The sequence below is a fragment of the Harpia harpyja genome, unplaced genomic scaffold, assembly GCF_026419915.1.
Source record: "Harpia harpyja isolate bHarHar1 unplaced genomic scaffold, bHarHar1 primary haplotype scaffold_75, whole genome shotgun sequence".
Taxonomy (NCBI): Eukaryota; Metazoa; Chordata; class Aves; order Accipitriformes; family Accipitridae; genus Harpia; species Harpia harpyja.
The window spans coordinates 314,664-386,247 of NW_026293419.1; the positions used below are offsets into that span (position 1 = coordinate 314,664).

The 71,584-nt window shown below is 50.5% G+C and overlaps 1 non-coding gene across 1 annotated transcript; it reads right to left on the reverse strand.

The window, feature by feature from the left end:
- Positions 1–49,320: 49,320 nt before the first annotated feature.
- LOC128138633 (small nucleolar RNA SNORD45) lies at positions 49,321–49,405 on the reverse strand. The gene has a single exon (XR_008234100.1). It is a non-coding gene; the product is annotated as a small nucleolar RNA SNORD45 (small nucleolar RNA).
- Positions 49,406–71,584: the final 22,179 nt, after the last annotated feature.

The following is a 71,584-nucleotide window of genomic DNA, read 5'->3' on the forward strand; positions in this document are numbered from 1 at the left end:
TACAGGCCAGCAACGGGCTGTGGTACGAGATGGACGATTCATCTGTGGATCTTTGTGACAGCAACACGGTTCTCCAGCAGCAAGCCTATTTGCTGTTCTATGTCAGGTAATAACAGAAGAGTACTTAAAGGGAAAGATGGGAAGGGACTTTTTATGAGGGAGTGTAGTGGTAGGACTAGGGGGAACGGTTTTAAACTGAAAGAGGGCAGGTTTAGGTCAGCTGTTAGGAAGAAATTCTTTACGGTGAGGGTGGTGAGACACTGGAAGAGGTTGCCCAGAGCAGTTGTGGATGCCCCTTCCCCGAAAGTGTCCAAGGCCAGGTTGGATGGGGCTTTGAACAACCTCACCCCATGGCAGGGGAGATGGAACAAGATGATCCTTAAGGTCCCTGCCGACCCCAACCATTTTAGGATTCTATGAAATGGAGGCCGTAGGGAGGATAAAGATGAGGTCTTGCTCCAACAAGGGAAGCAAGACCCCAACCAAATTTCAAATTTGTAGGTTTGGATACGTCTTCTCTCTGTCATAGAAACCGCTCCAAGAAAATGGCTGGACCCCAGGGAAAGCTGCAAGAACAGCCCTAAACAGAAATCACTCTTTTTTTTTTCTCCAGGAGCTCTGATTTAAGGGGAGGAAGGCCTTCTTCCCCACAGATACCATCACATGCCCATGCCTTCCCGAGTCAGTGGGCGGCTGGCAGCAAGAAGGTAGATCCTGTGGGACCACCGGGTCTTCTTCCTAGGACTAAGGTAACTCTGGGGAGATGGATCAGTGCATTTCTTTCCAGGATCTTGGCATCGTTCTCTTTTCCCTCCCACGCTGCAGCTTTCTTCAAAGCTGCAACGCTTCTCCCTCTCAAAGCATCCCACCTCGATCCACCCCATTTGTCCACCTTTGGGTCTTCTGCCTTTGCAGCCCTCCAGGAGAAGCTCTGGGACGCCCTTAGCTGTCCCGTCCCACAGTTTCTGGGGGTTCCCCACTGTTCTGGTCCTTTCATGGGGAAAGGTCAGGGCCTTTTCACAGCTCTCTTTGCAGGACGTGGCGGTGGGCATGGAGGATGCTCCAGAGGACTGCAGCTCCTCTACAAGAACCAGGACCAGCCAGTTAAACCAGGCAGATGCGCGGGAGGCATCTGCAGCCTGGGCAGGCAGGCGCAGCACGGCCTCGTGCGCGTCCAGAACCCAACCCGGCTTCCCGTTCCGCTGTCAACTGTTTGACCGTGGGCCGCACGCTGCGCAACGGGACGACGAGGAGGAGGACGGATTCACTTCCTGTTCCTGCTGCCAGAGGAATGGGTCCAGGGAGAGGGCCTGGAGCAACTTGCCGCAACGGGACAAGGATTTCTGCAGCTGCCTCGTGGCCACCAAGGACTACAACTACTCAGCAAGGAGGAGGACTAGTCCGAGTCACGAACAAGCCCCCAGGGATGACTCACCTCCGTGGACCTCCAACTCCAGCTCCCGGTGGGCTCCCGCATCCCGGGCTGCTTGGGAGCAAAGATTGCTGCGGGAGAGAGAGCGGAGCCGATCCCCGCTACATGGTTATAATCTCTGCAGCCGGTTCGTGGAGAACACGGACGACCGTGGCTCAGCGAGGAGGAGGAGAACTAGTCCTCCGAGTCACGAACAAACCCCCAGGGATGACTCACCTCCGTGGACCTCCAACTCCAGCTCACGGTGGGCTCCCGCATCCCGGGCTGCTTGGAAGCAAAGATTGCTGCGGGAGAGAGAGCGGAGCCGATCCCTGCGGTGTGGCTGTAAACTCTGCAGATGGTTTGTGGAGTACACTGATGACCGTGGCTCAGCGAGGAGGAGGAGAACTAGTCCTCCGAGTCACAAACAAGTCCCCAGGGATGACTCGCCTCTGTGGACCTCCAACTCCAGCTCCAAGCCGGTTCCCGCATCCCAGGCTGCCTGGGAGCAAAGATTGCTTCAGGAGAGAGAGCGGAGCCGATCCCCGCAGTGTGGCTGTAAACTCTGCAGACGGTTCGCGGAATACACAGACGACTGTGGCTCAGCGAGGAGGAGGAGAACTAGTCCTCCGAGTCACGAACAAACCCCCAGGGATGATTCACCTCCGTTGACCTCCAGCTCCACCTCCAAGCCGGTTCCCGCATCCCAGGCTGCCTGGGAGCAAACTCAGCTGCGGGAAAAAGAGCGGAGCCGATCCCCGCGGCGGGGTTATAATCTCCGCAGCCGGTTCGTGGAGTACACGGACAACCATCGCTCCGCAAGAGGAGGAAGAGGTGCGAGAAGAAGTCCTCCACGTCGTGAGCAAGTCCCAAGGGATGATGCGGCCCCAGGACCCTCCAGTGCCCGCTCCAAGCAGGCTCCGGCACCCAGGGCTGCTCAGGATCAAATCCTGCCGAGGCAGAGCGAGCCAAGCAGATCCCTGCGGCAGGGTTACGATCTCTGGAGCCGGTCCGTGGACGCCACAAACTACGACCCCTCAGCAGGGAGGAGGAGGGCTTCCCTGATGAGGGAGAAACACAACGTCTAACTTCTGCAATGCTGGGGAGGAGGAAGAGGAGGAAGAAGAATCCATCAAGTACCAAAGCAGGGACCAAGCTGCACGAAGGACACCAGCAGCCCACCCTCTCCCTCCTCCCAGTGCTGCCTCTGGCCAGGAAAAGCTCGGAAAGAACTTCCAGAAATTCGGACAACTCTGCCAGCTGGCCCACCTGCCCACAGGTCCCTTGAGGAAGAGCTTCTCTCTGTTTTCGGGATCACCCTGCAAAAACAACACTCGGTTAGAGCCAAGAGGCAGAAAAGCCAAAGACAGAATTAAAAACATTTGTTGGCCTTGCATGTGTAATTTATGGGGTGTTTCCTTCTCTGTAGGTTTTGCGGCAATTGGTGGAAATAATACCCGAGAATATATACCTTCATATATAATTCTAAAATGCTTCCTGTAATACATTAGATACGGGGGTTTCTTTTTAAATCCTTTTATATATAAATGAATATAATTTTTCAATATATATGAAAACGAGAGATTTTTTCTCCACTTCATCACCTCACCCCCATATTTAGTGTTTTAGTTTTTTTTTTAACACTCCCCCTCCATCAATGGTCAGGCATTTTTGGGCTGCGATCCCCCTTTTTGGGGGGGACCCCCCCATCCCCCATTCACCTCCTCTCCTCCGCCACATCCCTGCCCCCTGCAGTGACATTGGGGTGCCCCAAATGATGTCATCACCCCCCCAGACCCCCTCCTTCTTATTCCCCCCCCCCCAAAAAAAGCACAAACCAAGGGAAAGGACCCCGACCAGCAGCTTGTGACTTTAATAATGCCTTTTACATAGGTACGTGCCTGCTCCCCAAAAGCGGTGGCTCCACTAGAAAAATAAAAGGAGGGTCCCCCCCCACCGCAAACAGTTGCAGCCCCCCCCCAGCCCTTGTCCTGCAGGCTGGTGGCTGCCCCAAGGAGGCGGAGCGTGCCAGAGGATGGTGCCACATCTCGCGCTCTGCTCCGCACCGGGACGGGTTCCCCGGGTCGCAAACGTCCCTGGTCCCTCTCGGCCCCGCGCTCTGCTGAGCATCGTGAGATGCTTACGACAGGACATGTGAAAAACAAGCAAAAAAACCCCCCCAAATTGTATTTCAGCTGTATACGGAGGGGTTAAAAGATGGGGTTTTGGTCCGTGGGTGAACACTGGGGGAGAAATAGATAGCCGAGAAAAGCGCAGTCAGCACAGAAAACGGATGGTTTGTTGCCCGTTGCTTGGAATACCTGTTCCTCCGCAAATGTATAAATACCGGGATTTTTCCGAAGAGCAGCGGGCTGGTGTACAGCAAGGCCACCGTTGCCTCCGTGGGGACGCCCACGGAAAGCTGGCACCTACCGATTGCTGGGCCGAGCTCGCGGTGCAAGACGGCACAAGAATGTACGGATGGTCCGTCTTCCTCACGGTCCTCGGGTCAGGATGTTAATCTGCTTTACAAGATACCCTTAGCATAACGCATCTCTGTCGTCGTTAAATGCTTGCTTTTTCCCTTATAGTCAGTGTGTGTGTGTGTGTGTGCGTCTTCTCGGGAATCCTCGAAAGCACCCTAAAACATCAGCATATTAAAAAAATAGCACAGAAGAAAGTAGGGGAAATTCCACCAGAATAAGGGGTAGTAGCTGAGCTAAAGGGAGATTCTAGGTAAACAGGTCAGCTCAAAATACAACGCGTCCTTTAAAAGCTAAGAGTGATTTGAACACTTCAAATCAGTATTAAGACGAACTGATACCATTCTGAACGCATTCTTAGCGTAAAAGTAAACACTCTTGCCAGTGTCGGAAGGTGTCTCCTCCCCTCCGCACAGCCCTGCTGCAGGGAGATAATCCTGGGGGGCTGCGGGATGAGGCTGTAACGTCATCAGAATCCACGCTTACGGATCCACCACAATAGCTACAGCCCTTGCGCTGCTGCTGCTGCTGCACATCTTGCTTGCTCGGTCAATAAAGCTGAAAGTGAAGTGGAAAACTTCAAAGAGTAAAATGAAAAATAAAGAACAAATCTCCTTAATTCACTTCATACTAAGAAGGTATGCAGATATTTATACACATCCAATAAAATACTTCTATGATAAAAGTATTTGGTTTTCCTTTTGCGTTAGCTTAACTTGCACAGCCATGAATTGACTCCATTAAATTAGCCATCTCCAAAATACAGAGTTATTATTTGACTACAGGGTGTTTTGTGTGTTACATGATGCGGAGGGACGCCTGGCCAGCTGTACTGCCCAAGAGAGATGCTACTGACTGCCAGGGAAATGCACCATTGAAAGCCAGACAGAAATAAAGTACTTTGGAGCACTCTGTCCAAATATTGGGAAAAAACCCCGTAACATTTAGTTGCCTCTCTTTTTAAACATGTAGAACAAATACCTAACTGCTTAAGCGCACCTAATAAATTCTATGCTACAGCTACTGGCAGTTACAGTTTAAACAATGCAAGTCAGTTTGTAAATTATACAATTTTAACTTCTTTTAAAGTTTCATTTATGGTGATAGAAAAAATATCAGTAAGATAAGAGATCCCTCCTATGCTTTTACTTTTGGCGGGGTGGAAATTCAAATCCCCAGTGCTGCAACACCTCAGGCTACCAAAAAGGACTGGCAGATTTGTTATTGCTTTTGGCTGTACTGCAGCATGCAGAGGAACGTGTTTTTAAGAGATCTCGACTGTTACAACTGAGAACCCAAAAAGCAGCGATGCAATCAACTTTCAAAAGACGTGCTGTACTTGCGTCTTTGGAAGGAAATTGACTTTTTTTGTTTTTTTTTTCTTTTTTAAGAGTGAACAGTCTTGTTGCTGATGACTTCTACCGCCAAGTACAGCATCGCTGAAGATCTGCTCTGATGGAAAGCTCATAAAATGCAACTTCTTTGAATGAGAAAGATTTCCATTTTGGAAAATCTCTTTCAAACTAAAGTCAAAACCTACACGCTGCAGGGAAGTGGTCCCTCACCTTAGCTTCCAGAGGGCTGGGGGTCTGCATCCATCCTCAACAAAAACCACATCAGCTAACCAGGATAGTCCTGCAGTTGCCAGGTTCCACTTCATCATCTACAAAAAACCAAAAAACAACAAATAAACCAACCACAACCAAAAAACCCCAGTACCAGCAGTCACGTCAATCGATACAGACCTCTTCCGCGACAAACACCTCCTCAAAAGCAATATGGCCTTCCTGTTAAAGAATTTTCAGACGTGGGTTTCTCTAGGTTTGCTTTATTAACAACTCAGAGTTGGGCCACCACCGCAGTGAATGACACTTCCAAAAGTTTCCAAACCTTACATACCCTTTTGCCACCCATTGTCCCAATCCAAAGTCTCTGTGATTTTCCAGCCAAAGTCTCTGTAGTTTTCCAGCCAATTTTCTGTTCTCATATCGTTATCATTCATCATCTTATCTCATCCATTCTCCATTCTCATGTCTCGGTTCTTCTGAGATTGGTGCTCATAGGCAGAAGGTCTCCGGTCACCATCATCACTTATCTTCTTACACTTCAAAGGTAAATTTGAAGTGTAATGAATCTTTAAAAAAGTAGAAATTTTAGGCGTATCAACATTTTAACCATAGACTCTTACTGCTGTTCCCTGACTCGGCATCCCCAGGCAGAGCGGCTCCAAGCCAAACACACACGTGCGTGGACTGACAATACAGAGAACGCTACAACCAGTGGGACTCAAAAATGAGAGAAAACTCTCAGCAACAAGAATGACTCCCAGACGGGAGATGCTGTTGAGCAAGAAGACCTGTGGGGCTGCAACGGCGAGGTAAGGAGGCTCTATGGGAGCCCCAGAGAAAAAAAAAAGAGTCAAATGTAACAGCCCGCGACAAGAACTTACTGCCAAAACTGGGACAATGGATGCACAAGAAGCCAGGCTGTAAGCCCTAAAGACGTGGAGGAGAAACCCCAGAAAGTAGACCCCACGAAAACAGGGCTCTCAAGAGAAGAGCTGCTGATGCAGCCCTGATACCTACTGCAAGCAGAATGATCCAGAAACATCTACAACACAACGCACACTTTGATTTAAGCTTCAGTTGCAAGACAAGACGCACTTGGCTGACTCTGTGCAGGTGAGGCAAGGCATTCAAGGCTACAGATGCCTACTGAGGGGCACGCCAAACTTGCTGAGCACCAAGAGCATCGAGACCTGCGGAAGGCAGAACGAAGGACACAGACTACACAACAGCACGGGTGGGAACTGCCCTGCCTGGCACACGCGTGTATTGCACGGGAGAGTGTTGTGGTTTAACCCCAGCCAGCAACTAAGGACCACACGGCCGCTCGCTTGCTCCCCACCCACCCAGTGGGATGGGGGAGAAAATCAGGAAAAGGAGTAAAACTCGTGGGTTGAGATAACAACGGTTTCATAGAACAAGAAAGAAGAAACTAATAATGATTATGAGAACACTAATAAAAGGATTGGAATGTACAAATGATGCGCAGTGCAACTGCTCACCGCCCGCCGATCGACACCCAGCCAGTCCCCGAGCGGCGATCCCCCCACACCGACTCCCCCCAGTTGATATACTGGGCATGACGTCCCATGGTATGGAATACTCTGTTGGCCAGTTTGGGCCAGCTGCCCTGGCTGTGTCCTGTGCCAACTTCTTGTGCCCCTCCAGCTTTCTCGCTGGCTGGGCATGAGAAGCTGAAAAATCCTTGACTTTAGACCAAACATTACTTAGCAACAACTGAAAACATCAGTGTTATCAACATTCTTCACATACTGAACCCGAAACATGGCACCGTACCAGCTACTAGGAAGACAATTAACTCTATCCCAGCTGAAACCAGGACAGAGAGACCCCACGCCCTCCATCTGCGCCCAAACACGGCCGAACCTGAAGATCCCTCTCCACCGCACTGACTTCATCCCCAACCCCTGCCTGCCCGAATTCGCAACCTCTCTCCGCTCCATGTCCGTCCATCCCCCATATCTTTTGCCCGTCAACTTTGCTTTCAGAGGGCTGCGGGTCAGGTTCCGTCCTCCACAAAGTCTGCCCCAGCTATTTAAGATGTCGCTGCTATCACCAGGTTCCTCTCCATCACCTGCACAAACCGAGCACTACCAGTCCCACAGGCCAACGCCGACCTCTTCCACAGCAGCATCCTCCTCGGAAGCGCCACATCGCTCAAAAGCTATGGCTGCCACCCCTTTTGCTCTTCTCACTTCTGCCAATTTAACTCAAATCCTCCGCAGAAAGCCCGCGCAGCAGCTGCAAGAGCCGGGAGGGAAACGCACCACCAAGAGACCTCGTGGTACGGCGGGATCTGACCGATCCCACGAAAAACAACAAGCAGAAAAAGGCGTCTTGTGGTTGATATACCGCTGGGCTCGCCCACCACCCCAACCACAATCACCTGGGGAAGGGGAAGGTCGTGGAGAAACGCCGGGGCAAGTCTCCCGCTCCGCCTTGGACCTGCAGCTTGTGAAGCGTGGACAAGACGGACTGTTACTGGAAACAACGATAACACTTTTACCAAAACTTTGTGTATCGCGCTGATGCAAGATGCTTTACATCTTGCGTTGCGAGAAGAACGGTGTCCTTGTTATGCTGACTAGCGGTGGACAAGAAAACCTGTATGTTGCAAAATGTGTAAGATACCAGAGGAAATTGCTTTTGGTCGACCTTGCAATTCCCTGGGAAGATGAGAACCTTAGGCCCTTTTAGATAATTGAGCTTAAAAGCGTCACTGTGGCTTGTGTTAAACAAATGAAAATCAAGACAAGATAGATATTAGAGTTACTGACGAACGTTCTTCAGGATAAGCTGTATCAAAACATGTAAAGCGTCCCACTGCGCAGAATCACTAGAAGAGGGTGTACTAGCGGACAAGCGAGGAAGACTATCGAAGACCACCAGAGGGCCCCTGAAGACCACCAAAGATCTCGAGCGCGCCTGCGCCGAGGGCATTTACATATATCGAGGAGTTCCCGGAATTCAGACGAATATGTTAATTACTTCCAGGAAAAATCATGAATATGTATATCCCTTTTGTATCTAATCCCAACCGTTGAAAGAATTGGTGTGCACGATAGTGATTCAAAGCAACTAACTCAATAGCCTGATTAACTATTAAGTAGGTATTCTTTATTGGCAGCGCTGGGTGCACAGGGGGGGATCGTTCCACCTATCGTGCGCACCGTCGGGCCCAATTGTGCAGGTTAAGTACATGTTCTACGTACGTATTCACCGGATTTCCAAGAAACGTTATACATATTCATTAGTTTTCCAGGAAAGTATTAGCATATGCAAATGTCCTTTACGCAGGCGCACTGAAGGTCTCTGGCGGTCTTCCGTAGTCTTCCTCACTTGTCTGCTACCTGACCCTCCTCAGGTGACTCTGCGCAGTGTGGTCCTTTGTGGGATACTTGGAAAGTAATGGGCACATAGTGAACAATCCAGACTCGATAGAATTGATGAATTTGTGAGCCAAGGATGTTTTGTAGGCAGCAGGCTTCAAGGACGCTTTGCTTGTGGACACATATTTAGCTAACGGTAGTAAGAGCATTCCAGACGCCTTTAGAAGGCCTTGAACAGAATAAACAAGACGACAAAAAAAAGAAAGATGCCAATTAGAAGAACACAGGTGCGCATTCCACGATAAAGGGAACTTGGCACAAAGAACCTCAATTCGGCAGCTTATCTTGACCAATTAGACTGAGACAAGTTTCGCATGTTTTAGTTAACGCAACCAATTATGCCTTATGTTTACGCGCGTGTACAGTGTTGTTATAACCAATCATTAGGTGTAACTATGCGCGTGGACAGCTCATGCTAACCAATCTCTAATTTGCTTATGCGTGAACAGTAACTAGAATGAACATATAAACCGAGCTATCTTGGCAATAAAGTGGCAGCTGCTTGATCATATTGATTGTGTGCAGTGTCCGTGACTGCCGCGTCAACACTCATCAAGGCAGGCTCAGACATGATGGGATGAAGAGCAACCTCACAGAAAAGGGCCTGAGCGTTACGAGGGATGCCATAGCAGCCAGTGGTGGTGATAAAGAGGAACATGGCTATGTGCATATTGGGCTGCACTGGGAGGAGCTTGGCCAGCCAGACAAGGGGAGTTGTCGTCCGTTTTCACTCAGCACTGGTGTGGCCACCTCTGGAACAGTGTGTCCCAGTGTGGGGATCCCCATTCTGGAGGAATGGCAAGACACTGGAGATGAACGGCCTGGCTGAACAGGGAGCTTTTGCTAGGACTCAAGAAAAAAAGAAGAGTTTATCATCTCTGGAGGAAAGGGCGGGAAACTTGGGAGGAGTACGGGGATCTTGTTAGGTCATGCAGAGAGGAAATTAGAAAGGCAAAAGCTCAGCTAGAACTCAATCTGGCCACTGTCATAAGGGACAACAAAAAATGTTTTTACAAATATGCTAACAGTAAAAAGAATCCCAAGGAGAATATCTATCTTTTAATGGATACAGAAGGGAATGTAGCCACCAGAGATGAGGAAAAGGCTGAGGTACCTAATGCCTTCTTTGCCTCAGTCTTTAATAGGGAGACCAGTTATCCTCAGGGTACTCTGCCCCCTGAGCTGGAAGGCAAGGATGAAGAGCAGAACATACCCCCCCTTAATCCAGGAGGAAATAGTGACCTACTATGCTATCTGGACACTCACAAATCTATGGGACCAGATGGGATCCATCCGAGAGTACTGAGGGAACTGGTGGAGGTGCTTGCCAAGCCACTCTCCATCATCTATCAGCAATCCTGGTCAACAGGGGAGGTCCCAGAGGACTGGAGGCTTGCCAATGTGACTCCCATTTATAAGAAGGGTCGGAGGGAGGATCCGGGGAACTACAGGCCTGTCAGCCTGACCTCGGTACCAGGGAAGATTATGGAACAGTTTGTCTTGAGAGCGCTCACATGGCAAGTCCAGGGCTATCAGGGGATCAGGCCCAGTCAGCATGGGTTTACAAAAGGCAGGTCCTGCTTGACCAACCTGATCTCCTTCTATGACCAGGTGACGCACCTAGTGGGTGAGGGAAAGGCTGTGGATGTTGTCTACCTGGACTTCAGCAAGGCCTTGGACACTGTCTCTCATGGCATACTCCCTGAGAAGCTGGCAACTCATGGCTTGGACAAGTGTACTCTTTGCTGGGTGAAAAACTGGCTGGATGGCCGAGCCCAGAGGGTTGTGGTGAATGGGATTAAATCTGATTGGCGGCGGGTCACAAGTGGTGTTCCTCAGGGCTCGGTGTTGGGGTCAGTTCTGTTTAATATCTTTATCGATGATTTGGATGAGGGGATCGAGTGCACCCTCAGCAAGTTTGCAGACGACACCAAGTTGGGAGGATGGGTTGATCTGCTGGAGGGTAGGAAGGCTCTACAGAGGGATCTGGACAGGCTGGATCGATGGGCTGAGGCCAATCGTATGAAGTTTAACAAGGCCAAGTGCCGGGCCCTGCACTTGGGTCACAGCAACCCCATGCAGTGCTACAGGCTTGGGGAAGAGTGGCTGGAAAGCTGCCCAGCAGAAAAAGACCTGGGGGTGCTGGTTGACAGCCGGCTGAATATGAGCCAGCAGTGTGCCCAGGTGGCCACGAAGGCCAACAGCATCCTGGCCTGTCTCAGAAATAGTGTGGCCAGCAGAAGCGGGGAGGTGATTGCTCCCCTGTATTCGGCACTGGCGAGGCCGCACCTTGAGTACTGTGTTTCATTTTGGGCCCCTCACTACAGGGAAGACATTGATGTGCTGGAACGTGTCCAGAGAAGGGCAACCAAGTTGGTGAGGGGCCTGGAGCATAAGCCTTCTGAGGAGCGGCTGAGGGAGCTGGGGCTGTTTAGTCTGGAGAAGAGGAGGCTGAGGGGAGACCTCATCGCTCTCTACAACTACCTGAAGGGGGTTTGTAGTGAGGTGGGTGCTGGTCTCTTCTGTCAGGTGGCTGGTGATAGGACGAGAGGAAATGGCCTCAAGTTGCGGCAAGGGAGATTTGGGTTGGATATTAGGAAAAATTTCTTTACTGAGAGGGTTGTCAGACATTGGAATAGGCTGCCCAGGGAAGTGGTTGAGTCACCATCCCTGGAGGTATTCAAAAAGCACCTAGACAAAGCACTTCAGAACATGGTTTAGTGGGCATGGATGATGGTTGGCCTCGATGATCTTGAAGGTCTTTTTCCAACCTAAACAATTCTATGATTCTATGATCCAGAGGAGGTCTGCCAAGATGGTGCTAGGGGCCATGTGTGGAGAGGCTGGGAGACCTGGGCTTCTTAGGCCTAGTCAATCAGAAGATTTGGGGAGCGTAGTATCATGTAGTCCATGATAGCTTGAAAGTTGCTTTCAGAGGTGGTGGCACGGGGGAAAGAGCATGAGAAAGGAAAACCAGCAAAACCTGCACTTTGCGAGGTCCAGACTGGACATGAGTAAAAATGAAATGTCACTCCAAGGGTAGTGTTGTGGTGCAACAGGTCACCCAGAGGTAGTCTGGATTAGGAACAGTGTCTGTTTCAAGGAACAGCTGCTGGTGAGGACAGAGACACATCAGTACAGATCGGAAGATGCGGGAGGAGCAGGTTGGGTGTCTAAAGCATGAAGAGACACAGGCATAGGCGTGTGGAAGTGTAGGAGAGCCTGTGGTAGAGATGTCCAGGGGTGCTGGCAAGGCTGGAAGTCCCTGACAGAACTGAGGCCTTGGTCCCCTTGGCTATGGCTAATGCCTCTGCCACCAAAGGCTGCAAGGAGACACGTTGTCCTCATGCCACTGGAGCCTCATTGCTTCCTTTTTTCTAATTTTTTTCTAATTTGGGGCTCTACTGAAGGAGGCATAGCAGCACTCTCCAATGAATATTGATCCAGGCTGTCTCCTATGGAGCTCTGGAAAGGAAGGAAAAGCAGTCCTTTGAGGTCCATATGGACAACCTTGCTCCTCACCTCCCCAAGCCCACCAGCTCCTTCACTGGCCACCTGGGACTTGCATCACACGCTTTCCCTGGAGAACTGGCTACTGTCAATGGACAGTGGCTGGACAGACCAGGGTTAGTAACAACTCCAAAGCAGATCACCATATGATCTGCTATGAAGAGAATTAACTCCATCCCAGCCAGATGCAGGACAGAGATACAGGGCATACAATGAGGGTGAGGAGTGAACAATGTCTTCTTCCAATGACCTGGGGAAATCTGTGGATCACAGAGCCTGGCTCTGATGGGGGACTCAGTCTCCCTGGTATTCACTGGTCAAGTGAGACAGCAAGATGTAAACAGCCCAAGAGGTTTCTTGTGGTGTTTGTGGAAAGTTCTTAGCACAGCTGCAACACGGGCCACCCAGTCTGATGCTCGCCTGCACCTGGTACTCCCAAAAGAGGATGAGCTGGTCAGGGATGTGAAGAACGGTGTCAGCCTTGCCTGTAGCAACCATGAAATTGTGGTCTCTCAGATCCCCAGGGGCTTGGGGAAGGAGACTAGCAGAGCACAGACCCTGGATATGAGGGAATGAACCTGGCCTGTTGAGGGCACTGGCAGGTGGGATGCCATGGAGGCAGTGTCAGGGCCCTGAGCATATCCATAGGCCTTCATGTCCCTGACCAGCCTCACATCGGGCCTCCACCCACACCTCTGTCTGTGGGCCAGGGAGACCATTGAAGCCCAGGCCTGAGTTTCAGCCCCAGCTTGATCTATGCTGCAGGTGTAGGAGTCTCCAGACACAGCCACAGACACAGCCTTGCCTGTCCATGGACCTTGTTGATTCGGACTTGCAGACTCACTCCCCAGCTTGATCCTTTATGGAGTGTACAATGAAATGACACCATCGCCCTCCAGGTGCCAGACCCCAGCTGATTCACAGAGGCCTAGGGCCTTTCTGCTTCCTTTCTTCCCATCACTTGCTCAGGTTTGGGGAGGAGAGGAAGGAAAAGCAGGTGAGGCTTCTGGATGCCAATGACTGAAATGGTGGAGCAGAACCATCACTTGTGAAATGATCTCAAGGCTATGCTAGGTCAAAAGTGTTATCTTCTGTTCCTATCTCAGAGGCTTTAAATCTTCAGCGGGAACCTGGGAGCTCTGAGATTCTTCCACCTCCCTCTCTTTTAGCAAGTTGATAGTACCCAGTCAGAGGCTTTCTTTCAATTCTGTTTACAGCCTAAAGCACCCCGTGGTCTGGAGATATTCCAGGAAACCTGCATAAGAGTCACACTCCTCTGCACAAGAAGGTGCATGCTCCCAGGAACCTCAGGAGACATGGCAGAGCGATAGCTCTGTTCGGCGAGGTGGTCAAATGCATCATCTCCATTTCGGTAATGGTGGCCTCGATGCCTGCATCACGTGTAAACTCTCTCTGTGGATGCTGACTTTTACTGAGCAACCGGACCTGACCTCAGAGCGGGCCCCACTTTGAGCTGGGCGTTGGACTTGAGACCTCCGGAGCTCCCCTACACTCTCAAATGTCCTGTGATGCAGAGACCTTCACCTCCACCTTAATCTCTTCTCGTAGGGTGTGTGTTAAGTCAAAGGCTCATGGAAGGGTTAGTGGGGAAGAGACTGCTGGGCTTCTCTAGTCCAGCCTCCAGGCTGGCTGTGACTTTGTGGACCTGAAACCTGAAGAGCTCCAGAAGTAAAGATCACAGCAATGCTCCTCCTAGTCCTTTTTATTTTTCCTAAGGCTCAGCCTAACGCTGCCAAGAGGCAGTTTGTGGCTGTTACCTCTGTCATATCATTGGCCACTGCAGAGAGCTTGGCTCTGTCATCTCTCCAGGTTGTTAATAGGGTTACCCATGCCTCCACTTCAGCAGGATAGAGAGGCAGAGACTCTCCTCACAGCTCGTGCGTTAGGTCCGTACCCCAATTTGGCAGACCTCCTTGGGCCACCTCCACTTTATCTGCTTTTCTTTTGAAATATGAGGCCCACTGGCCCCTATGGAATCCATCATGGTGCCCAGGCTCTTCTCCCCAGGGCACTCTAGCTGCTGCATGGAGTCGTTCTGTAGCTTTTCCTTCTAAAACTCCAGGTTTCTGTTGGCCAAATCCCTCAGTGTGGCCAGGTCCCTCTGACTGAACCTCCAACAGTCCAGCTTTTAAAGTACGTGTGCTGATGCTTATCCTGAGTCATGGTGCTCTAACAAGATCACAACTTAAGTAACTGCAGGACACAGCAGGGTGAGCTCTGGGGTCAGACCAGGATGCTCAGAGCTTTCTTCCTTTTGTGCTTCAAAAGATCCAAGGGAGGAGCTGACCTTCATCAGGCAGTTCAGGGATCCTGACCAGAAGACCATGGTACCTGGAGGAGTTAGTGATCCATGTAACAGTAAACATGAGCAGAGCCAGGCCTGGGCTGGGCTGTGCTCCACGTACAGCTTGGCCTTCAGGCTGTGTTGTGCTAAGCATATCTCAATGCAGGATAAACTTGATTGTAGCAGAGAAACCTGCAGGAAGCTCCCAGCTGGTACCAGCAATTAGGCCACCTGCATGTCCTTACCTGCATCTAAAACTGCAGAAACAAACATCCCCTTCTGGGATAGTAGGAAAGATGACAAGAATTGTTTTCTTGTAAGAAAACACTGAAAGAGCTCCCAGGACCAAACCAGGATAACCCTTACATGGGTGGGATCTGCACAGCTTGCTGCACAATGATCAAAGGCACCTCCTGATGCAAAACAACACACAAGTCTGCTGCGGGCCTGTCAGGGATGCCAGCAGAGGTGCCCTCACAGCCACCTTCCCAGCCATGTGTCTCCTGCTGGCCCATGACATCCTGAGGCACAGCTGACCTCATCACAGCATTCCCACCCATCTCTTCCTTGTGGCCTAGGATCTGATCAGATAAAGGTCACCTCACATTCCTCTTCCAACACCATGGCTCTGCTTTGGGACCTCACCATCCCTGCCCTGCCCCCAGGGACCAAACAGCCTAAGTTAGGGTAGGAGAGGGGTTCAAGGTGAGGGGCTTAGAGCATGGGAATGAGGGCTTCAGGTGTTAAAGTGTTCAGGTTAGGGTTTAGGGATTAGAGCTCACCTTTCAGGGTTAGGGATTAGGCAAAGGTTTAGGGTGATGGTCTGGTGTTCTGCTTTGGCTGTCTGGTTAGTGTTTAGGGTGTGGGCTCACTTTGTGGATTAGGGGTTCTTCAGGGCAGGGGTGAGGGCTAGGCTTAAGGCCAACTTTTTAATGCTAGCTCTAAGGGCGGGGGATTGGCAGGAGCAATAGGGTAACGTTCACAGGGTAAGAGTAAGATTTAGCTCAGAGGTAAGGCTTGAGGTAAGGGATTAGGGTAGTGGATTCCCAACAGGGTGAGTGGTGCCATTTAGGGGTAGGGTTATGAGCTAATGTTGTTGCTTAGAAACAGAGGAAGGGCCAAACAGAAATGGGGAGACAGGAACCTCATGAAATTCAACCAGGGAAAGTGTAAAGTCCTGCCCCTGGGAGGGGGGCAATAACTCCAGGCACCACTCTGTGCTGGGGGCAACCCAGCTACCTGCAAAGCTGGAATAGAGTTTTGGAGAAAATGTTCTGGTGGGCACCAAGTTGACCATGAGCCAGCAATGTGCCCTTGCCACAAAGAAGGCTGAGGGTATCCTGGGTTGCATTAGGAGGAGTGTTGCCAGCAGGCTGGTGGGGGGGATCCTTCCCCTTTACTCAGCACTTGTGAACCCACACCTGCAGCACTGTGGTCAGTTCTGGGCCCCCCAGAGAGTCCAACGAAAGGCCACTAAGATAATGATGAAGGGACTGGAGCGTCTCTCCTGGCAGGAAAGTCTGCGAGAGCTGGGACTGTTCAGCCTGGAGAAGGGAAGGCTCAGGGGGATCTAATCAGTCAGTAAAAATACCTGAAGGGAGGGTGCAAAGAAGATCGAGCCAGGCTCTTTTCAGTGGTGCCCAGTGACAGGACAAGAGGCCATGGGCACAAAGTGAAACTCAGGAGGTCCCCTCTGAACATCAGGAAACACTTTTTGACTGTGAGGGTGACTAAGCACTGGCACAGGTTGCCCAGAGAGGTTGTGGAGTCTCCATGCTTGGAGCTATTCAAAAGCCACCTGAACACTGTCCTGGGTGAGCAGCTCTAGGTGGCCCTGCCTGAGGAGGGGTTTGGACCAGATGACCCCAGAGGTCCCTCCTAACCTAAACCATTTTGTCATTCTGTGAAATGCTGTTAAGGATGTCTTAGACCTAGAGGACAAGTCCCACAGAATGAGCAAGACCATCTAAATGAGGCTTCTAGATGAATGGGTGATGCCATCAATATAGAAAAGCAAGCAGCATGGGAGAGCAATGGAGAATGCCAATGGTCTGGATTGAGAACTTCCTGGAAAAAGCCAAAGGAAAAGGATGGGTCCTTGGGTGCAAGGTACCCCATGCTCTGGGGGCAAGGTACCTTGTTTGGGACAGCTTCCTTAGCAACACCTGCATCCCCCAAGGGTGATTCCCTGGGCCTGCACCAGGCAGCAGCCGTGTTTCTCAGCAGCACCTTCCCTTTCCTCCCTGGGTATTGACCATGTCTCTCCATTCCACATTCATGGACCCCAAACTACCAGTTGAGGAAACATTTTGGTGAGGGGAAGACCTCCCCGAGGCATGTCTGCACTTTGTGAGTCCCAAGAGCTTGCGCAAACCTCGGGGTGGAGCTCATTTGGTACCCACATTTGTATTGCAGATGGTTGGGGAGCACCATTACCAAGCAGGAAGTGAGAGATCTGGTCCCAGGACAAGATCTGCCTGATGGGGATGGAGCTTACAGCTGCAGTGTCTCTGGGTCATTGCCCCACATAAGGTGTGTTTGATATATGGCCGTGTTCCTGGAAATAATGCCATTTGGGTGACTTAGTCTCACCATCAAAACTAGGCAGGATGAATCCCATCCCTGGCAAAGAGCATGCATAAACTGAAGGAACTGCCCTCCAGTTGCCCAGCTTTGGCCTTGGCATGGGGAGAACCTTCTGGGCCTGAATGGACAAGCACAGCTGTGCCCTGCCTGCAAAGCTCAGGAACTCTTCTCCACTCTTAAAGAAAAAATGAGCACATTTTTCGTCAGCTGAAATGCATCAAACACTGTTCCTTCACAGACAATGTTTTCCCATGATGTCAAGGTGGAAATTTCCAGCCCATGTACAATGCTCAGGAGTAGAAATATTGATCTTCCCCATTACACCCGTGACACTGCTCTGCCTAGTATCCTGTGTACTGACTGTCACCACTCTCTCACGGGTTTCCACATGTCCTGCTTGAACTGACCATTTCTAAAGAAGTCATTCCAGCAGACTGCCTGGACATCTGCATTTCCCAGTGTCCATCCAGCTTTCCTCCTCTCATTGGTCTCTACCCATTCAAACACCTCTCAGCTACCCAGGTGCTGCTCAGAGCTTCAGGTGCTTTAAAGCTTGCCTTGTCTTCCAGTAGTCTGCTTGATGGTCTCTTGAGCCAACTCCTCCATTGTGTTTGTACCTGTTCTCCTGAGTATCTCACTGAAAGTGTTCCACTAAGGTGACCCACAGCGGAAAGTGGACTTCCGTGGAGGAAACGTGGACTTCATACATTATTTTTTAATGCATTGGGTTTTTTGCTACTTTTTTTTTTAATAATGGCAGGCAAGCAACATTCTTCTGTGATTGTGTGCAGCTGGCTCTCCAAATAAAGCCAGTGGGAATCTGTGCAGAAGAGCTGAATCATTCAGCTACAGCCTTTAGTGGGAAAAGCTTGGATCTGAGAAATCATGATGCAAGTGCAGGTGACCACTGAGAGAAATGATGGATGGAGGTGGTGGTGAGGGACCAATGATGACGATGGGGCACAGGACAATGATGTCCCATACATTGTCTGACAGAAACAATCTTACCGTTTCCTCCATGTTCAGACGTCATCCGCAGATGCTGTGGATCAATATGAATTGGAGAAGGCTGAGATTACGTGTTCTGTAAGCGGCAAGACAGAAAACTGGAAACAGAAGAAATCCTGATTTTTTTGTTACTTATCATTTCAATCTTCTCTGCTCGGCTATACTCCTGAAATTTCTCCAATGAGCCACAGAAGACTTGAAGAGTTAGGGAACGTTGTGCACAGAGACATGGCTTGTTAGGGTGTTTTGCACGTTAAGGAGCCCTCTGGTGCCCAGTTCCTGAACTGCAGATACTGCAAGCAGGAACAAGCCTCTGACAAAGCGGAAGGCAGAAGAAAACCCCAAGTTTCTGAGGGCGTTGGAGGCCCCACTGAGGGCCAACACTGACAAAGCCATCAAGGGAATGACCAGTCAATGTGTCGGTCCCTGGGGGCAAAATATGCTAAAAATTGGAGACACTGGTTGCAGGTGGCAAAGGCAATATGCTGGTGGCTCTGATCACATGTAAGCCCTTGGTGTTTGTTAATCATCAGAGTGGCCAAGCCCTGGCCCCCAGGGCCTGGTAAAAGAGGTCCTTTCCCTCATGCATTGCTCAGGGCTCTACTGAGGGTCAGTGTGAGTGCGGGTGTGTGTACAACTCGGTGGTAGATTTTGTTGCTTTAAACACAAAGCTGTGGTGTTCTGGGGATTTGGCAATGCCTGTGAGTTCCGCACAACCCGTCCAGCCTCCTTCATAGCCCTGCTGACAGTCCTCAGTCACCTGAGATGTCCCAGTCCCAGACTTGTTTGCATCCCCAAATTGGATCCATTTCCCAGCACTGCACTGCCATTCCTCCTGCTGCTGCTGCCCTAAAAATCACAACTTGAACTATTCCACAGTAGCATGACTGCCACTTGATCCTTCGGGTACTCTTCTGGCCTGTAACACACTCTCTGCTATGCACGCCCCGGTCTCTCGCTGCACTCGCACGAGTCTCCCAAAATGTTCTCACTTCCCCTGCAGTAATGAGACCTCACTCCAGGAGGTTCATGCATTCTCCAGGCTCATGGATGTTGCCTGAATTCCAGGCAAGTGTGGGTAGTGAAGGAGAGGAAGACAGGAAGGTCAGCTCACGGCCATGAGGAGCAGTGTTCAGCTACCCCCAGCAATGGGCATTCCCCATATGCCAGGCTGAGGCATGATGGAAACTTCTCATATAAGCCCTGGTTTGTGCAGGGTCCTGCAGCCACACTGCCAGGGCACACCTACTCCTCCTCCACCTACAGACATCAACCGCTTTCTGTTGCTGGGCTCAGGCGTGGTTGTAAGGATTTGCTAAAGCCCTGAACCATCTCATTGCTTTTTGAGGACTTCACCCTCTCTCACATCACTACACACTTCCAATCACTGCCTAATATCTAACTGACAAGTTAAAAAGCTCTCAAGGCTTTTCTTGGGTAATAACCATGTTTCTCCATTCACCATTCATGGATCTGAGAAACATCACTTAGAGGAAACACCTCAAGATGTGTGAGGGAAGGACCTCCCTGAGGCACCTCTGTGCTCTTAGAGGTCTGAGAGCTTTTGCAAGGCTCCAGGAGTTCATTTGGTGCCATGCATGTGGTGTTCCTTTCTTGAAGCACAAAGCCGTGACATGATCCAGACTCCCTCAGGGTGGCCTATTGTAACACAGCACTTCTTCATGTCGGTAAACTTCAGTTCTTTAATTTCATTAATTTCATTCCTGTCATTCAGTCTTACTTGACAAGGTAGCTCTTAATTTCACAGTGTGTAACCTCTGGCATGAAGTTATTAGACCAGTGATTTTTCTCTTATTCCTGACTGTTAGCATTTAATGGCAAGAGATCTCTCCTGAGGGGAATGCTTCTTTGCATGGGTACTTGGAGAGACCGTTCCTTTGCTTGGAGGAGGCTGGCCTGTCATGCCTCTCAGATTTGCTCATGCTCCTTCGCCCTTCAGATCTGCTTCCCATGGCACCACCTGGATCAGTCTCCAAGTAAGTCGAAGACTTCTCCACTGGAGTCCAGAGTCTGTTCCCTGCTGCTGACCTTCCTCACTGCCCTTTGGTGTCTGAGACCCCACTGTTTCATGGTCATGAAGCCAAGGGTGACGCTGGTGATCACATCCTGACCAGCTTTTCCTTGTTGGCCAGGGTCACATCCAGGTAAGCATCACCATCACTGGCCCGCCTAGCAGCTCTGTTAAGAAGTTGTCCGAAAGTCCTTCAGGCTGTTGGCACCCTGTTGCTTTGCCTGGCCAGTGAATGCCAGGGCACTTCCAGTCCCCCATAGGCACCTTCTCGTTAACCTGGAGACTTCCTCAGCTGCTAACAAAAGAACTTTTCTCTTTCCACTCCCATGATCAAGTAGTTTGTAACTGCCAGCACAATGTCACTCTTACTGACTCTTCTGATCCTCAGTGACAAAAGCTAACCCAACCTGTTGCCTGTCACATAGAGCATCCCCATAAATCCAAGCTTCCCCTTCATACAGGGGGCATCCACCCTCTTCATCCTTCCTGCTGATTTGGTACCCCTCCTGGGGTTCCAGCCATCTAAAGGGACATAAGATTATCTGTACAATTGTCCCTTAGAGTGCTAGACCTAAGGAAGAGCATTTTAAATGATGCCTCACAGAGTCTGAGTGCCTGCCTTACTGGGATCACAACAGACCAACACTTCCTGGTGAAAACCACTCTCTCAGTACCCTTGATTGCAGCTCCGCTGGTCCCACGGAGTTGTAAGGGTGTGGTTTGCTAGGTAAGCCCTGGCATGATCCTCATCCACCACTGGTTGTTCCCCTTTCCCTTCCAGAGTCCTGCCTCAAAGCACAAAGGCCTGGGAGAACTTTCTGGTGGTCACTGAGGCAAAGAGGACAGAGGCTATGTCAGATCTCTCTACACCTACTCTCACTTAATGTAGCAGAGGTCCCGTAGTATCTCTCTTTCTTCTCTAGCTGTTCCTGAAGTAGCAACATTTCCTCCTGGTGCCCTTGAATTGCCTTTTGAGCGTCAGCTGAGTTTTGGTATGAAGTATGGCTGTGCTTGGAGGATGCTGTCTTTGAAGGCAAGATGTACCCAGAAACACTGTTGAAATGCTTGGGCTGTTCCATGGTTGGATCATCAAGGGAGTGAGGAAGGACCCTGGTGTGATGTGCTTTGTGATCAGGCAATGCCTGCAGCTAATGGGTAGAAGAAGGGACAGAATTTGCATCTCTGATGGCATCTGGTGACTGGTGCCTCTCCCTGATGGGAACCGTCAATGGCACAAAGGCACCAAATCATACCATTCGAGATGCCATCTTGGTTATCTGTCGCACACCCTCCCTGAAGGAGAATTGCTTTTGGTGTGGGACCTGTGATTTCTGTGCCAGCCCTGGCATCTCCTGTAGCTCTGGGCGCCTGGTTCTGAACCGTGAATTGAGTAGCTGATCTGAATTCTGTAACCCAAGGTGGGGCTGAGCATGAGACAACTGCCAATATTGTCAGCCAAGACCTAGTAAATACAAAACGATGCAGAAGATCTCTCCCTATGGCACATGACTCCATTCCATCGGAGGAATACCTCTATAGGCCACCCTGAACATCATGAGGAGGGAGAGGTTCCATTGCCCTTAATTTGGGCATCAGCTGTCATTTCAGTTGGCCAAAGGTAATTCCCAGGAGCTGCAAAGAAGATGCACTCAGATGTTGTCCTGTCTCTATATCAGCCTGCACATAACTTGGATCTGTCTCCATTACCTGCACATCTCTTTGACCACCTCTGGCACCTCCAATGTCACCAGACATTTGCATCTGAACACCTCACTCCTGGCCTCCATCACCATTACTTAGCATGGGAGCTGAGACAAGGAGCTGACATGCAGGTGCCTATTTAATGCAGACCTGCACTGAGGCAAGAGGAATCCCACCTCCTGTGGGTTTGTGGTGGGCATGGGAGGGAGCTGAGTCCCCTTCCAGCCCCAGGACTACAATCCCAGCATGAGATGCCTCCATGGACTTGGCTGACTCCCTTCCCTCAGCAGGGCTGAAGGAGATCCCTGCCTGTCACTGTCTGCGTGTCCTGCCCAATGATGGAACAAGAAAGAGGCTGCCCAGGGAAGTGCTTGAGTCACCATCCTTGGAGGTATTTAAAAGACACGGTGTTTAGGGACATGGTTTAGTGCTGGACTTGCTAGTGTTAGGTTCACGATTGGACTTGATGATGTTATGGGTCTTTTCCAACTGAAAAGATTCTATGATTCTCAGACCAGTTGATTCTTGGACCTAAGTCTGTCTCTCAGCAGAGCAATGACCCTGCTGGAAAGCAGTGTCTCTCCCCAGGTGAGGGAGGGAACATCAGTGATTGCTTCAGCCTGTTTCCCAGCAGGTTCCCCTGGAGCCCCAGGGACACCTGGAGGGAGCCCAGAGGGGGCAGAGAAAGTGCTGCCTTGGGCTGGTCCTCTGCTGCTGAGCTGGGCTGGGCTCCTGGGACAGAGGGAGCTCCTGGCAAGCGGGCAGCGCTGCAGAGAGACAGCTCTGCCCAGGAGCAGGGCTGGGGGCACTGCCTGCAGGCGTCGAGAGGAGACCTGCAAAGCAGAGAGACCTTAAAGGCAGTGTGGAGTGGGAGGATGCTGAGAGCTCACTGGGGGAGAAATCTTCACAGCCCTCTGCATGGTAAGTCTGTGGGTGCAGGGCAATAGAGCTTCAGTTCCTGCAGTGATCTCCGAACACTGGCACAGCTGACAGTGTATGGGATCTGGCAGGAGGACTGTCTTGGTTTCTCTGGTGTAGAGGAGAAGGATGTGCTCCAGAGCAGGGCTTCCCTGCTGCGCTGTCAGAGGGACAGGGCATGAGGACTGCCTTCTCCTGGCACCAGCTGCAGGGCTGTGAAGCCGGGTGTGCATCCAGGGGTGCCCAGGGCTGTCCTTCAGAGCAGGGTCCTGGTGTTTCAGGGGCTGAGTGTTGGAGCAGGGACTTTGCTGTCTGCCAGGGTCAGGACTCAGCCTGTGCAGGGAAATCCCCATGGCAGTGTAGGGAGAAGCTGTGGGTGAAAGAAAAGACCCTTGGAAGGGCAGAGCAGCGTTCTTCTGCTGTCGAGAGGGTGCTGCATGTGTCACGTTTGCTCACAGCTCCAGCTTAGCCCTGGGCATTTCCAAGGGGACTTTCAAGAAGAACGTCAAGGCAGCATTCTCCTGAAAGGTAAGAGTCTTTGCTTTGAATTTTTATCATCCTGGTATGGGTGGGCAGTGTGACAATAAAATTTATTTGTCCCCTCTAGAGAAGGCACTGAGATTCCAGTTGTCCTTAGGACTTGTCTGAGGTGCTCCTTAGCCCCTGCACACACAGAGATGCCCCTGGGCAGTGCCCGGCTGCCAGGAGGGGTCTGCATGGCAGAGCTGAGCACACAGCGGGTGGGATGGGGTCTGTGAGCAGGGACAGGGAGGAGACAAGGGGATGGAGAAGCAGCTGCTGACAGGGACAGCGCCAGGCAGCAGAGACAGGGGCAGGGAGTGAGAGGGAGCTGCTCCCAGCAATGCCATGGGAGGGGGGGATTCAGGCACCTCCCTGCCATCAGTGGGGAAAACCCATGGTCTTTGCTCCCACCCAGCAGATCCTCTGCCCTTATGGCCATGGGGACTCAGTCACCTTCTCAGTGGCTTAGCCCTGAACAGAAGAAATTATCAAATGCCCTACCATCTGTCCCTCTCCTGCCTCCAGCAGCAGCAGAACTGTAGCATTTGTGCATTTTCTTCTTCCTGCCACTGCTCCTCTTTTTATTGTCACTGGACTGGGGTGGGGGCGTGGGATTCAGGTGCACTTTACAGAGCAAGCCTGTTGTCTTGCCATGCAGATTTGTCCATGGGAGTTAAGTGTCCCAATCCCCTCCTAATTCCCAGGCTCCCAGTGATAGAAATGACAAAACTCTCCTTTCAGGACACCCCATCTTTAGGACCTGTGCTTCTTTCCCTGCCAAAAGCACTCCTTAAGTGAGGGTGGGAAACTAGAACAAAATATACAAAACAAAATACCCTCAGCTCTTCTCTGCTGTTGCCTGAATTGGGAGTGAAAATGTTGAAAAGCTCTTTGACGTTACAAGTGGATTTTATGTGTATATCAGCCAATGTCCCCATTTACCTCCTGCTCTAGGGCAGGACTGACTCCTCAGGAGCTCAGAGCAGAGCCCGCTGCTCCCAGTGGCGCCCTCAGTCAGCACCACCAACAACCCATGAAATGGACTGCCAAAGGTCTTCCTGAAATACGAGACAGCTTCAGTGGGGTTTCTTTGTGAAATGCATCAGCTTTTGCTCAGAGAAGTTTCTTCTAACTCGTCACTGTCTTTCCCTCTTGAACAGTGCCCCATGCCCGGAAGAAGCTGATGTCCAACAGCAGCTCCATCACTGAGTTCCTCCTCCTGGCATTTGCAGACACACGGCAGCTGCAGCTCTTGCACTTCTGGCTCTTCCTGGGCATCTACCTGGCTGCCCTCCTGGGCAATGGCCTCATCATCACCACTGTAGCCTGCGACCACCGCCTCCACACCCCCATGTACTTCTTCCTCCTCAACCTCTCCCTTCTTGACCTGGGCTCCATCTCCACCACTGTTCCCCAAATCCATGGCCAATTCCCTGTGGGACAGCAGGGTCATGTCCTACTGGGGATGTGCTGCACAGGTCTTTTTCTTTGTCTTCTTCATCGCAGCAGAGTATTGTGTCCTCACCATCATGGCCTACGACCGCTACGTTGCCATCTGCAAACCCCTGCACTATGGGACCCTCCTGGGCAGCAGAGCTTGTGTCCACATGGCAGCAGCTGCCTGGGCCAGTGGGTTTCTCTATACTCTGCTGCACACGGCCAATACATTTTCACTACCACTCTGTCAAGGCAATGTTGTGGGCCAGTTCTTCTGTGAAATCCCCCAGATCCTCAAGCTCTCCTGCTCATGGTCCTACCTCAGGGAAGTTGGGCTTCTTGTGCTTAGTGCCTGTTTAGCATTTGGTTGTTTTGTTTTCATTCTTTTCTCCTACGTGCAGATCTTCAGGGCTGTGCTGAGGATCCCCTCTGAGCAGGGACGCCACAAAGCCTTTTCCACAAGCCTCCCTCACCTGGCTGTGGTCTCCCTGTTTGTCAGCACTGGCATGTTTGCCTACCTGAAGCCCCCATCCCTCACCTCCCCACTTCTAGACCTGGTGGTGGCAGTTCTGTACTCGGTGGTGCCTCCAGCAGTGAACCCGCTCCTCTACAGCATGAGGAACCAGGAGCTCAAGGATGCCCTGTGGAAAATGATGAGCGGGTGCTTTTCAGAAGCAATTACCTGCCTGTTTTCTTTTGCAGAGCATTTATAATGTAAATCATTATAGGCCCAGCCTGTCTTCTCAGGATATTGTTGTTGTTCCTGGTGGGTTCTTTGTTCTGATAATGTTCTGCACAATGACATTTTATGATTCATCCCACTTCTAATTCAATGTCTACCTCTAGAATTTGACCCAGAGGCTGTGTAAAAGAGGCGCAGTGCTCTCTCTGTATTTCAGCATAATAAACACCCTGCAGTGACTTGTTTGCCTGAGATCCTTCCGCTCAGTCTTGGTGAAGCTGCAGGGTATTGATTTTGTGCAGAGGGGAAGGGGAAAAGAGACTTAGCACAGCAAAACTGAGAGGGAGCACCAGCGCTTGGTCTTTCCAGAGCTGCTCTCTTTCTACTCCCACACTGTCCTTCTGAGCCCCTGGGTTGGTGTAAGGCCTGAGTGCTCTGGCAGCTGGGTCACAGTCCTGCTGTGTGACAGGACACTCAAGGGAGAATCTTGGTTCTGAGGAATTGCTCTATTTACACTGGCTTTGTCACTCTATGCCCTGCCCCGCTGACAGTTGGGACCAGGGGTTCCCTCAGCTGCCTTCCTTGTGCTGACAACACATTTAGAGAAGCCCTTCTGGGTGCCCTCCCCATGCATGGCCATTTCCAGCCACCGCTGAGCTCTGGCTTTGCTGGCTCCATCCCTGCGCCCACAGGCCAGGTGTCTGTCTGCCTCCTGGGCAGGCTGTTCCCCCTCCAGCCTCCCTGCTCTTCCTTCTCCTGTTGGACCTCCTAAGTCAGGGGGGCCCCTGTTCATCCACGCTGACGTCTTGCCAGGCCCTGCTCAACTCCCTGTGCATCATCAGGCTGTCTTCTTCCTGGGCTTTGAGGATGTTGTCCCTGAAGACCCAGGAGGGACTCACAGCCCCTTTGTCCTCCAGGACAGTCCAAGCAGATCCTCAGCTAATGGAAATCAGCTCTCCTGCAGTCCCTCACTGTCATTCTCCTAGTTGTCCTACTTCTCCACCATCTCATGGTGGTAGCAGCCATGGCTGCCCTCCTCCTTCCCATCCCCAGCCAGATCCACCCTGTCTGTCAGGAAGAGACCAGCCCTAGACAGCTCATTGAGTGTCTCTGTCAAAATGCTGTCTTTTGCACCCTGCAGGAATCTCCTGGCTTGCCTATGCCCAGCCCTGCTGCCCTCCCAGAAGACTGTGGGGTGCTTCAACTCGCCATGTCATCGAGGACCCGTGACCGTGAGGCTTCCTCCAAGGCAAGGCTCTGTGCACGCCAGCCTCCCCTTTGCACAGAGCTCCCCTCCACCTCCTCACCTTCCGCCTGCCTTCCTGAGGAGCTGCACGGTCCACTTGGTGGACTCGTGATGGTTCGTTTGCTACGATCTCGAAAGTGCAAAATTAAGGTGACCAACACCAAAGGGGATAGCAATAATCACACAGTAAAACTTTATTGTATTGTCTGTGAAGAGGCACGCGATAGTTAGAGATGGGTGAAAGAAAGGAGAAAAGTAAAGTTTAGAGAGAGGAGAAAGAGAAGTTATAGCTACCACCGCTGATCTCAAGACGTCCTAACGGTCCCGGGTCCAGCTAATGCTGCGTCGTCGATCGTCATGGTCCTTGGTGGGGAAGCTTCCAATTTCCGTTGTTCAGAAGTCATCTTTTATGCTTAGTAACACACCTTGCTCCACCTCTGCCTCAGGAGTCTCCGCCCTTCTCGAGCGAGGCTATTACGCAGGCACAGGGTCAGTGTCCGAGGCGTGGTAAGTCTTGGAGGTGTGTTTTGGTATTATAATGAAGCAAAGTTCGTCTAAAGTTCATGATTTCTTCATCGATGTTATGGTAACAATTGCAATCCATCCTTTTTGGACAGTAGCTGTGCAGTTATCTTTAACGGAGCCTTGTACCACACGTTCTGTTCTTGGGATCGGCCACTGCACTCCAAACAGGCCGTTGTCAGATAACGTACTGTTCACGTTCCTGATGACGATGTTGAGACAATGCTGATTTTCTGTCCGTACTGTTCATGTTCCTGATGATGATGTTGAGACAATGCTGATTTTCTGACCGACTCCTACAGGAGCCCTTGGCACCCATGGCTGCCCTCCCACCACTCCAGCTGTCCCACCAGGGCTCTGCAGTCCCCGTGGGGTGGGGGAGCACGTTGCTGCCTGCCCAGCAGAAACGAGAGTGCTGGTGAGGGGAGAGGAGAGGCAGGTAAAGGGGAAGGGTTGTGGGAGGTTGTCTGGGAGGTGACTCCTGTTGCCAGAAGAGGATGATGCAAGGAGAGGCATGGTAGGTGGGAGGTGGATTTTGAAGTCACTTCTTTGGAAACAACCCAATTGGCCAGGTGCTGAGTCAGGCCCAGTGATGTCACCTGGAGTGTCGGAAAACCCTCCCAGCAGTGCTGAGATCTTGGGAGAGGGGAGATGCAGAGGAAGGTGAAGGTGGCATGGCTGGGAGGTGGAGTGTGAGGCCATTTCTCTTGCTGCTTGACTTGCAGCATCACAAATCCCAACGTGGCACAGATGGCAGCTCATTCAGTGGAGAGGGGTAGAGGTAGGCAGAGCCAACATGGTTGGGCTGTTGCTTGTGATGTTACCTCATGACAGCAATGTGAGTGGCCAGGAGCAGGCAGGCATCATGGGGTCATCAAGGACACCAGCTGGGAAGACTACAGACAGATGACTGATGACTGGGCCCTTGGTGAGGCCCTGCCCTGGGGTGAAGCTCTCTGTATGTGACATGGGAACTTATAGGGCATGGCAGGAGAAATTGCAGGATGTGACAGAGAAGAGCGTGAGAAGGGACCAGCAGTATGGGCAGCACCCTGTGTCCTGGCTGGGTCTCACAGGTGGCTGCAGATGTGAGAAGTGGCCAAACTGCACAGAGAGGAGCACCGGGGACCTTCTGGGCAGTCTTGTCTTGCAAGGCCATCAGTGCCTGGGGAAGCCATCAGGGATGCCCTTGAAGTCCCAGAGGGCATGTTGCAAATACTCTGATCAAGAAATTAGAATTTGATTATCTACAAGAGTTAGGTTTGATTAAGAAGTAGAAAATTGTGAAGCATAATGTATAGGAGTGTTAAGTTTGAAATGTAGTCGTGGAAACTTTAGGAACTGTGTTCTGTGTTACCATAGGAACCTTAGTATTGTTAAGTTTGAAATAAGCTAACCATAGAAACTTCACCAGGAACTTACTGGTTTTCTTATGTTTTGTTTCAAGAAACTATGGAAACTGTCATGGACACCAGTTTGCTGCTTGGAAACGGCCTTACCCTTCTCATCTCGATTTGAGTATCGAGGATTGCAATCAGTAGAGCTAAGTGAAATACACCAAAGATTGTTTTTAAATAAGAATATTGATAAGGTGATATAATCAAAAGACCAATCATTATAACTGTCAAATGTAAGAGCGACCATAGTATGCATTTTTATGTAAAGAGCTTATGTAACAATGACTTGACAGAAAAAAGTTTATAAAAACTGATGAATTTAATGTTAAGCTGGACATGCCTTTGGAGGAGTGATCCCCCATGTCCCCAGCGCTGCAAGTGCCTGCTTCTTAACATCACATCGGTGTTAAGGAGTTTTACTGCAGATTTTGGTAACTGGCATAGGTATGGTGTCCAAACTATCACATTTGGGTACAAATGGAGAAAACCTGAGACCATTGTGCAAAATCTAATTGGTGAGGGTTATGAATTGTGGGGGAGACTGGGGCAGAGAAAGGCAAGGGTCAAGGCATATTGTGGAAGAAGCAGCCTGTGCACGTTTGGGAAGGAGAGGGATGCAAGGGCCCAGGTGCCTGTGGGGAGGTGGCTGGTCAGTGCTGGTCTGGCCAAAGCCTGTGCCTGATCACCACGGTCTGTCCTGCTTATTCTACTGGTTTCAGTTGCAGTACTGTTAATTAACTTCGTAGTAACTTCTGTGGGGCTATGTTTTAGGTTTGTGATGGAAACAGTTTTGCTAACACACCAATGTTTTAGTCATTGCTGAGCAGTGCTTGCACAGCACCAAGGACATTTGGTGTGCAGAAGAGGGGACACAGCTGGGACAGCTGACCCCAACTGACCAAAGGGATCTTCTGTACCATAGGATGTCACACTCAGCAATAAAAACTGGGGGAACAAGGAGGAAAAGGGGAGGGTTCAGAGTGATGGTGTTTGCCTTCCCAAGTAAATGTTACGCTTGATGGAGCCCTGCTTTCCTGGAGATGGCTGAACACCTGCCTGTCGATGGGAAGCAGTGAATGAATTCCTTATTTTGCTTTGCCTGAGTGCACAGCTTTTGCTTTACTCATTAAACTGTTTTGATCTCAACCCATGAGTTTTCTCACTTTTACCTTTCCCATCATCTCTCCCATCCTGCTGTGGAGGAGTGAGCAAACAGCCGCGTTCTGCTTAGCTGACTACTGGGGTTAAACTACGACATTTATTAAACTCTGCTCCTGGCTTTTTTCTGTGTGAGTAGACTCACTGCTGTGTGTCTTTGGGCATGAATGTGTGTACATGCTTTGCTGGTCAATTCTAATGTACGGATCGCTCGCGGAACCTTTGCACCCCATCAGCCTGAGAGGGGAATGGGATGGGGCCCATTGTGTTGCTCATGGTTGTGTAAGTGCTGCTGTCAGTGTGGTGGCTGTCAAGGTGCTGTTGCCTCTTGGAGGTGTTCTGTGTTGGATTGGCTGTGTCCATCTTTGTTTCCTTGCAGATACCCAGATTTAGTGCTTTCCCTTTGGTTGACACCGCCTTGGGCCATCTCTCACTCTGTGGGGCTCCAGTCAATGCGCCCCCAGGAACATGCGGTCCATGCATATCTCACAGGCTCTGTAGGGAGCTCCAGATTCCTCTCCTGGAGGATGTCTTCTGCTGTGTCACACGTTGGGCACGCATTGGAGAGCTGATTTCACTTAGCTGAGGCTCTGCTTGGACTGTCCTGGAGGACAAAGGGGCTGTGCGTCCCTCCTGGATATTCAGTGACAATGTTCTCAAAGCCCAGGAAGAAGACAGCCTGATGCTGCGCAGGGAGTCAAGCAGGGCCTGGCAAGAGGTCAGCGTGGATGAACAGGGACCCACCTCACTTACTTAGGAGGTCCAACACCAGAAGAAAGTGCAGGGAGGCTGGAGGGGGAACAGCCTGCCCAGGAGGCAGACAGACACCTGGCCTGTGGGCGCAGGGACGGAGCCAGCAAAGCCAGAGCTCAGCAGTGGCTGGAAATGGCCATGCAAGGGGAGGGGACCCAGAAGGGCTTCTCTACACTTGTTGTCAGCACAGGGAAGGCAGCTGAGGCAACCCTGGTCCCAGTGGCCAGTGGGGCAGGGGACGGAGTGACAAAGGCAGTATAAATACAGCAATTCCCCAGAACAAAGATTCTCCCTTGAGCGTCCTGTCACACAGCAGGACTGTGACCGAGCTGCCAGAGCACTCAGGCCTTACACCAACCCAGGGGCTCAGAAGGACAGTGTGGGAGTGGAAAGAGAGCAGCTCTGGGAAGACCAAGCCCTGGTGCTGCCTGTCAGTGCTGCTGTGCTGAGACGGTTTTCCCATTCCCCTCTGCACAAAGTCAATTCCCTGCAGCTTCACCAGGTTCTCAGAGGAAGGATCTCAGGCAAACAAGTCACTGCAGGGTCCTTTACTGTGTTGAAATACAGAGAGAGCACTGCGCCTCATTTACACAGCCGCTGGGTCAAATTCTAGAGGTAGACAGTGAATTAGAAGTGGGATGAATCATAAAATTTCATTGTGCACATTATCGCTAGAAAAATAAAGAAAACACAACCGCCACCACAAACAGGAACCTGAGAAGACAGGCTGGGCCTGTAATAAGTTACATTATGAATGCTCTGCAAAAGAAAACAGGAAAAATTCTTTCTGAAAAGCACCTGCTCATCATTATCCTCAGGGCATCCTTGAGCTCCTGGTTCCTCATGCTGTAGAGGAGGGGGTTCACTGCTGGAGGCACCACCGAGTACAGAACTGCCACCACCAGGTCTAGAACTGGGGGGGAGATGGAGGGGGGCTTCAAGCAGGCAAACACTGCAGTGCTGATAAACAAGGAGACCACGGCCAGGTGAGGGCGGCACGTGGAAAAGGCTCTGTGGCGTCCCTGCTCAGAGGGGATCCTCAGCACAGCCCTGAAGATCTGCACGTAGGAGAAAAGAATGAAAACAAAACAACCAAATGCTAAACAGGCACTAAGCACAAGAAACCCAACTTCCCTGAGGTAGGCATCTGAGCAGGAGAGCTTGAGGATCTGGGGGATTTCACAGAAGAACTGTCCCACAACATTGCCTTGGCAGAGTGGTAGTGAAAATGTATTGGCTGTGTGCATGACAGCATAGAGAAACCCACTGGCCCAGGCAGCTGCTGCCATGTGGACACAAGCTCTGCTGCCCAGGAGAGTCCCGTAGTGCAGGGGTTGGCAGATGGCAACGTAGCGGTCGTAGGCCATGATGGTGAGGACACAATACTCCGCTACGAACAAAAAGGTAAAGAAAAAGACCTGTGCAGTACATCCCGAGTAGGAAATGGCCCTGCTGTCCCACAGGGAATTGGCCATGGTTTGGGGAACAGTGGTGGAGATGGAGCCCAGGTCGAGAAGGGAGAGGTTGAGGAGGAAGAAGTACATGGGGGTGTGGAGGCGGTGGTCGCAGGCTACAGTGGTGATGATGAGGCCATTGCCCAGGAGGGCAGCCAGGTAGATGCCCAGGAAGAGCCAGAAGTGCAAGAGCTGCAGCTGCCGTGTGTCTGCAAATGCCAGGAGGAGGAACTCAGTGATGGAGCTGCTGTTGGACATCAGCTTCTTCCGGGCATGGGGCACTGTTCAAGAGGGAAAGACAGTGATGAGTTAGAAGAGACTTCTCTGAGCAAAGCCTGAAGTATTTCTCATAGAAATCCCACTGAAGCTGCCTCTCCTATTTCAGAAAGACGTTCAGCAGGTCCCTTTCATGAGACATGCCTGGTGCTGGCTGAAGGTGCCACTGGGAGCAGCAGGCTCTGCTGTGGGCTACAGGGGAGTCAGTCTTGCCCTACAGCAGGACGTAAATAGGAAAACAGGGTGATCTTATATTAAATCCACTTGTCACGTCAAACAGCTTTTCAGCACTGTCACTCCCAATTCAACCAAAAGTGGGGAAGAGCTGAGAGGATTTTGTTCTGCTTTCCCCACCACACTTAAGGAGTACTTTTGGCAGGGAAAGAAGCGAATGTCCTAAGGATGGGGTATCCTGCAAGGAGAGTTTTGTCATTTGTATCACTGGGAGCCTGGGGTTTGCTCAGCTGTGTGGTCTGTGTTCTGTGTGTTGTGTCCTCTGTGTGCTGTGTGCTCTGTGCTCTGCTAGGAGCCTGGGGTGTGATCAGCTCTGCCCTGCAAACCCCCCCCGGCAGCCAAGCACTGCCCAGGGACATCTCTGTGTGTGCAGGGGCTAAGGAGCAACTCAGACAAATCCTAAGGACAACTGGAATCTCGGTGCCTTCTCCAGAGGGGAGAAATAAATTTTAATGTCTCACTGCCCACCCATCCACAAGGATAATAAATATTCAAAGCAAAGACTCGTTCCCTTAAAGGTAAATGCTGCCTTGATATTCCTCTTGAAAATCTATGCCTAAGCTTGAGCTGTGAGCAAACCTGACCCACGCAGCATGCTCTCGACAGCAGAAGCAGGCTGCTCTGCCCTTCCAGGGGTCATTTCTTTCACCCACACCTTCTCCCCACACTGCCATGGGCAGTTCCCTGCGCAGGCTGAAGTGCTGAACCTGGCAGGCAGCAAAGTCCCTGCTCCACCACTCAGCCCCTGAAACACCAGGACCCTGCTCTGAAGGACAGCCCTGGGCACCCCTGGATGCACACCTGGCTTCACAGCCCTGCAGATGGTGCCAGGAGAAGGCAGTCCTCATGCCCTGTCCCTCTGACAGCGCAGCAGGGAAGCCCTGCTCTGGAGCACATCCTTCTCCTCTACACCACAGAAACCAAGACAGTCCTCCTGCCAGATCCCATACACTGTCAGCTGTGCCAGTGTTCGGAGATCCCTGCAGGAACTGAAGCTCTATTGCCCTGCACCCACAGACTTACCATGCAGAGGGCTGTGAAGATTTCTCCCCCAGTGAGCTCTCAGCATCCTCCCACTCCACACTGCCTTTAAGCTCTCTCTGCCTTGCAGGTCTCCTCTCGATGCCTGCAGGCAGTGCCCCCAGCCCTGCTCCTGGGCAGAGCTGTCTCTCTGCAGCGCTGCCCGCTTGCCAGGAGCTCCCTCTGTCCCAGGAGCCCAGCCCAGCTCAGCAGCAGAGGACCAGCCCAAGGCAGCACTTTCTCTGCCCCCTCTGGGCTCCCTCCAGGTGTCCCTGGGGCTCCAGGGGAACCTGCTGGGAAACAGGCTGAAGCAATCACTGATGTTCCCTCCCTCACCTGGGGAGAGACACTGCTTTCCAGCAGGGTCATTGCTCTGCTGAGAGACAGACTTAGGTCCAAGAGTCAACTTTTCTGAGAATCATAGAATCTTTTCAGTTGGAAAAGACCCATAACATCATCAAGTCCAATCGTGAACCTAACACTAGCAAGTCCAGCACTAAACCATGTCCCTAAACACTGTGTCTTTTAAATACCTCCAAGGATGGTGACTCAAGCATTTCTCTGGGCAGCCTCTTTCTTGTGCCATCATTGGGCAGGACACGCAGACAGTTACAGGCAGGGATCTCCTTTAGCCCTGCTGAGGGAAGGCAGCCAGCTGAGTCCGTGGAGGCATCTCATGCTGGGATTGTAGTCCTGGGGCTGGAAGGGGACTCAGCTCCCTCCCATGCCCACCACAAACCCACAGGAGGTGGGATTCCTCTTGCCTCAGTGCAGGTCTGCATTAAATAGGCACCTGCATGTCAGCTCCTTGTCTCAGCTCCCATGCTAAGTAATGGTGATGGAGGCCAGGAGTGAGGTGTTCAGATGCAAATGTCTGGTGACATTGGAGGTGCCAGAGGTGGTCAAAGAGATGTGCAGGTAATGGAGACAGATCCAAGATATGTGCAGGCTGATATAGAGACAGGACAACATCTGAGTGCATCTTCTTTGCAGCTCCTGGGAATTACCTTTGGCCAACTGAAATGACAGCTGATGCCCAAATTAAGGGCAATGGAACCTCTCCCTCCTCATGATGTTCAGGGTGGCCTATAGAGGTATTCCTCCGATGGAATGGAGTCATGTGCCATAGGGAGAGATCTTCTGCATCGTTTTGTATTTACTAGGTCTTGGCTGACAATATTGGCAGTTGTCTCATGCTCAGCCCCACCTTGGGTTACAGAATTCAGATCAGCTACTCAATTCACGGTTCAGATCCAGGCGCCCAGAGCTACAGGAGATGCCAGGGCTGGCACAGAAATCACAGGTCCCACACCAAAAGCAATTCTCCTTCAGGGAGGGTGTGCGACAGATAACCAAGATGGCATCTCGAATGGTATGATTTGGTGCCTTTGTGCCATTGACGGTTCCCATCAGGGAGAGGCACCAGTCACCAGATGCCATCAGAGATGCAAATTCCGTCCCTTCTTCTACCCATTAACTGCAGGCATTACCTGATCACAAAGCACGTCACACTGGGGTCCTTCCTCACTCCCTTGATGATCCAACCAAGGAACAGCCCAAGCATTTCAACAGTGTTTCTGGGTACATCTTGCCTTCAAAGACAGCATCGTCCAAGCACAGCCATGGTTTATACCAAAACTCAGCTGACGCTCAAAAGGCAATTCAAGGGCACCAGGAGGAAATGTTGCTACTTCAGGAACAGTTAGAGAAGAAAGAGAGTTACTAGGGGACCACTGCTACATTAAGTGAGAGTAGGTGTAGAGAGATCTGACATAGCCTCTGTCCTCTTTGCCTCAGTTACCACCAGAAAGTTCTCCCAGGCCTTTGTGCTTTGAGGCAGGACTCTGGAAGGGAAAGGGGAACAACCAGTGGTGGATGAGGATCATGCCAGGGCTTACCTAGCAAACCACACCCTTACAACTCCGTGGGACCAGCGGAGCTGCAATCAAGGGTACTGAGAGAGTGGTTTTCACCAGGAAGTGTTGGTCTGTTGTGATCCCAGTAAGGCAGGCACTCAGACTCTGTGAGGCATCATTTAAAATGCTCTTCCTTAGGTCTAGCACTCTAAGGGACAATTGTACAGATAATCTTATGTCCCTTTAGATGGCTGGAACCCCAGGAGGGGTACCAAAGCAGCAAGAAGGATGAAGAGGGTGGATGCCCCCTGTATGAAGGGGAAGCTTGGATTTATGGGGATGCTCTATATGACAGGCAACAGGTATGGTTAGCTTTTGTCACTGAGGATCAGAAGAGTCAGTAAGAGTGACATTGTGCTGGCAGTTACAAACTACTTGATCATGGGAGTGGAAAGAGAAAAGTTCTTTTGTTAGCAGCTGAGGAATTCTCCAGGTTAACGAGAAGGTGCCTATGGGGGACTGGAAGTGCCCTGGCATTCACTGGCCAGGCAAAGCAAGAGGGTGCCAACAGCCTGAAGGACTCTGGGACAACTTCTTAACAGAGCTGCTAGGCGGGCCAGTGATGGTGATGCTTACCTGGATGTGACCCTGGCCAACAAGGAAAAGCTGGTCAGGATGTGATCACCAGCGTCACCCTTGGCTTCATGACCATGAAACAGTGGGGTCTCAGACACCAAAGGGCAGTGAGGAAGGTCAGCAGCAGGGAACAGACTCTGGACTCCAGTGGAGAAGTCTTCGACTTACTTGGAGACTGATCCAGGTGGTGCCATGGGAAGCAGCTCTGAAGGGCGAAGGAGCATGAGCAAATCTGAGAGGCATGACAAGCCAGCCTCCTCCAAGCAAAGGAACGGTCTCTCCAAGTACCCATGCAAAGAAGCATTCCCCTCAGGAGAGATCTCTTGCCATTAAATGCTAACAGTCAGGAATAAGAGAAAAATCACTGGTCTAATAACTTCATGCCAGAGGTTACACACTGTGAAATTAAGAGCTACCTTGTCAAGTAAGACTGAATGACAGGAATGAAATTAATGAAATTAAAGAACTGAAGTTTACCGACACGAAGAAGTGCTGTGTTACAATAGGCCACCCTGAGGGAGTCTGGGTCATGTCACGGCTTTGTGCTTCAAGAAAGGAACACCACATGCATGGCACCAAATGAACTCCTGGAGCCTTGCAAAAGCGCTCAGACCTCCAAGAGCACAGAGGTGCCTCAGGGAGGTCCTCCCCTCACACATCTTGAGGTGTTTCCTCTAAGTGATGTTTCTCAGATCCATGAATGGTGAATGGAGAAACATGGTTATTACCCAAGAAAAGCCTTGAGAGCTTTTTAACTTGTCAGTTAGATATTAGGCAGTGATTGGAAGTGTGTAGTGATGTGAGAGAGGGTGAAGTCCTCAAAAAGCAATGAGATGGTTCAGGGCTTTAGCAAATCCTTACAACCACGCCTGAGCCCAGCAACAGAAAGCGGTTGACGTCTGTAGGTGGAGGAGGAGTAGGTGTGCCCTGGCAGTGTGGCTGCAGGACCCTGCACAAACCAGGGCTTATATGAGAATTTTCCATCATGCCTCAGCCTGGCATATGGGGAATGCCCATTGCTGGGGGTAGCTGAACACTGCTCCTCATGGCTGTGAGCTGACCTTCCTGTCTTCCTCTCCTTCACTACCCACACTTGCCTGGAATTCAGGCAACATCCATGAGCCTGGAGAATGCATGAACCTCCTGGAGTGAGGTTTCATTACTGCAGGGGATGTGAGAACATTTTGGGAGACTCGTGCGAGTGCAGCGAGAGACCGGGGCGTGCATAGCAGAGAGTGTGTTACAGGCCAGAAGGGTACCCGAAGGATCAAGTGGCAGTCATGCTACTGTGGAATAGTTCAAGTTGTGATTTTTAGGGCAGCAGCAGCAGGAGGAATGGCAGTGCAGTGCTGGGGAATGGATCCAATTTGGGGATGCAAACAAGTCTGGGACTGGGACATCTCAGGTGACTGAGGACTGTCAGCAGGGCTATGAAGGAGGCTGGACAGGTTGTGCGGAACTCACAGGCATTGCCAAATCCCCAGAACACCACAGCTTTGTGTTTAAAGCAACAAAATCTACCACCGAGTTGTACACACACCCGCACTCACACTGACCCTCAGTAGAGCCCTGAGCAATGCATGAGGGAAAGGATCTCTTTTACCAGGCCCTGGGGGCCAGGGCTTGGCCACTCTGATGATTAACAAACACCAAGGGCTTACATGTGATCAGAGCCACCAGCATATTGCCTTTGCCACCTGCAACCAGTGTCTCCAATTTTTAGCATATTTTGCCCCCAGGGACCGACACATTGACTGGTCATTCCCTTGATGGCTTTGTCAGTGTTGGCCCTCAGTGGGGCCTCCAACGCCCTCAGAAACTTGGGGTTTTCTTCTGCCTTCCACTTTGTCAGAGGCTTGTTCCTGCTTGCAGTATCTGCAGTTCAGGAACTGGGCACCAGAGGGCTCCTTAACGTGCAAAACACCCTAACAAGCCATGTCTCTGTGCACAACGTTCCCTAACTCTTCAAGTCTTCTGTGGCTCATTGGAGAAATTTCAGGAGTATAGCCGAGCAGAGAAGATTGAAATGATAAGTAACAAAAAAATCAGGATTTCTTCTGTTTCCAGTTTTCTGTCTTGCCGCTTACAGAACACGTAATCTCAGCCTTCTCCAATTCATATTGATCCACAGCATCTGCGGATGACGTCTGAACATGTAGGAAACGGTAAGATTGTTTCTGTCAGACAATGTATGGGACATCATTGTCCTGTGCCCCATCGTCATCATTGGTCCCTCACCACCACCTCCATCCATCATTTCTCTCAGTGGTCACCTGCACTTGCATCATGATTTCTCAGATCCAAGCTTTTCCCACTAAAGGCTGTAGCTGAATGATTCAGCTCTTCTGCACAGATTCCCACTGGCTTTATTTGGAGAGCCAGCTGCACACAATCACAGAAGAATGTTGCTTACCTGCTATTGTTAAAAAAAAAAAAGTAGCAAAAAACCCAATGCATTAAAAAATAATGTATGGAGTCCACGTTTCCTCCACTGAAGTCCACTTCCTGCTGTGGGTCACCTTAGTGGAACACTTTCAGTGAGATACTCAGGAGAACAGGTACAGACATAATGGAGGAGTTGGCTCAAGAGACCATCAAGCAGACTACTGGAAGACAAGGCAAGCTTTAAAGCACCTGAAGCTCTGAGCAGCACCTGGGTAGCTGAGAGGTGTTTGAATGGGTAGAGACCAATGAGAGGAGGAAAGCTGGATGGACACTGGCAAATGCAGATGTCCAGGCAGTCTGCTGGAATGACTTCTTTAGAAATGGTCAGTTCAAGCAGCACATGTGGAAACCCGTGAGAGAGTGGTGAGAGTCAATATACAGGATACTAGGCAGAGCAGTGTCACGGGTGTAATGGGGAAAAATCAATATTTCTACTCCTGAGCATAGTACATGGGCTGGAAATTTCCACCTTGACATCTGTAGTAGGTTGACCCTGGCTGGGTGCCAGGTACCCACCAAAGCCGCTCTATCAGTCCCCCTCCACAGCTGGACATGGGAGACAACATATAACAAAAGGCTCATGGATTGAGATAAAGACAGTTTAATAAAGTGAAAGCAAAGGTTGCGCAAAAGCAAAGCAAAACAAATTCTGTTATTCTCTACTTCCCATCAGCAGGCGATGTCTGGCCACGTCCTGGGAAGCAGGGCTTCGGTACACATTGTGGTTCCTCCGCAAGATGAAATGTCCCCCCTTCCATCTCCCTTTACTTAGCTTTTATAGCTGAACTGACCTCATATGGTATAGAATATCCGTTTGGTCAGTTTGGGTCAGCTGTCCTGGCTATGTCCCCTCCCAAGATCTGGCCCAGCCCCAGCCTGCCAGTGAGGGGCGGGGGGAAATGTTGGAGGGACAGACTTGATGCTGTGCCAGCACTGCTCAGCAGAAGCAGCCAAAACACTGGTGTGTTTCAACACCTTTCTAGCTACCAATAGAGAGCACAGCACTACAAGGCCTGCTATGGGGAGAACTAACACCATCTCAGCCAGACCCAATACAATCACCACCCCTCTTTCCATACCATTTGCGTCATGCTCAGGTCCCACATAATTTAATACACATCGATCTTCTAACCACGCCATTGTATTTAGTTCTCACTACTGAAATCCCTTCTTACCAACACTTACAACTGAAAATGCATACTTAAACCACCTTTATACCCAACATACAGATTTATACATTCTTATTAACTACTATCCCCTGCCTTTAACAGACAGATATTCCATGGGCTTCTTCCTCTCCTCCAGATGTTCACACACAGGCTATGACTTGGGCCCCATCTGTCAAGATGAGTGCTCAGGACAGGAGAAGCAGTATGTTCGATTGTTGGGCACCAACACCGCCTTGGTTTGGGTCACCGTTGCACTCGTCTGGTTCCTTGCAAAGTTCACTCCTCTGCTGTTCAGGTCATTCCTGTGACATTACTTCCTACAACATACGACTCACATCACAGATTGTTTTTTCCTCCACGGTTAAATGTCCTTGAGGCAGACACCAGGCCTCCCCATCCTTCTGCATTACCCACCAAGTACACCAAGCCGTGTGGCCTCTGCTAAATTTGTATCCCAATGCTTCCATGCCCCATTGCCCAGGGCTGTCAACATAGTCTTTAACATTCCATTGTACATCTCAGTCTTTCCAGATGCTTGTGGGTGATAGGGGATGTGGTACACCCACTCAGTGCTGTGTTTCTTTGCCCAGGAGTTTATGAGGTTATTTCGGAAATGAGTCCCATTGTCTGATTCAATTCTTTCTGGGGTACCATGTTGTGGACACATATTTAGCTAAGGGTCGCAAGAGCATTCCAGATGCCTTTAGAAGACCTTGAACAGAATAAACAAGAAGACAAAAAAAGAAAGATGCCAATTAGAAGAACACAGGTGCACATTCCAAGATAAAGGGAACTTGGCACAAAGAACCACAATTCGGCAGTTTATCTTGACCAATTAGACTGAGACAAGTTTCGTGTGTTTTAGTTAATATAACCAATTGTGTCCTAAGTTTATGCGCGTGTACAGTGTTAGTATAACCAATTATATCTTATGTTTATGCGCGTGTACAGTGTTGATATAACCAATCATATTTCATGCTTGTGCGCGTGTACAGTGACTTTGCAGAATATGTGACTATAAGTATGTGTGTGTTTTAGCAATAAAGGGTCGTCTGCTGTCTGCTCTCAAGATTACAGGCGTCCGTCTACTTCAATCTCCTCAAATGGTGACCCCGACGTGATTGCGGGCCGAGAAAACGCTGGAATTGCTGGAAGTGTGTCCGGAGGAGACTCTAGCCGAACGATCGTCTAGCCAGCTGGACTGAGCCGACAACCTTCTCCCGGGAGATCAATCACCCTGCTCGTTTGGAAGTAAGGTGAGCGGCTAAGAGGATTAAAATGGGTGCCCAGATGTCTGTGGAAGAAGGGGCAATTGTACGAATGCTTTCGCATATCCTCTCCGTGAGAGGGATTAAGTATGATTCAAATACTTTAGGTATGATGCTGAAGTGGCTTAAGGACCATGGTGCCCCCACTTCGAATGCAGAAGTCTTTGAAGTTAAAAATTGGGAAGAAATGGGAAAAGTAATTTGGGACTTTGTATCGCGTGGGGACGTGAAGGCCTCTGCTATGTGGAGATTGGTGCTGGAAACGTTGAAAGCCCTTAAGGCAGAAAAGGAGATGGCTGCTGCTGTAAAAATTTCAATTGAAGATACCCTGGAAAAAAAGAGAAGTGTGTGTGGTGAGGTGGTAAATAATTCGGACAGTGATGAGGAATTAAACACCGAGGGAGATGTCACTAATGGAGGCAACGATCAACCTTTAAGTAACCTGCCTCTCGAGCAGAGACCTATCCCCTCTGCACCTCCCTATGAGACACATACATCCCCAGGAGAAGCTATAAAAAAGTGATGGAAGGACATAAATGATGAAATGTTAACCGAAGGTCTAAATCCTGTGGCTTTTCCAGTTACAGTCAGGCAGAATGCCCCAAACGTGTGGCAACCTTTCAATTCGGATTTAATAAAAGAAGTACGGAAAACAGTAATGGCTAATGGACTGCCTGCTCCGTTTAGTCAGGCGTTATTGGAGAATATATTTTCTGGTCAAATTTTAACGGGCTTTGACTGTACACAATTGGCTACAATGATTTTAACCCCGACTCAGCGTCTATTATGGAAGGTGAAATGGGCAGAATTATGTGATTTAGCAGCACTGAGAAATTTGGACCGCCCAGAAGGAGATCCGAGGTATATGATCACTTCTGCTCAAATGATGGGGACTGGTGACTTTGCAGATGTTAATAGGCAAGCGAGGCTACCGGTGGAAGTATTACAAGAATCAGCTTCCTTAGCTCTGAAGGCAATGGTAACCTTGCCTGAAGCTGGAAAGTCAGAACAATCATTTACAAGTGTAAGGCAGGGTAATACGGAACCTTATCTGTCCTTTATTGATCGTCTGCGAGATGCTATTGAAAAGCAAATAGATAATGCTGATGCCAAAGAAGCATTGATAATAAAATTGGCTGTGGAAAATGCAAATGCAGACTGTAAAAAAATACTACAATCGATGCCAGGAAGAGTGACGCTAGTAGATATGATAGAGGCCTGTAACAAAGTTGGGTCTTTGGAGCATAAAACTACATTAATGGCCAATGCTTTTGCTGTAGCCATGCAAATGGATACAAAAAATGTTAAGAAATGCTATAAATGTGGACAACCGGGACATTTGCAATTTCAGCGTAAAGAAGGGCGAAACAAAGTGGAAGCTGGGCCTAATATATGCCCTCGTTGTCATAAAGGGAGACATTATGCTAACCAATGTAGATCTCATTTCACAAATGAAGGTGTAGCTCTGCCACCTCGAGGTACCCCATCGCCGGGAAACTACAAGAAGAGTGCAAGGAGCGGTGCGATGACCCCAACAGCTCCGAAAGGATCCCAGAACGGCGCCAAGAAGGATGTCTGGCAGAACTGCCAGCCCGAACAGCTGGAAGTGCCGGAGTGGATGTCTCAACAATAGAAACCATTCTACTATGGAACTCTCAGGTACACCGTGTGCCAGTAAACGCACAAGGACCATTAGGTAATGGGCTTAGTGCCCTGTTGTTGGGATGGTCTAGTATAACATTACAAGGAATTTTTATGCTTCCCGGGGTGATTGATGGGGACTACACAGGTCGCATTTATGCTATGATTTGGACGCCGTCTCCACCAGTATCGATACAGGAAGGAAGCAGAATTGCACAGCTTGTCCCTTTTAAAGCAAAGGTACCATGTAAGGTTAATCAACAGCGTGGCAATGCAGGGTTTGGATCTACGGGATTAGAAACTCAAATTATGTGGTCAAGGGAGGTCAATAAAACAAAACCTAGTATATCAGCAGAGTTACAAAATGCAAAGAACAGGCCAGAAAAAATAAAATTACAAGCTTTAGTGGACACTGGAGCAGATGTAACAGTTCTGTCGTGGGAGGACTGGCCTGTTACTTGGGAGCTTTCTGAGATGGATTCGAAACTGTTCGGTGTGGGCGGATTATCAAAAACTCGACAAAGCAAATATATGATTCAATTGATTTGTCAGAATTCAGTTTCTTATATCAAACCTTATGTAACCAATATCCCTACGAACCTGATAGGCAGGGATGCATTAAGTCAAATGGGATGTGTGCTTAGTACAGGAGACAATTTTGTGGCATGGCCATTGATGGGCGACCATGCCTAAAACTGAAATGGAAAACAGAGGAACCGATTTGGGTAGATCAATGGCCGCTGACTGAATCTAAGGTCGCCATCTTGAAACAGTTAGTACAGGAGCAATTGGAACAAGGGCACTTGGTGAATACCACGAGCCCTTGGAATACACCAGTTTTTGTCATTCCAAAAGAATCTGGGAAATGGAGACTATTGCATGATTTAAGAAAGATAAATGAAGTAATGGAAAATATGGGAGCCCTTCAGTTAGGGTTACCCACGCCTACTCTGATTCCACAAGGATGGACCATTTGGATTATTGATTTAAAGGATTGTTTCTTTACAATATATTTAGACCCAAAAGATGCGGAAAAATTTGCCTTTTCTATCCCCACCATAAACAAACAGGAACCCATGGAACGTTATCACTGCGTAGTTCTGCCACAAGGAATGAAAAATTCTCCAACCATATGCCAATCCTATGTATCCCAAGCTCTAAAAGGGTTTAGACAACAAAATCCAGACTTGATTATTTATCACTATATGGATGATATCTTGATAGCAGGGAGAAGAGAGTTATCCGAAAAGCTCAAAGAATTGACTACACAATTGTCTGATTTTGGTTTAAAAATAGCACCAGAAAAGGTACAAAAAATGCAACCATGGAAATATTTAGGCTGGAAGATTTTAGAAAAAACTATCGTTCCACAAAAACTGGAAATTACAGACAAGATTGAAACATTGAATGATGTGCAAAAATTACTGGGGACAATCAATTGGGTTCGAACACTGTTGGGAATAGATAATGAGCTTCTGACCCCTTTATTTGAAATGTTACGAGGTGACACTACCTTAACGGCACCTCGACAATTGACTCCTCAAGGTAAACAAGCATTACAAAAGATAGCAGATCTAATATCCCAGAGTCAGGCTTTTAGAATTAAAGAAAATCTTGACATTAATCTTAGCATTTTAAACCGAGAAAAACAACCCCTCGGGATCATATATCAATGGGAGGGAAGTCACAAAGACTTGTTAATAATAGAATGGATCTTTTTAGCTCACCAGGCCCAAAAACCCATATTTTCTCGAATTGAAATGATTTCAGAATTAATTATAAAGGGGAGACGTCGGATTATTGAGATTTGTGGACAAGAACCACACACGATTGTCGTTCCTTTGACTCAAGGATATTTACAATGGTGTCTACAGAATACTCTAACTTTACAAATTGCTTTTGCAGATTTCGAAGGAAAGATAGATATTCATCTTCCTGCACACAAAATGTTTACCTTGCTACAAAATATACAACTAGAAGAAAAAGAATTGTGTGCAGAGTTACCTACTGATGGTCCTACAGTATATACGGATGGCAGTGGAAAAACAGGAAAGGCAGTAGTAGTTTGGAAAGAAGGTCAGGTATGGAAAAATCACATTGTCACATGTGAAGGCTCCCCCCAAGTGGTGGAACTTCAAGCTGTAATAGAAGTATTTAAAAAGTGGCAGGATGTTGAGGTCAATATTATTGCTGATTCTTTAGATGTGGTAGGTGTAGTAAAACGCTTGAGATGGGCTTATTTGAAAGAAATTGATAACATCACATTGTTTGAAAAATTTAAGATGTTGCTATTTCTGTTAAACCAACGGACAAAGTGTTATTATATAATGCATGTGTGAAGTCACACCAGTTTGCCTGGATGGATCACAGAAGGGAATAAACGAGCTGATTTGCTAGCTAATCCTGTATGGACCGGGCCACCCCCCAATAAACTTCTACAGGCACGTGGAGCTCATAGTTTTTTCCACCAACCAGTGAAAGTATTAGCCAAAGAGTTTCAGGTTTCTATAGCAGATGCCAAAGCCATCATTCAATCCTGTGCTGAGTGCCAGAAATTATCTGGGCACGGAGATGGCGCTGTAAATCCTAGGGGTCTGCAGTCCTTGCAATTGTGGCAGACTGATGTGACTCATGTACCAGCTTTTGGAAAATTGTGTTATGTTCATGTTTCTGTTGATACATATTCCTTGATGATATGGGCCACAGCACTTGCGGGCGAAACAAGCCGACATCTACAAACACACTCACGACAAGCATTTGCAGTAATGGGTGTCCCGGCCCAGATAAAAACAGATAATGGACCATGTTTTATAGCACAACGGACTCAGGAATTTTTTCAGCAATGGGGAGTTACTCATATTACTGGCATTCCTCATTCTCCCACAGGTCAAGCTATAATCGAACGTACTCATAAAGTATTAAAAGACTTTTTGGAAAAACAAAAAAAGGGGGAATTTAGGGAACCTCCTTCAAATAGACTCATGAAAGCAATATATGTGATGAATTTTTTGACCCTGCGTGGAGAGTCAGTTGTCCCCCCTGTAGTTCGGCATTTTCAAACAATGAATAGTGGGATTCAAAATATTGATAATGGGTGGAAAGTCTGGGTTAAAAATATGGAGCGTCAGCAATGGGAGGGACCTTTTAAAGTAATAACGTGGGGCCGAGGTTATGCTTGTGTCATTACAGAAAATAGGCCGAAGTGGATTCCAACTAAATGGACGAAACCTTATGCTGAGATTGATATGGAACACGCTGACTGTAGTAAGCAGCATGACAGTGGCACCAGTGATTGATCCACATCATTTAACACCGTGGGACAGTAAGAATGTTTGGGTGACACTGACAAAAGCTATTAATCAAACCTCTTTTTGTGTGTCATTGGCATTAACTGAACAGTCTTTCATTCTTATGTATTTTATTAGGTATAATGTTGCTTTTGCCGTGTTTAATTAGCTGTGTTCATAGGTTTTTGCAAAGGGCAATACAGCATGTTGTTACTTGTCGAAAAACAAAAAAGGGGGAATTGTGGACACATATTTAGCTAACGGTCGCGAGAGCATTCCAGATGCCTTTAGAAGACCTTGAACAGAATAAACAAGAAGACAAAAAAAGAAAGATGCCAATTAGAAGAACACAGGTGCACATTCCAAGATAAAGGGAACTTGGCACAAAGAACCGCAATTCGGCAGTTTATCTTGACCAATTAGACTGAGACAAGTTTCGCGTGTTTTAGTTAATATAACCAATTGTGTCCTATGTTTATGCGCGTGTACAGTGTTAGTATAACCAATTATATCTTATGTTTATGCGCGTGTACAGCGTTGATATAACCAATCATATTTCATGCTTGTGCGCGTGTACAGTGACTTTGCAGAATATGTGACTATAAGTATGTGTGTGTTTTAGCAATAAAGCGTCGTCTGCTGTCTGCTCTCAAGATTACAGGCGTCTGTCTACTTCAATCTCCTCATACGACGTGATGGAGCGGGTGGCCCTGCAGAGCAGCCCCGGCGCCCTCGAGCATTTCCACATGAAGCTTTTCTGAGCCCAGCGCAACCTCTACCTGGCCGGTGTCGCCCTCCTGCTCTCCTTGTGAGTTTGGGGGGGGGGGGGGGGCAAGACTGGGGGAGGGGATCTGGGGGTGCCGCGGAGCCCGGCTTACCCTGCCTCCCGCAGCCTCCTGCGCCGCCTGGTCACCCTCATCTCGCAGCAGGCCGTGCTGGGCGCTTCCAGCGAAATGTTCTGGAAACAGGCGGAAGGCGCCAGCCAAGCCGCCTGAGGTTACACGGAGGATAACGATGCCTTGTGGAAGGTATGGCGGGAGGCGGGGGGGGGGGCGAAGGAGGCATCCAGGCGCCTCGGGCCCTGATGTGCCCCCCCCCCCACCCGCCAGCAGCTGCAGGAGGCAGGGGGTGACGGGGGCGGTCCGTCGTCCCCCTCCCACGACAAGAACGAGACCCTCAAGGCCAAGGTGGAGAAGCTGAAGGAGGAGCTGGCGGCCAGCAAACGCAGTACGGGCAGGGCTGTGGGGGGGCGTTATGGTGTGGGGGGGCGTTACAGTGTGTGGGGGGGGCGCTGCTGGTTTATTTGGGGGTGACCCTGACACAGACAACCCCCCCCCAACAGCTCTGGAGAAGGCGGAGAACGAGGTGCAGGCCATGCGGTGCCAGGCCGAGGGGCTGACGCGGGAGTATGACCGGCTTCTGGACCAGCACGCGCGCCTGCAGGTAGGGAGGGGGGGGGGCACCCCTAACCCCCTACGACCCCCCCCCCAACCCCCTTTCAACCCCCCCCCAACCCCCTTTCGTACCCCTTAACACCCCCTCTGACTGCCCCCCCTCCCCCGGCATCCCATGATGGCCCCTGGGACAAGAAGGAGGAGTGATGACTCGGCCATGCCCGGCCACACCCACCGGGCCACGCCTTCCCCCCCCCCATCCCAGTTCAGGGAGTGGGGGCAAAACTTGGACAAGGTGTTTCCAGCCCCCCGGCCCTTACCCTGTGTTTGGGGACGCCCTGCTCTGTGGCAGCACTCCGGGGGGGTGGGGGGTGCGGGGGGGCTCTGAACCCCATTTCAGGGGGTCCGAGCCCCCCCTTTTGCCCCTTCCGGGGGGGGTTCCCCAGGTGTGCACAGTGGGGGAACTCCCCTCCCCCCCCTAAACACACCAGCCTCTGCTTCAATAAACATGTGGGATCAGGCCACGCTCATCTCCACCTCCCACCCTCTCGGGGACCCCCCCCCAGCACCCCAATTTCCCCCCCCCCAGGTCCCTTTTTACCCCCCCGTTGTCACCCAGGTATGGAGATCCCCGAGGCTCAGCCATTTTTATTGGCACCATGCACAGGAACGGGGAGCTGGGGGGGGGAGGGGGGCAGCTCGTTTGTCCGTCCGTCCAGGCCCCACGGCCATTGCAGCGTGGGGTTAGTCCGTCCCATCCGTGGGTCCCGTAAGGCTGCAGGGACGGCCGTGGGGGCCGTCTCACCATGGGGCTGGCCGTCTCGCCGTGGGGCCGGCCGTCTCACCGTGGGGCGGGTTCCTCCATCAGCAGGGCACCCCACGCGCTACAAGGCGGCGTGCAGGACCCGGGCCTGGCCCCGCAGCGCTTCGAATTCCCTCTGCACAAAATCCGTCAAAGCTTTCCGCATTTCCACCTGGGGGGGAGGGGGGGGGAACGAGCCGGGCCCCGTCGAGCCGTGGGGCTGGGAAGAAGAGACCCCACAGAGCCGTGGGGCAGAACGGGGTCGTTTTGTGTCCCCCCCCCCCCCCCGCCGTGGGGCAGCTCCCCCAGCGCTCACCGTTGACGTACCCTCCGCCCGGAGTCGCTCCAGGAGGGGCCGGACGCTGAACGGTCGCCCCACGACCACCGTAATTCACTATGGGACAGCGTCAGTAACCCCCCCGCAGCCCCCCCCCACCCCAAAGCCCACCGCCTGCCCCATAGCCAGCCGCACAGCCCCCCCCCCCCCCCAGAGCCACCCTACCCTGCTCTCAGTTAGCGAGGTTTAGGAATACCTCTGTGGTGCCGCTTTTGGGAGTTTCTCCTTGGAAATCGAGGCAAGAGACGCCTTTCCCAAGGTGCAGAAGAAACCGCGTAGACTTGTGCGTACTTTCTAGGTCATGCAAGTAAAGCCAGATGCCAGCCAGAGACCGGGAGCGTGTTTGCATTTCTCCCCGATAAGTCAAATGCCCTATTTTTCATGGGTTTCTCATAGGAATAGGAATCGTGAGCGGGCACAGAAGGGTTTCTGTGCTGGGATACAGGTCATTTTTTTGTCATCGCAGCTTGCACGGTGCCATTTTGAGCGTTGACAGCGCACCGATGTTTAGCTACTGCTGAGCGGTGCTTATGCAGAACCAAGGGCTTCTCCGTTTCTCGCTCTGCTGCCCCAGCGAGCTGGCTGGGAGGGGACACAGCAGAGACCGCTGCCCCAAGCTGACCGACGAGGTACCACGGTCCGTTCCACGTAGTGTCACGCTCAGCAAGAAATTCGGGACTGGGGGAGTCTTCCCAAGGCAGCCGTCGCACCAAGATGGCTGGGCGTCTGCCTGCTGGTGAGAGGTGGTCGGTGGTTGCTGTCACGTCCGTTGGTTTCCTTTTTTATTCCCTGCGCTTGTTAAACTGTCTTTATCTCGACTCCCTTAGGTGACAGCCTAAGGAAAATGGAGCCTCCTGGGTCTCAGAGTAATTCCAGAGCTAAAGCGGCGACAGACATCGGCTCTGGATCAGATAATACGTGCCGACGCTCATCGCTGACCCAAGAAGACATGCTCCTCCTGTCCTACCCGAGGGTTTCAAATCCAACACGCTTTCTTCCTAAAGCAGGACGCTGCCTTATTTACTTGTAACGCCGTTCCTACACTCCTTGAGATGCGGCTAGAGGTGGGTTACGCAGACCATCAAGCCGCCGTTTGGGAGCACCAGAGCCTTTTGGGTACTGTTTGTCACCACCGTTTGCGTGAGAAGGGAACTAAAACACAATAGACGGCGAGAAATTTAACCTGCCATGGAGATAGCTACGGTGAGCAAATCCGATTTTGTGCTTTACAAAGCATCATTTTTAAAATTCAACCCTGAGTTTCGCAAGTGTAGACCCTTATTTTTATAATGCGAGCCTCAATGTTAGGGCAAAAAGCATCAATTTAAAAGACCAAAGCCTACTTTGGGGGGTGCAAACAGTCATTTTTAAGGTCCAGACCCACATATATGGAGTACAGAAACTAATTTATTAGCTCCAAGGTCCGTTTTTAAGGTTCAGAGACTCATTTTAAGGGCCCAGAGCATCATTTTTAAGCCCCAAAGTCTGATCTGGAAGGACCAAAGCCTCATTTGTAGAGTCTAAATCCGAATTTATACAGTCCAAAGCCTCATTTTTACTTTCCAAACTCTTAGCTTTGCCTTCCAAAGCCTCATTTTAGTTTCCAAAACCTTCATTTTTAGGGTGCAAAGGCTCAGTGTTAGTTTGCATAGTCTCATTTTCAGGGTCCAAAGCCTCTTTTTTAGGATCCAGACAGGCATTTTTAGGGTCCAAGCTGCATCTGGAGTGTCCAAACCCTCATTTGGAGGGTCCAAAGCCCACTTCTAGGGCTCAAAGCCTCATGCTTAGGTTCCAAACCCTCATTTTTAGGGTCCAAAGCCCACTTCTAGGGCTCAAAGCCTCATGCTTAGGTCCCAAAGCCTCATTTTTAGGGTCCAAAGCTTTGATTCTAGGGTTGAAAGACTTCAGTTGTAGGCTCCCAACCCTCATTTTAAGGTACAAACCCCTCACTTAGGGCTCAAAGCCTCATTTCCTTAATGCCCAAGGCATATAATGAGCATCCAAAGACCCATTTGTAGGGTCCAAAGCCCCGTTTTAGGGCCCAAATCCTTGTTTTTAGGCTTTAAAAACGGCCCTTTGGAAATGGTGACTCATATGGGCCCTGGCAATATGAAAGAGGGGTCTCAGCATCCCCGGGCCCCCGCTGCCTGCGGCTGTCTGAACCTGTCCCAGCTCTTTCTGGGAGACGGAGATCGCCGCGGGAAGGGGTTACTGGGAGGAGGTACTGGTCCGGCCGACTTGGGAGGGTCCGTACCAGTTCTTTGTGCTCTTTCTCGTTAGCGCCCAACAAGAAGAGGGTGGAAGACGACCTCCGGCAGAGCCTGCCGTACCTGCGGGACACTCGAGCCACCTTGCCAGCGGTGGCCATCAGGTTCATCGGTGGGCCACAGTCCTTGGCCGCAAGGTCTTGCCGCACGGCACCCGAGGAACCGGAGCTGCGGGATATCTGCGACGGCGAGGAGGGGCTGGTGGGGCAGGGGACGGGGACTGGGCAGGGTGCCGTGGTCTGCAGGGGACTCCTGGGGGTCTCTGCAGGCAGTGGGGGGGTCACGGCTGCTCCGCTGCCTTCTCTTGCGGCCCTCCCGCCCTTGGCGAAAGACCCTGAACTCTCCGTCAGGACTCCGGCAGCGGAGGAGATCTTCGTCCCGATAAGAGAGATGCCAACGTCGGGATGGAGCCTGCAGTCGCTGTGCTGCTGGCCCCTGGTAAGCCCTGAAGAAGTGAAATCCTCCTCTGGAAAACAGCTGTATTTTAATAAATTTAGGGTTTTTTTAATAAAGCTGGAACAACAAGCCCAGTCCCATGCTGTCCTTCCCATGGAGAACACCCAGAGCGTGCTGAGCAGACAGCGTCATGCCTGGCTTGTGCTGCTGCCTGCAGGACAGCACAGCGGGACCCAGGGTGTCCTTGCAGAAAAGTCCCAGCTGCTCCGCTGGACCACAGAACCCGGAGAGGAGGAGGAGGAGAGAAGCTTTAGCCCAGCCTGCCTCTCCTGAGACATCTCAGGGCACCCGTGCTCTGCCGAGCTGGCAAATTGTCATTTGTCCTGGCATCTAAACCCTCTCGTTTACAGGGGAGGTGTGCTGGTTTGGGCTGGGATAGAGTTAATTTTCTTCACGGTAGCTGGCATGGGGCAATGTTTCGAGCGGGAACAAGGGGTTATACCAGATGTCCCGAGTGGGGACAGCCCAAAACTACGTAAGCCAAGCGGGGCAGGAACAAAACTGCCACCAGCCACCTCGAGCGGGAATCTGGCAAAGCTGTGGCTGATGGAAAGCTGACAAACCCTGGAGGCAGGAGAAAAGGCGGGTCGCAAGCGGTGTTCCCCAGGGCTCAGGATTGGGACTGGTTCCAATAGCTTTATCGATGATTTGGACGAGGGGATCGAGTGCTCCCTCAGCAAGTTTGTGGATGACACCAAGTTGGGAGGATGGGTTGATCTGCTGGAGGGTGGGAAGGCTCTACAGAGGGATCTGGACAGGCTGGATCGATGGGCTGAGGCCAATCGTATGAAGTTCTACAAGGCCAAGTGCCGGGTCCTGCACTTTGGTCACGGCAACCCCTTGGAATGCTACAGCTTTGGGGAAGAGTGGCCGGAAAGCTGCCCGGCAGAAGAAGACCTGGGGGTGCTGGTTGACAGCCGGCTGAATATGAGCCAGCAGTGTGCCCAGGTGGCCACGAAGGCCAACGGCATCCTGGCCTGTCTCAGAAATAGTGTGGCCAGCAGGAGCGGGGAGGTGGTTGTCCCCCTGTACTGGGCACTGGTGAGGTGACACCTCGAGTCCTGGCTTCAGTTTTGGGCCCCTCACTACGGGAAAGACGTTGAGGTGCTGGAGCGTGTCCAGAGAAGGGCAACCGAGGTGGTGAGGGGTCTGGAGAACAAGGAGAAGGGTCTAGAGAACTTCCGAGGAGCGGCTGAGGGAACCGGGGTGGTTTAGTCTGGAGAAGAGGAGGCTGAGGGGAGACCTCATCGCTCTCTACAACGACCTGAAAGGAGGGTGTAGCGAGGTGGGCGCTGGTCTCTACTCTCAAGTAACTAGGGATAGGAGGAGAGGAAACGGCCTCCAGTTGCGCCAGGGGAGGTTTAGTTTGGATATTAGAAAAAATTTCTTTACTGAAAGGGTTGTCAGGCATTGGACCAGGCTGCCCAGGGAAGTGGTGGAGTCACCATCCCTGGAGGTGTTCAAAAAGCGCGTAGACAATGCACGACACAGCTGGTTGTACTGGGTCCTCCTGTAGAGAACTCAACTTTTTTACATGTGCTTCCGTGCAACAATATTGTCTCATCTCTTTTCAAATGTCGTCGCCCTGCAGTCGTTGCTGAGGGAATGGCTCCGCCACAAAGGATCCTCTTTCCCCCGGAGAAGATTTACATGGACTGGCAGCAACGATGCAGAGCTGGAGCGGGACTCCACAACTCGGGCAATATGTGTTTCCTCAACTCCGTCCTGCAGTGCCTGACATACACCCCACCTCTGGCCAACTACCTGCTCTCTCGTGAGCACAGCCAGTCGTGGGAGTACTTTTAGGAACAGCTCCTTGTAAATCTGTCGGGCACTTCCCAAGGATTCCAAGAATCTGGAATTTAAGAGAAAAGCAGCCCTTCTTTGCCAATTCCCCGAGTTGGTCGTCTTTGAACACTCAAGCCTAGAAGGCACTTGTCGTATCTAGCTGTGGCCGTCTTCAGAAGGGCACCCCTTTCTAGCCCCAGGTCTCGGTCCCTATTCCTGCAGGTTAAACCCTCTTTGCTTATTGCACAGAAATATTCTGTCAGTTTAACATCCCTCTGAAGAAAGTTTTCTCTGTGCTAAAATGTCCTGGGCTCGTTGGGATGCTGTCGCCTTGGGAGGAGCGGAGACCGTTCTTAGAACTTCAAAATCCTCACTGGGTTTCCCATTGCTGCGGATGTTTTGCTCACCTAAGGCTCTTGCTTCCCTCCCTTCCTCTTCAGGCCGCCAGCCAGGCTTCTGCATGATGTGTAGAATGGAAAAGCACGTTAACAGCGTCCTGCGCTTCTCAGGCGGTGCCATCTATCCTTCGGCTGTCGTCAGCATTCTCACACGTGAGTCATTTCGGGTGCTTTGACAAGTTTTCTTCTGTTCTTGTAGGAGAAAGCTACTAACTTCTTCTTTTTTAGCAATAGGAAAACATTTCCAGCTTGGCAGGCAGGAAGATGCCCATGAGTTCTTACGTTATGCTATTGGTGCCATGCAGAGAGCTTGTCTGGGTGGAATCAGCAAGTAAGCACAAGCAAATTCCCTTTGCAATGTTCCCGAGCCCTTTGGACTCCTTGGTGCAGTGCCATCAAGGAAAAACTACGCCCAGGGCTTTCACACAAAGCAAAACTCCGGGAGGAGATAACTCTCTGCCTTACCATTTATTTCCAGCTTGGACATCCCTTCCGAATCGACTACCATCGTCCACCAAATATTTGGGGGCTTTCTGAGATCCAGAGGTACTTTTCCACAACCATTGCTCTCCCTGGAATTGTCTGTGTCCTTCTGTCGGCCTGTGATGAACAGCTGATGGTGTGACTGGCGTAGTAGGTATGAAGGACGTAAAGCGGCACAGTCAGTCGACTTCCCCATCGCTGAGCATTTTGAATTTCCTTCCAGTCACGTGCTCGAGCTGCAAAGTGGTTTCTGATTCCTACGAGGCCTTTCTGGATATTCCTTTGGATATCAAAGTAAGAGAGTTTGTAATTGTGCTTCAAGATGTCGCAAGGCCCCTGTAGCTTTCCAGAATCAACACAGTTGCTTTAAAAACGCATACCGTGAACACAAGAGAGCCTGGTGGTGGGTGGCAAGTGGAGTGGAAGGATCCCTCTGCGTCCTTCTTCTTTTTGCCCTCCCTCAACACCCGTCTGACGGGTGGTATTATTTTCATTATTGATGACCCCGCGCACCATCGGTAGCTGAACTGAGCAGTGGCACAGAGACGTAGCTCTTGATAGCCCCGCGAATTGAGGGAATTGAGGGAAATGTTCGGCATCGTACCCTCTTTCTGCCTCCTTGTGGGCGCTGCTTGCAGGTTCACCTGGGTCTTCTTGTCAACTCCTGATAAGTGTTTGGGCGAGGGCATTTCCCGGAGATCAGTTCTCTGCTTTCTCACTCCTCCAGGCAGCCTCAACTGTCACCGCAGTGCTGACGGACTTCGTGAAACCCAAGCAGCTAGATGGTGAAAACTGCTTTAAGTGCAGCCAGTAAGATGATTATTAACACCATATTAATACTAGATCCTGCGTGAAGGTGCTGCACATACTCTAGCATAAGCCATCTTTTCACATAACATAATATATTAACATAATAATTCACATAGGTTAGATGCACGATAATGAGGCACTGATATTTTAATATGGCTCTGTGCATTTGAACAGCCTTAAAACAGCGTAGGGGGGTGTGAGACATGAAAGGATGTCTGGCCTTCTTGGGGCAAGATAGGGCGTATACGAAGGTTGCATTTCAGCACTTGGCTCTGTGCTTGGTTTCAAGGTGTAACAAGACGGTTGCCGCCTCCAAGAGGTTTACAATCCATCGCGCACCCAAGGTTCTCACCGTGTGTCTGAAACGGTTTGAAGATTTCAGTGGCGGGAAGATCAACAAGGTGCGTATGCAACTGGAGCGCAACGTTCCCTTCCTGGAGCGGGATATTTCCCAAAGCAGTACGCTCTTTCACAAGCCGTTCACGTTGAGTTTTTCGCGTTCCCTTCCGGGGAGAGGAGAGTTGCCGCGGGAAGACAAGCACGTACTCTGATCCGGGAGAGCTGCTTTGGCCGAGAACAGTGTCCTGCCACCCAAACCATTACCTGCTGCTTTGGGGAAAAACCAAGTGTTCATGAGCCCCAAAGATGTATTTATACACCTCTGGTCTTGGAGGGCTATTCCGTTGTCGTGGTTTAACCCCAGCCAGCAACTAAACACCACGCAGCCGCTCAGTCACTCCCCCCCACCCAGTGGGATGGGGGAGAAAATCAGGAAAAGAAGCAAAACCCGTGGGTTGAGATAAGAACGGTTTAATAGAACAGAAAAGAAGAAGCTAATAATGATAATGATAACACTAATAAAATGACAACAGAAATAATAAAAGGATTGGAATGTACAAATGATGCGCAGTGCAATTTCTCACCACCCGCCGACCGACACCCCGCCAGTCCCCGAGCGGCGAATCCCTGCCCCCACTTCCCCGTTCCTATACTAGATGGGACGTCACATGGTATGGAATACACCGTTGGCCAGTTTGGGTCAGGTGCCCTGGTTGTGTCCTGTGCCAACTTCTTGTGCCCCTCCAGCTTTCTCACTGGCTGGGCATGAGAAGCTGAAAAATCCTTGGCATTAGTCTAAACACTACTGAGCAACAACTGGAAACATCAGTGTTATCAACATTCTTCACATACTGAACTCAAAACACAGCACTGTACCAGCTACTAGGAAGACAGTTAACTCTATCCCAGCTGAAACCAGGACATCCGTGTAGTATTTCAGGATCATTTCCAAGCACTCTCGGTCTCTTTGTAGGTTGTGAAGTACTCCAACTGCTTGGATCTTCGCCCGTACATGTCTCAGACAGACGGAGAACCGCTCTTCTACTCTTTATATGCTGTCCTGGTGCATAGCGGTAACAGGTGTCATTCAGGGCACTATTTCTGCTACACAAAGGTAAAGAGCAACTTCCTTCCACGCACGAGAAAAAGGCGTGCTGAGGAAGACAGACTTTCACGGCAGTGATACCGGCAGCCAAGGATTTGGGGGAGAAGGTCTCCTTAGAGGCTGGGTTGGGTTTGTTTTGGCGTGCTCTTGGTTCTGTAGTTTGCTGCCTGCGTTTTTGTGGAGAAACCGTGCGGTTCATCTCCAGATATCATTGCCTTTTTTTTTACAGGCCAGCAACGGGCTGTGGTACGAGATGGACGATTCATCTGTGGATCTTTGTGACAGCAACACGGTTCTCCAGCAGCAAGCCTATTTGCTGTTCTATGTCAGGTAATAACAGAAGAGTACTTAAAGGGAAAGATGGGAAGGGACTTTTTATGAGGGATTGTAGTGGTAGGACTAGGGGGAACGGTTTTAAACCGAAAGAGGGCAGGTTTAGGTCAGCTGTTAGGAAGAAATTCTTTACGGTGAGGGTGGTGAGACACTGGAAGAGGTTGCCCAGAGCAGTTGTGGATGCCCCTTCCCCGAAAGTGTCCAAGGCCAGGTTGGATGGGGCTTTGAACAACCTCACCCCATGGCAGGGGAGATGGAACAAGATGATCCTTAAGGTCCCTGCCGACCCCAACCATTTTAGGATTCTATGAAATGGAGGCCATAGGGAGGATAAAGATGAGGTCTTGCTTCAATAAGGGCAGACCCCAACCAAATTTCAAATTTGTAGGTTTGGATACCTCTTCTCTCTGTCATAGAAACTGCTCCAAGAAAATGGCTGGACCCCAGGGAAAGCTGCAAGAACAGCCCTAAACAGAAATCACTTTTTTTTTTTTTCTCCAGGAGCTCTGATTTAAGGGGAGGAAGGCCTTCTTCCCCACAGATACCATCACATGCCCATGCCTTCCCGAGTCAGTGGGCGGCCGGCAGCAAGAAGGTAGATCCTGTGGGACCACCTTCTTCCTAGGACTAAGGTAACTCTGGGGAGATGGATCAGTGGATTTCTTTCCGGGATCTTGGCATCGTTCTCTTTTCCCTCCCACGCTGCAGCTTTCTTCAAAGCTGCAACGCTTCTCCCTCTCAAAGCATCCCACCTCCATCCACCCCATTTGTCCACCTTTGGGTCTTCTGCCTTTGCAGCCCTCCAGGAGAAGCTCTGGGACGCCCTTAGCTGTCCCGTCCCACAGTTTCTGGGGGTTCCCCACTGTTCTGGTCCTTTCATGGGGAAAGGTCAGGGCCTTTTCACAGCTCTCTTTGCAGGACGTGGCGGTGGGCATGGAGGATGCTCCAGAGGACTGCAGCTCCTCTACAAGAACCAGGACCAGCCAGTTAAACCAGGCAGATGCGCGGGAGGCATCTGCAGCCTGGGCAGGCAGGCGCAGCACGGCCTCGTGCGCGTCCAGAACCCAACCCGGCTTCCCGTTCCGCTGTCAACTGTTTGACCGTGGGCCGCACGCTGCGCAACGGGACGACGAGCAGGAGGACGGATTCACCTCCTGTTCCTGCTGCCAGAGGAATGGGGCCAGGGAGAGGGCCTGGAGCAACTTGCCGCAACGGGACAAGGATTTCTGCAGCTGCCTCGTGGCCACCAAGGACTACAACTACTCAGCAAGGAGGAGGACTAGTCCGAGTCACGAACAAGCTCCCAGGACTGACTCAGCTCCGTGGACCTCCAACTCCAGCTCCCAGTGGGCTCCCGCATCCAGGGCTGCTTGGGAGCAAAGATTGCTGTGGGAGAGAGAGCGGAGCCAATCCCCACTGCGGGGTTATAATCTCTGCAGCCGGTTCGTGGAGAACACGGACAACCGTGGCTCAGCGAGGAGGAGGAGAACTAGTCCTCCGAGTCACGAACAAGCCCCCAGGACTGACTCAGCTCCGTGGACCTCCAACTCCAGCTCCCGGTGGGCTCCCGCATCCCGGGCTGCTTGGGAGCAAAGATTGCTGCGGGAGAGAGAGTGGAGCCGATCCCCGCTGCAGGGTTATAATGTCTGCAGCCGGTTCGTGGAGAACACGGACGACCGTGGCTCAGCGAGGAGGAGGAGAACTAGTCCTCCGAGTCACGAACAAGCCCCCAGGACTGACTCAGCTCCGTGGACCTCCAGCTCCCGGTGGGCTCCCACATCCCGGGCTGCTTGGGAGCAAAGATTGCTGCGGGAGAGAGAGCGGAGCCAATCCCTGCGGTGTGGCTGTAAAGTCTGCAGATGGTTCGCGGAGTACACGGATGACCGTGGCTCAGCGAGGAGGAGGAGAACTAGTCCTCCGAGTCACGAACAAGCCCCCAGGGATGACTCGCCTCTGTGGACCTCCAACTCCAGCTCCAAGCTGGTTCCCGCATCCCAGGCTGCCTGAGAGCAAAGATTGCTTCAGGAGAGAGAGCGGAGCCGATCCCCGCAGTGTGGCTGTAAACTCTGCAGACGGTTCGCGGAGTACACAGACGACCGTGGCTCAGCGAGGAGGAGGAGAACTAGTTCTCCGAGTCACGAACAAACCCCCAGGGATGACTTGCCTCTGTGGACCTCCAACTCCAGCTCCAAGGCGGTTCCCGCATCCCAGGCTGCCTGGGAGCAAACTCAGTTGCCGGAAAAAGAGCGGAGCCGATCCCCGCGGCGGGGTTATAATCTCCGCAGCCGGTTCGTGGAGTACACGGACAACCATCGCTCCGCAAGAGGAGGAAGAGGTGTGAGAAGAAGTCCTCCACGTCGTGAGCAAGTCCCAAGGGATGATGCGGCCCCAGGACCCTCCAGTGCCCGCTCCAAGCAGGCTCCGGCACCCAGGGCTGCTCAGGATCAAATCCTGCTGAGGCAGAGCGAGCGAAGCAGATCCCCGCGGCAGGGTTACGATCTCCGGAGCCGGTTCGTGGACACCGCAAACTACGACCCCTCAGCAGGGAGAAGGAGGGCTTCCCTGATGAGGGAGAAACACAACGTCTAACTTCTGCAATGCTGGGGAGGAGGAAGAGGAGGAAGAAGAATCCATCAAGTAGCAAAGCAGGGACCAAGCTGCACGAAGGACACCAGCAGCCCACCCTCTCCCTCCTCCCAGTGCTGCCTCTGGCCAGGAAAAGCTCAGAAAGAACTTCCAGAAATTCGGACAACTCTGCCAGCTGGCCCACCTGCCCACAGGTCCCTCGAGGAAGAGCTTCTATCTGTTTTCGGGATCACCCTGCAAAAACAACACTCGGTTAGAGCCAAGAGGCAGAAAAGCCAAAGACAGAATTAAAAACATTTGTTGGCCTTGCATGTGTAATTTATGGGGCGTTTCCTTCTCTGTAGGTTTTGCAGCAATTGGTGGAAATAATACCCGAGAATATATACCTTCATATATAATTCTAAAATGCTTCTTAAATGCCCCAGCTATTTAAGATGTCGCTGCTATCTCCAGGTTCCTCTCCATCACCTGCACAAACCGAGCACTACCAGTCCCACGGGCCAACGCCGACCTCTTCCACAGCAGCATCCTCCTGGGAAGCGCCACATCGCTCGAAAGCTACGGCTGCCGCCCCCTTTTGCTCTTCTCATTTCTGCCAATTTAACTCAAATCCTCCGCAGAAAGCCCGCGCAGCAGCTGCAAGAGCCGGGAGGGAAACACACCACCAAGAGACCTCGTGGTACGGCGGGATCTGACCGATCCCATGAAAAACAACAAGCAGAAAAAGGCGTCTTGTGGTTGATATACCGCTGGGCTCGCCCACCACCCCAACCACAATCACCTGGGGAAGGGGAAGGTCGTGGAGAAACGCCGGCGCAAGTCTCCCGCTCCGGCTTGGACCTGCAGCTTGTGAACCGTGGACAAGACGGACTGTTACTGGAAACAACGATAACACTTTTACCAAAGCTTTGTGTATCGCGCTGATGCAAGATGCTTTACATCTTGCGTTGCGAGAAGAACGGTGTCCTTGTTATGCTGACTAGCAGTGGATAAGAAAACCTGTATGTTGCAAAATGTGTACGATACCAGAGGAAATTGCTTTTGGTTGACCTTGCAATTCCCTGGGAAGATGAGAACCTTAGGCCCTTTTAGATAATTGAGCTTAAAAGCGTCACTGTGGCTTGTGTTAATCGAATGAAAATCAAGACAAGATAGATATTAGACTTACTGACGAACGTTCTTCAGGATAAACTGTATCAAAACATGTAAAGCGTCCCACTGCGCAGAATCACTAGAAGAGGGTGTACTAGCGGACAAGCGAGGAAGACTATCGAAGACCACCAGAGGGCCCCTGAAGACCACCAAAGATCTCGAGCGCGCCTGCGCCGAGGGCATTTACATATATCGACGAGTTCCCGGAATTCAGACGAATATGTTAATTACTTCCAGGAAAAATCATGAATATGTATATCCCTTTTGTATCTAATCCCAACTGTTGAAAGAATTGGTGTGCACGATAGTGATTCAAAGCAACTAACTCAATAGCCTGATTAACTATTAAGTAGGTATTCTTTATTGGCAGCGCTGGGTGCACAGGGGGGGATCGTTCCACCTATCGTGCGCACCGTCGGGCCCAATTGTGCAGGTTAAGTACATGTTCTACGTACATATTCACCGGATTTCCAAGAAATGTTATACATATTCATTAGTTTTCCGGGAAAGTATTAGCATATGCAAATGTCCTTTACGCAGGCGCACTGAAGGTCTCTGGCGGTCTTCCGTAGTCTTCCTCACTTGTCTGCTACCTGACCCTCCTCAGGTGACTCTGCGCAGTGTGGTCCTTTGTGGGATACTTGGAAAGTAATGGGCACATAGTGAACAATCCAGACTCGATAGAATTGATGAATTTGTGAGCCAAGGATGTTTTGTAGGCAGCAGGCTTCAAGGACGCTTTGCTTGTGGACACATATTTAGCTAACAGTAGTAAGAGCATTCCAGACGCCTTTAGAAGGCCTTGAACAGAATAAACAAGAAGACAAAAAAAAGAAAGATGCCAATTAGAAGAACACAGGTGCGCATTCCACGATAAAGGGAACTTGGCACAAAGAACCTCAGTTCGGCAGCTTATCTTGACCAATTAGACTGAGACAAGTTTCGCATGTTTTAGTTAATGCAACCAATTATGCCTTATGTTTACGCGCGTGTACAGTGTTGATATAACCAATCATTAGGTGTAACTAGGCGCGTGGACAGCTCATGCTAACCAATCTCTAATTTGCTTATGCGTGAACAGTAACTAGAATGAACATATAAACCGAGCTATCTTGGCAATAAAGTGGCAGCTGCTTGATCATATTGATTGTGTGCAGTGTCCGTGACTGCCGCGTCAACAGTCCTTTACATGTTTTGATACATCTTATCCTAAAGAATGCACGTTAGTCCCTAAAAAAATGCTTTTTAGTGCTCTTATTATTTTTCATGGGTGATGTAAAACCATACGGCTAGTTTAAGCTAAATTGTCTACGAGGACGAGAACGAAGGCAGGAGTTCTTATCTTTTCCGGCCCTATCCATTCAAGCAAGGCCTCCGCTTGTGCCTTCCCAACAAGATCGTAAATTCATCAATTTAATTAAGTTTTGTGATCGCTCACGGCTCCCAAGTACCAGCCTCTGGCGGGCTTAACCCTTGACAAACACCAGTCCTTGGTACGTAAAGTTACAGAGAGATAATCATGAAGCAATAAGCGGTTCGTTCTCTATATCGACAGGCACGACAGGCACGACAGGCACGACCCCCCGCCGCAATAAGGAGCGCCTGCCTTATAAAACTCCAAAATCGAGCCCGAGAGAGTTTCTAAAGTGCTGTGAAATGTATATTGGCTTTCGCAAAACGAGAACACAGAAATTTGCCTAACTACTGCATAAGTTACATCCCAAAAGGATGTTTGCCTCACTGCCACTAAATTAGGCCTTAACACGGGAAATATGTAGTTAATATATTCCAGGCATCAATTGTATTTTATAGTTTGTAGGTAATCAATGGCCACAAGCAGAATATGTAGTTTCTTTTGATGAGGTAAGACATCCTGTAACTCAAGTACTTAAAGGATGTGTAGATAGATTTGTGAAAACATAGAAAAACAGACATATGGACTCAAGGACAAGTAAAATTGAGAACACAAGTAAGAAGATAAGGAGTGATTTGTTAGCATGAGAACAGCATTTTGGGGGTCAAAGATTATTTGACATGAAAGATACGAGAAGAACAAAGGAAAACCAGGAGTTTAATATTGAAAATATTAAAATACTAATTATTATTAAAAAAAAGTGAAAATATTAAAAAGTGTGACTGGAGGAAAACGACAGGGTGAAAAGTGCAGCCAGAGGAAGACTACTGACTTCATCCCTTGCAGATCTCCGAAGGCCACCAGAGGAAGACTACTGACTTCATCCCTTACAGATCCCGGAAGGCCCCTCCGAACCACAAGAGACGCGCGCAAGGGGGGGTGGTCTGGGGTGGAGTTATGTTAATAGATACCTGAAATATTAAAATAACCCCTTTGAAATACCACAAACACAGCGTATAAAAAGGCAAGTTTGGGTATAACCGACGCGCCTCTGGTTTTGACCATGCGCCCAGCGCTGTTTGCCTTTGTTCTAAAATAAACTTGTAAAATTCAGGAAATTCAACGTGAGTACATTTCTCACAGGTGTCACATACAGAGATAGCACTGGCAACCTTGTTCTCCGACACAGTCACTGCGGCGTTTCCCCAGATCAATATAGCAGCATGCCTTGTGGCAGGATCACCATCGCAAGCGTATCGCGTGCTTTCATCTCCATCTTAATCTATCGGCTGGCACTGGCTCCCTCCAGACTGTAGCCGGGATAAAAGCGATTCAGTTTACAAGAAGCACAGCACCGTGTGAGCCTGCTGTGCGAAGTCCTGTATTTATAAAAATGGCTATAAATAATAAAACTCTGCAGGGACCGCTGACCCACACAGAGGCTGTGTTTTCTGAAGAGGGCGTCTGCGTGAAACCTGCAAACCCAGGACTGCGACCCCCCTCACCCTGTCCCTTCTCTCCTTCCCTCAGCCGGGCCCGGCTCCAGCTTGGAGCCCCCCCCGGGCAGCCAGCAGGCAGGAGACACCCCCACGCCCGCCCAAGGGCCTCGCTCGCCTCACGGGCAGCCCCAGCCCTCACCTCAGCCGCGACCGCAGAGACCAAAATGGCCGCCCGGCAGCCCCGTGCCCCAGGACTACAGCTCCCAGCATGCCCCGGGAACCTACATGGCCGCCCGGCAGCCCCGTGCCCCAGGACTACAGCTCCCAGCATGCCCCGGGGCACGCCTTCCTGCTGCCTGACCCTGCAGGGACACCATCCCCGGCCCGGCCCCGCTCCCCGCAGGGCCCCTGGCCGCTTCCCCCGGGGGGGGAGGAGGGGAAGGGGAAGGGGGGACAGAGCGGCAGAGAGAGGTGGGACAGGGCGGTGGGGTGGCCAGAGAGGGGCAGGAGCAGGACAGAGAGAGGGAGAAGGCGTCAGGAGAGCGGAGCGACAGAAGGATGGGACAGGGAGCAGGAGAGAGGGACGGAGGGGAAGGGTGAGAGGAGAAAGGCAGGGAAGAGAGAAAGAAAGGGAGAGGCAGGGACAGAGAGCAAGGGAAGGACGGGAAACAGCCCAGAGAGAGTGAGAAAGAGAGGGATGCGGATCAGGACAAGGAGGGGCAGAAGGACAGAACAGCGATGGCCTCCAGGATGGAGACGGCGGAGGAGCGGAAGGGGATGGGGAGCAGGACGGAGGCCCAGAGAGAAGAGAGAAGGCCCAGCCAGCTGAGCAGGGGATACAGGCAGGAATGAGGGGCCAGGCTGCGGGAGAGAGAGGAATGAGGAAATACAGACAGGGAGCGAGACAGAGAAAGAAAGAGAAAGAAGAAAATAGTGATGGGTTAAAGACAGAGAGGGAGGAATTAAAAAATGGGGGCAGGGAGCCAGACAGAGCACGATGGGGAGAGACCCAAAATGGCAATTCTGGGCAACTGCCCCCGTTTCTTGAGCACTCCCCAGGAACTGCATCCCCGGGAGCCTCGAGGAATGTGCTGCCTGCCAAAGCCCAGTCCTGTGCCCTAATATTGGTGGTGAGCGTTGCCTTGCATAGTGGCCAGGACTGAGGGCAAAAAAGGACAGCTGGGGGTAAAAAATTACCCAGCTGGTTTTGGGTTGGTTTTTTTTTGCTTGATGTTTTTGCTTTTAAAAAGAATACTGTTTAAGCTCTAAATACACACTGCAAGGAAAAAGGAACCAGGCGTACCAGTCTGGACACATTTAAAGCCTGAACCCATTCAACAGCTGCACCAACCACCACTGGCTCCTGCTGCACACACTCCACCGCCTGCCTGCAGGTACAGGCAGCCGCCCTGTTTCTTGAACATTCCCCAGGCACGGCAGCACCAGGCAGCTCAAGAAAACATGCTGCCTGCGAAAACTTGAGAACAGCTTAATTCTGGACAATTTTTCTTCTTTCTAGGCTGGGTTAAAGACTCCTCCATGGAGAGATGGCTCAGGACCATGCCAGGGCCAGTGGCACTGCTTTCTGGATCCCATGGCGGCGATGCGCAAAGGAACGGGTTGTCAAATCCCGGGCCTGGGTACGTGTGTGGGTTTTCAGGGTCGCCTCTGCCTGATTTTTCCCAGCGAGCCCCAGGCAGTGCCAGCCCCGTGCTGCAGCCCCGGGGCTGAGGCTCAAGGAGCCGGGCATTTCCGCAGGCGCTGCATCCTGCCGGGCCCCACCGCCAGCTGCTGGCTGCCCTTGGCTTCCCCTTTTCTCTCCAGCTCTGCTTTCTGCCAGCGCCGGGGGCACCCCAGAACAGCCTGCCCGCTCCCCACAGCCCCACTGCCGTCCGCGTCTGCAGCTCATGCGTGGTGTCCACATGCACAGCTGATTTGGGGGGTGGCAGGTCTCTTTTGTGGCAGCCTGGGAATGGGGGCAAAGCAAACCCCATCCCTCCCTTTTGATCTTTGTCCCCAGGGAGACCCAGTGGAGAAGTACCACGCGCTGGAGAGCGTCCTTCAGGGAGGTGACAGCCGATTGCAGAGCAACGCTGAGAGCCGCCTGACAGCAAAGGCGCGCGGTGGCCATGGAGGAGGCCAGGTGAGCTGGTTCTCTTGGAGGCCAGCAAAGCAGCCTTCCTCCGCCCCTGGTTTTGTGAGGTACGGAGCAGTGCAGAGATGTTTCTCAGGCGTCCAGGCCTGAGGAGGTGTGTCGTGGTTTAACCCCAGCCAGCAACTAAACACCACGCAGCCGCTCACTTACTCCCCCCCACCCAGTGGAATGGGGGAGAAAATCTGGAAAAGAAGCAAAACCCGTGGGTTGAGATAAGAACGGTTTAATAGAACAGAAAAGAAGAAACTAATAATGATAATGATAACACTCATAAAATGACAACAGCAATAATGAAAGGATTGGAATGTACAAATGATGCGCAGTGCAATTGCTCACCACCTGCCGACCGACACCCCGCCAGTCCCCGAGCGGTGAATCCCTGCCCCCCCCACTTCCCCGTTCCTATACTGGATGGGACGTCACATGGTATGGAATACACCGTTGGCCAGTTTGGGTCAGGTGCCCTGGCTGTGTCCTGTGCCAACTTCTTGTGCCCCTCCAGCTTTCTCACTGGCTGGGCATGAGAAGCTGAAAAATCCTTGGCATTAGTCTAAACACTACTGAGCAACAACTGAAAACATCAGTGTTATCAACATTCTTCGCTCTGAACTCAAAACATAGCACTGTACCAGCTACTAGGAAGACAGTTAACTCTATCCCAGCTGAAACCAGGACAGGAGGGTTTCCCAGTGCCCCTGTGAGAGATCCTGCTCCCAGGCAGCATGTCCCCCTAGAGCCGAGGCCGTATCTAGCCCCTTGGAGCTGGGTATGGCTGCGCTGAGGGGTCTCGCAGGGAGGACGGGGTCATCCGCCTGCTGGCTCTGACACAGAAATGATGAGCTGCAGCCCCGTGGCCATGGTTGGCCGGTTCAGCGTCTCCGAGTGCCTTTCTCCCATGGAGTGTTTAAGCCAGGCACTTTTTCAGAGTGTGATGGATGATGTGAAGATGGATGCTGGTGATGTCCTGGTGGCTCTGTCCCACTGCCACTTCAAAGTTGTGATGTGTGAGATCTGGGGCCACCTGCAGGCTCTGGCGGAGATGTCCAGGGAGTTTGTGTTCCATTTTTTGATATCTTAGCGCTACAATGTGCTCGGGTTATGGTATGCTAGCGTTGCAGTGTGCTAGGGCTGTGGGATGGCAGGATTACAGGATGCCAGAGTTCAGGTGAGTTAGGATTAAAGCATGTTACTGTTACGGACCGGCTGTGGGTTTGTTGGCCCTGGGTTCTCGGAGTTAAGTTGTTTTTGCCTTGTCTTGTGTCCTGGGTGGTGTTTTTTTTTTTTTTTTGCTATTCCTTTTTTATCTTGTTTGTCTTTTCAGGGTTTGGATAGGGGCCTTGGGTTTGTGTATGTTTCTTCTGGCTGTTTTTTTTACTGTTCCGGTGGTTTGTGTTGCGTTTTCTGTCTCAAAACCACCATTTGTGGTCTGATATGTCTGACCAGGTCAGACAGTGTTACTTCTGGTGCAGTCTGACTCATTTCCAATGAGTCAGGAAGTTGGTAGGTAGGTAGGTACGGAGGACTTGGAGTCAATTGCGAAAAACTACCAGATGGCTAACGGGCACCTATCCCACTCATCCCTCCACAATTCTGTATTGCTGCGGACTTTACCAGCCATTGTCGTGGACTCTGAGCCTGTACTGCAGTGAAGTCAAGGCAGGTAGTGAAAAAAAAAAAGAGTGCTTTTGACGGCATTTGACCTCGTTTGTGTCTTAATCTCGCTCCTGGGATCATATCGAAACCTTCCCCGACATTGGATCGGGACAGTCCCGTGCTAGGTTTTCACCTGCAAACACTTCCATGTACTTCTTCCTGCATCTGCTTTTGTCCCTGTAAAACCTACAGCTGGTCTCTGGGTCTTTTGCTTTGTAGTCAATGATATTATTTTGTAGTTTAGTTCACCTGCATTTCTCTTTTTCTCTCTGTCCTGTGAAAATTAACTCTATCGCAGCTGAACCCAGGACACTCTCTCACTCCCTCTGTTTTGGATAGCTGAATAATCTAGCAAGCTGTTAAGCAGAAGATTAACCAGGCGCATATTCCTGTACTAAAGAATGCAATGTAGGAGTGAAAGGCAGAAGCGTCTCAATCGGACACATGTAAAAATGCAATGTCATTGACAGTTTCGGCCGTGTTTGGCAGTGGTGGTTGCCGTAGCCCTGTGCTAGCTCCGTGCTTCTAGCTCAAGCTCGGTGCAAAGGTTGCCTGTGAGTTTCTTGCTTGGTTCTGCCTGTGCCTTTGGTTGGCGTGGGGTCAATGTTTTTGGCTGGAGTGTGGCTTCATACCTTATCTGGTAGGCTGATTTGTCTGCTTTGGGAAGATTTTGAGCTGTTGAACAGGTGGGACTGAGAGCAGGGAAGGCATCTGGCTTTGGACTCTTGTGTGATTTCGTTAGTGCAAGGACACTGACTACTTTTTGGCTTATCCCTGTCGCCAGCCAATGTCTCAGGTACCCAGGGACATTGAAAACAGGCAAAGACTCATTTATAGAATTTGTTTCTATTAATAGCATGTCCCTTCTCCCCAGGGAAGGTGTTGTGCACCTGCAGATTGCATGCAAATATTCACCACTGGATTTGTCTTCATGATGGCATTTATGCTCTTTTAAAACAGCGGCGTTGTGTTGTGGACCAGGTTTTCGAAAACATGCCACATTTGCCTATTTACAATCGATGGGCATTTTCTTCAAGAGCACCCGCTTGGCTTTTGGCAGCCTGACCTCACTGGGCTCTTTAGTTTGCCAACCAGGAACAAGTTCACCCACTATTGAACAAGCCATGTTTTCACAGAGCGCCATATTTAAAAGTTGTACCTTCGTGTAAAGCCTTCAGAACAAGTCTGTCGTGCTTTAGGTGTCAGAGCATGGCAGTTAGCAACTCTGTAATTGCTGTAGCTATCAATGTATGCAATTGAAACAACACCTGCTTTTTATTACAGTAACAGAAGCTTACACCTTTTGTAGCAGGCACGAATCGTAAAGGCACAACGCCCTAGCCTGCAGTTTTCTGCTTCTCGGAGAGTTATTAACAACAGCGTTTTCTCCCCCTTGTCACACACAGTTCAGTATCTCCGTTTTCTTGAACCGGTGACTCTGACTATGGAAGCACTTCAATGTGCTAGCAAATGTCTACATTCATTCCCCATTAAAAACAGCATTTCAGCATGTTCCAAAATCCCACAGAACAGACAAGATTTCAAGGTCCATACGTCCTCTATCAGCTGGGGACATCTCCCCTGAAGCAGCTGCACATACTTAACTTGCATGAGGCACTAACACATGTCAGGCTGTGCCAAGCACAGTCAAAGGAAGCTCAGGCCTGCTGCTAAAAACCCTGTGTAGCCATCACCACACTCTGGTTCCTGCTCTCTACCCCGCCTTTTGTCTCTCGTCTTCGTACTGCCAACCCCAAACCCACAGGAGGGGCGCTTTGCTGCACATCCACCTGTGAGCAACCCATGCCAACCTAATAGAAATAAGAAACATCACTCTGCCTACGGGTTTGGATCTGGTCACTGAAGAACTCCAAGTTAGCATTACTTAGGAAAAACAAACAAACAAGGAACATTAAAGACAGTCATGTAGTAGTGGGGCTCTGGGAATTTTGAGTCAACCTTCTAGTATCAGACACAGGGAGAGCGGTCTTACTCTCCAGTATCAGCTCTGTGGTGAAAACTGCAGGGAGCTTCTAAGCATCGTTACATCCTGAATGCTGCAAATCCCAAAGCTAAAACAGCCCATGCTTGCAGAGGACTTTGAAATGCTCGTTTTTATTTCCATGCACTTGTGCTAAGTGTTTTCACTCTTTAAGATAATGGCTATTTGTCCCAACGCTATTTTGTAAAAATCCAGTGACAGGAGGCAATCTTCCTATCTCCTAGGATACATAGGTTTTGTTCGAATATGATAAAGCTACAGAGATATTAATTTATTCTCTTGAAATAGTCTTTTTGTGTATATATGCCCGCATATATATGTATGTCTGTATGTATTGTTAGCTAATGAAACAAAAAGTACAAGGTTAGTTTAAAAATTCAGCTAACAGCATTATATGGTTTTATGCAGAGACAGAGCTTTTCAGCTCCTGCCAATTAGCATATCTCTGACTCTAATCAAGCAGTTTAAACTGGCTGAAAACCTAGCCCAAAAAGCGACACTGAATTTTCTAACTTAATTTCAAGCTACAAATGGGACCCTCTTGTTAGGTTATTTAATTTTCTTTTTAAAGGATAAAGGAGTAGTAAGGAGTCATGTTTTCCAAAATCTGTGGCTGCAGAAGTTCCTGAGATGAGGAAGTTTGGTTTTATCCTGATTCCTTCATGCTTTGCTTCTTAAAGAAAAAAAAAAAAAAAAAAGACACAGGGAAATGAAGTATTGAGGATAAGACTTGAAGTGAAGATGAATGAACAGCAAACGTCAAACAAAATAAGCAGAAGAGGAGGAGGAGAAGGAGGAGGAGGATGAACCATAGGAAGAGCAGGATGAAGAACATAAGAACCAGAAGAACAGGAAGAACAAGAGCAGGCAGAGGAGGAGTATGAGGACGAACATAATAAGGAAAGAAGGAAGGACAAGGGGAGGAGGAGGAAGAACAGGAGGTAGAGGAGTAAGAAATGGAGGAAAAGAATGAACAGGAGGAGGAGAAACAGGAGGAGGAAGAAGAGCAGGAGGAGGAATGAGGGGAAGAGAAACAGGAGAAGAAGGGGAGGAGGAGGAGGAGGAGGAAGAACAGGAAGAACAGGAGGAAGAAGAACACGAGGAAGAGAGGAAAGAAGAGGAGGTGAAGGAAGAGGAGGAAGAACAGGATAAGGAGGGGGAGAATACAGAAAGAATGAGGAGGAAGAAAATAGGAGGAGAAAGAAAAGGAGAAGGGGGATGAGGAGAAATGAGAACAGAATGAGGAAAAAGAAGAACAGGAGGAGGAAGAACAGGAGGAGGAGAAGGAAGATGAGGGGAAAAAGGAGGAGGAAGAAGAGCAGAAGGAGATGGAAGAGGAGGAGGAGGAGGAAGAATAACAGGAGGACAAGGAGGAGGAGAAGAAAGAGGAGGAGGAGTGGGAAAAGGATGAGGAAGAAGAGCTGGAAGAGGACGAGGAGGACGATGATGAAGAACCAGAGGAGGAGCAGCAGGAGGAGGAAGAAAAGGGAAGAGGAAGAGGAGGAGGAGGAGAAGGAGAAGGAGGAAACACCTCCAAATTCAGTCTAGAGTGTCAGCACATCAAAATTCTTGGATGGAGCTCCTGCTACATCCATTTGTCCATGGGGATTCATTAAATCCAAGCCTACTGGTGAAGCCATTACTCACAGGAGTCGTTCCAGGTCATGGCCATCACTCCTCTTGGGAACAGACAGGAAAGCTCTGGATGACAAAGGCTCTCAGGTCATGCTGCAGAAACAGAAGACCAGTGTGAGAAGATCCCCATCACCTGATCGCACAGAAGTAATTCTAGCTCAATGAAATGACTATTGAAAACGAAATACACAGAACAGCATCCACCATCAAATCTCCTTCAGTGGTAGTTTTTGCAGAGCTGCAGGCTGATGACCGTACCACCACTGTCACAGGACTCCAGAAGAAATAATAACTGGCAAACAGTAACTCTACCCATTGCCCGTATCTACCTAGCCTTTAAAGGTAGAATAGCTCAGCCTACAGCTCTGGAGGTATAGGCCAGCCTATACATATATCCTGTGACTACCTACTCGATGATCTGTCCAGAAAGTCAAATCATAATGATCTTTGAATGAGCACGGAATTGGGGGCGGGGGGGAAGGGGGGAGAAAGGAAGACATTGGTGGCAAAAAGGGAAAGTGCAGGCACACAATTAAAAAAGAAAGGAGGCGAGTTATCCTGAAGGCCAGCTCAGCCCAACTCACTGTCGCTGGTGAAAAGCTGTGCAGCTGGGAGGAAAAAGACGTGACTTTGGTGCGGGGATGCACACCAATGTCTAAGTTGAGATCTGAAACAGCAGAAAAACCTCGACACGGCTCCTTTTCGCTTTCCTCAAACCTGTGTGCATGCTGTGACTTCCTTGTTTCCCTGAAGTCCTCCCAGACTAGCAGGGAAGTGGTTTCTGTCCAGTCCATGTGCCATGCAGAGAAACAGTTCTGACCACTAAGGGGGTAGCAAATACCTACTGCATCTGCAGAAGCAAAGGGGCAGACGCACCTCAGCTGCGGAGATGCCCGAAGCTGCCCCGAGCCCCAGGAGCCCCTGGCACCTGGACATCTGCCTGGCCCTGAAGCTGTGTGGGGCCTGCCAGCACTGGGGAGCCCCAGGGACAGAAGCGAAGGCCGGTGGCCAGCCTCCGTGGGGAGAGTGCCGGGGGCTCCGTCCTTCCTTCTGGGCCACGCCAGGACGCGGCGTCTCTCCTCCTCATCGCCTGGGGGAAGGCGAGGCCTGAGGAAGGCCCCGGGTGCTGGGCTCAGCACGGGCGGTGTGACCGGGGCAGAGCCC